Below are 68385 nucleotides of genomic sequence, written 5' to 3'. Positions count from 1 at the left end.
TCTCTCTCTCTCTCTCTCTCTCTCTCTCTCTCTCTCTCTCTCTCTCTCTCTCTCTCTCTCTCTCTCTCTCTCTCTCTCTCTCTCTCTCTCTCTCTCTGTTAAGAATTCGATGTGTACATATTCTATAACCTTTTTTTTTAAATCTCATATTGTGTGTGTGTGTGTGTGTGTGTGTGTGTGTGTGTGTGTGTGTGTGTGTGTGTGTGTGTGTGTGTGAATGTCCGTGTATATGATGTGATTAGAATAGGGGTGCCTCTCTGCATGGGTGAAAAAACACTTGTTTGTAATGCTTGTATGCCACAACGCTCTCTCTGTCTCTCTCTGTCTCTCTCTGTCTCTCTCTCTCTCTCTCTCTCTCTCTCTCTCTCTCTTTCTCTCTCTCTCTCAAATTATTTAAAATGAAACAATATTGTACACACAGCAAACTTCAGTCAACTTCAGGTCAAACCAAGAACTTTGCACTTGATCCTACATGAAGAATTATTTTGGCAAACGTTAAATTTAACATAAAAAAGGTATTGTTTCAAAATTTCCCTGCAGACCATTTTACTAAGCGTTTCGGGCGGGCGGGAAATAGCTCAGTTGGTAGCGGCGCTGTCTTCAAAACCAGTTGTCGCAATCGGCGTGGGTTCGATCCCCACGTTCGGCGAGGGATTTATTTCCCAGAGTCAACATCGTGCAGACTCTCCTCGGTGGCCGCATGCACACGATAAAGAACCCAAGTTCACAGCGAAAGTGTCAGGGCTCGGAAACATGAATACACGCATGCAGGAAACAAAATGTGTGGGTATCGCCGTATACTGTATGGCAGCTCGCTTTCCCCATGGAGAAAGCAGCCCGAATTTCCATGAGGGCAACCTCACAGGACTATATAAAATCTTATCCTTATCGTATCCTTATCCTTTAACTTTTAAAGCAATTGTTAAATTCTCTTTTGAAAACTTTTTTGTGAGAAGCGTTCCAAGGTAACGTTAATGAAATATTAATTTCACATTTGATGCTAACTGTTTACAAAAAACTAACTATACAGTTTATGTACATCTGACGTTACAAAAGTCCTTTCTCCTAAGTGAATATGTGCGTACCCACGTGTTTGTGTGTGTGCACGTGCGAGCGTGTGTCAGTGTGACTGTGTGTGTGTGTGTGTGTGTGTGTGTGTGTGTGTGTGTGTGTGGTGTGTGTGTGTGTGTGAGCACAAAGTATTCCTACGTGTATTTTGCAAATGCACAGTTAACAAGTTTGAAAATATCTCATGTCATCTCCAACAAACGGCTTAATTCACACACACGCACGCACAAAACATAATAAATCTTATATGTACGACTACCTTGTAAAAACACACACAACACGTTTACATGCACAACTGGTGATATCAAACACAATTTTAAAAACAATGTTTTTTAATCAACTTAATTTCAACAACAAAATTGTTATGCTTAGCTGATAAGTTATATTAATAAAACAATAAAAATAAAAACACAAAATGCATGTATACTATTACTACTATACTGTACCGCAGTACTATGTACTGTTGTACTATAGTACAAAGTACCATAGTACAAAGTACCACAGTGTACCATAGTACAAAGTACTTCGTACTATAGTACTATACTGTAGTACAGGGTACATTCACAAAAAAGTACCATAGTACAAAGTACTAGGTACTATAGTACTACTGTAGTACAGGGTACATTCAATAAAAAGTACCATAGTACAAAGTACTATGTACTATAGTACTACTGTAGTACATGGTACATTCACTAAAAAGTACCATAGTACAAAGTACAAAGTACTCTACTGTACCACAAAGTACTATAGTACAGGGTACATTTACTACACAGTACTATAGTACAAAGTACCATGTACTACAATATGTACTAGAGTACATGGTACATTTACTATAGTTTACTATAGTACAGGGTACATTTACTATAGTTTACTATAGTATACTATAGTACATCGTGTGGTACTTTTTCAGCTGGGAACAAAGCCCCCACCTCAGTAACCAACTAACTGATCCGGCCCTGTAACCCCACCCATTTTGACACTGAGAAACATGCTTTTAACACACTACTCCTGTGAAAAAATAGGTAAAAGTTGAAGGATTGCTAAGGCAATGGAATTAGGGCATAACGCGCTCATTCATATAATAGGCCCACTATATGAAACTGGAATGTTGGGTATGTGACTTTTGCTACTGAAGACTGAACCTTGTAAGATTGAGAAAAAAACACGATTTTCGAGCCTAAACAGATCATTTCAATCATTTCCTTATAAATGCTGTCGATCTGTTTTCTTTGGGACACGTCTATTGGACGATTTACCTATGATGTAAGCCTACTTCCTGCTCATTCCGCAAGTGACAAAGGTATTACTAGACTACTTTGAACGGAGGAGTGGCTCGAGAACCGACGAGTCGGTTACGGAGCCGCATGCCGCAGGCAGGCGCGGAACCCGACATTAATTTTAGGAGCAGCTCTCGAAATACAGGCTCCTTTATTTCTTACATTCAGTCAACTATTGACAGGAAGTACGATGGCGGAGAGGACAGACCTTTGTCTCCTCATAATAGGTGTGTGTGTCTGTGTGTCCAAAACGTTTCTTAAAAACTATCCACCGAACGGATTTAAATATGAAACTTAGTGTTTACATCTTTGATAGCATTTTCTTGTGTCTTTTTTCTTCGATTTTTGATAGCGCTATTTAATGACGTCACATTTGCCTGTTTGCACAAGTGTCAGTCACGGCCAATTTTTTTTCATAAATTTTCTTGCACATGAAATCAGGGACCTCACCTATATATCTAATATAGGTCTATGATGAAATTAAATGTCTTGAAATGTTTGCCACACAATCTTTTACTCGGTCCGGATTGTGGGATTGTAGTTTGGCACCTTAAAATATTCGTTTATGAAATGTTTATTCAAAGTTTGCCTATTTTGTACACTTTCAGTTCAAATTGAAGGCTATGAATCACAATATTGATCGATACCATTGTATTCCTTATTGCCTCCTGCTTGGCTGCAAAATGTGTTTAACATTTATGAAAACCGTTAGATAACTACTTATCCCGAAGCGGGACGAGGATAGTGGTACCATGGTGTGTGTGTGTGTGTGTGTGTGTGTGTGTGTGTGTACGTACGGCGATTTTTGTTTATGAAGTTTTTCCTAGATAATACCCCGGCCGACATACTTTTTTTTTCATTTTGTCGATAAATGTCTTTGACGCTCTAATTTTTCAATCAAATTGATCGACATTTTGGTTAAACATTCTTTGACTCAGTCCTGACTATGGGATTGCATATCAGTTGGGGAATTTAAAGACTATTTAATTAGTTTGTTTGTAAAATTTGTCATAAAAATCTATTTTTCAATTACAGACTCAAAAATGATTTCATTGTATTTTCCATCAATTTTTGTATCCAAACATATATAGATTTGTCATGTTTACGCTAAAACTTTTATCAGAATTAAAACAAAATCGGTTTGTGCATCACGGTCAGGTCTCGGTTTACCGGTTTCGACTAGCCTGATTGTACTACAGTAGTCTAAACGGGATTTCAGAGTCGATCTTTTAGTGTCAGGCCGCCATCTTGACGCGACTTGTTTTTACATTTAGTCAAATTTTGACTAAATGTTTTAACATAGAGGGGGAATCGAGACGAGGGTCGTGGTGTCTGTGTGTCTGTGTGTGTCTGTCTGTGTGTCTGTGTGTGTGTGTGTGTAGAGCGATTCAGAGTAAACTACTGGACCGATCTTTATAAAATTTCACATGAGAGTTCCTGGAAATGATATTCCCAGATCTATTTTTGATTTTTTCGATAAATGGTTTTGATGACGTCATATCCGGCTTTTTGTAAAATTTGAGGCGGCACTGTCACACCCTCATTTTTCAATGAAATTGATTAAAATTTTGGACAAGCAATCTCCGACGAAGGCCGGACTTTGGTATTGCATTTCAGCTTGGATGCTTAGAAATTCATTAATGAGTTTGGTCATTAAAAATCTAAACATTGTAATTAAAATTATTTTTTTATAAAACGATCCAAAAACTATTTCATCTTATTGTTCATCATTTTCTGATTCCAAAAACATAAGTATGTTATATTCGGATTAAAAACAAGCTCTGAAAATTAAAAATATAAAAATTATGATTTAAAATATATTCCCGAAATCGATTTAAAAACAATTTCATCTTATTCCTTGTCGGTTCCTGATTCCAAAAACATCTAGATATGATACGTTTAAATTAAAAACAAGCTCAGAAAGTTAACAAGAACAGAGATACAGAAAAGCGTGGTATCCTGCTTAGCGCAACCACTACCGCGCTATTCTGGATTGTCAATTTCACTGCCTTTGCCACGAGCAGTGGACTGACGATGCTACGAGTATACGGTCTTGGTGGAAAAAAAAATGACGGGCCTCTTAATCGGAAGGTCGTGAGTTCGAATCCCGGCCGCGGCCGCCTGGTGGGTTTAAGTGTGGAGATTTTTCCGATCTCCCAGGTCAACTTATTGTGCAGACCTGCTAGTGGCTTATCCCCCTTTGTGTGTACACGCAAGCACAAGACCAAGTGCGCACGAAAAAGATCCTGTAATCCATGTCAGAGTTCGGTGGGTTATAGAAACACGAAAATACTCAGCATGCTTCCTCCGAAAGCGGCGTATGGCTGCCTAAAAAACGGTCATACACGTAAAAATCCACTCGTGCAAAAACACGAGTGTACGTTGGAGTTTCAGACCACGAACGCAGAAGAAGAAGAAGAAGAAGGTGAACAAAAATGCAGTGCGTTCAGTTTCATTCTGTGAGTACGACAACTTGACCAAATGTTGTATTTTCGCCTTACGCGACTTGTTTGTTTGTGTGTGTGTGTGGTTTTTAACGTGGCCCTTCCTTCTCTTACCATATGCTTCCTTCTCTCCTTTTTCATTCCAATGTTTTTGAGTGGTTTTAGTGAAAGATCGAAGTCATCAGTTACGGAATGGGAATGCGACAAAATTACTTCACACAATGATTCTATGGTGTTCAAAGTAGGGGAAGGTTGCCTATAGACCACTTTTTGTTTCATGCTAATAACTAGCTTGTTTTCTTGCGAAGAAGTCTCATTTTGTGTTTGGTAGTCCTTCTCTCTCAGTTTGGTTCACCGTTAGGCCTAATTAGAGCGAATTAGCTTTGATATACATTTAGCAAACATTAAATCCAGAAAAATTCACAAGTGGTTCATACTAGGAGTCTGGATGCCTAATATGGACCAGTGAAGAGACCTTCACGAATCACTGTAAACAAAAAAGCCATACACTTCATCATGACTAACATGAAACAACTAGTGTGCAAGTCAGACTAATTCAAATGTGCTTTAGATCTATGTGTTTCGGTTTGACGAGAACATTATGTGAAGCACAACAGGAAGCTAAAGAAACTTATCAAAACAAAGAGAAAATAAATGAAATTATCAACTTCCACGAAAGGAGGACTATTTGTTATATTTTTTTGAAAGCTCGAGGGCTAGTTATAGGTAATTTTCAGCAAGCTTCTCAATGAATTAATAAAACCAACCTTTAGCTGTTATTTTCTTCTATTTGTTGAAGATGGTCCGTATTAGGGAACACACACATACTTTGAGATTTTGCTAATATTTTTTGTTTGCTGAGTAGAAACTCGGCTCAACACTGCTAAAATGAAAATGAAAAGTACAGTCTTAGCTGTCATATATAATATAACAATGTTTGTGTGATAACAGCTTTGGCTGTGGACAGAAACTAGTCCGTTTTAAGCGTCAAATTTAGAGTGAACGCTGTCAAACGGTGTAAAACAAGTCGTGTAACGCGAACTTACTACATTAGTTTTAGTCAATCTGTCGAACTCACAGAATGAAATTGAACGCATTGCATTTTTTCACCAATACAATATAGCTTCATCGATTCCCCGCGGCAAGGAAATTGGTGACACTTTCACGTAAAAAAACCGCATTGAAGTTGACAAGCAGTATAGCGCGGTAGCGATTGCGCCTCACAGGAAAGCGCGCTTTTCGCTATTTATTTTAACTTTCTGAGCTTGTTTTTAATCTAAACATAACTTTTTTTTTTTAACCAGAAAATTATTGTGATAGGGTGGGAGTGGAAGGGGGAGAAGATAGGCCAGGAAGCATAAATGAGACGCCAAGACAGAGGTTGCGATAACGTGACTTTTAATTAACGTACACCAGAAAGCAAACACCAGAAAGCAGTGTCTGATGACACATGAAAAGAAAAGAAAACATAATATAAGTACATGGCATAACAAGTAAAACGCACCATTCATACCAATGCATCCTAACCATACATACATTCCACAATAATCATGACAAATATAGACAAGTAACAATACAGCCAAAATCCTGCAGACACAGCATTCTCTGAAAGAGAATCCACAGTGAGTTAAACAACTCCACAACAGCTAATGTCAAGGGAAGTAACCAACATCTTCCCTTAGGCCTAAGCCTTGCATAGGAAAATGCTCTACATAAATTAACCAACTGCATGAACCGCAACTGCAAAATAATTGTTATTATTAAGTATGTTCATCGCCATGAAGACACATCCTCATCGAGTTGAATAATAACGACAAGAATAAGAAAGATAACTCAGGCATGGGGTAAGCGCAAGCTCCCATGCTTCAAAATGAAGCGTTAGACAACAGTCTATTACTTTACAGGGAAGCGCGACTAAATCATAACGCCTTAGATCAAAAGTCTGTTTTGCATCTATGCGACTGCACAAAATGTTAGGTTGTTTCAGTCGCAAAGTTCTTCTGTAGGCAAGCGCCTTTAAAGTGCAACATGAGAATTAATAGTCAAAAGTGTGCAGCCTGTAGACAATATCTTCCTATTGTCTGAAATCTTAACTCAGAAGATCTCTGCGACTGAAACAACCTAACATTTTGTGCAGTCGCATAGATGCAAAACAGACTTTCACCCCAGTCTCTGAAGATTTTGTTCGTAAACTCATTGTGAAGTCTGCCAAAACGTCCTGTGACCTCGACCCCCTCCCCACCCCTCTCCTCTGTGATCACTTAGACATCCTTCTACCGGCACCATCACTAGAATACCGAACGAGTCTTTTTCCACTGGCACCGTCCCCTCAGATTTAAAAAAAGCTGTCATTAAACCCCTTCTGAAGAAAAGCTCCCTCGACCCCAACGTACTTAAGAACTACAGGCCCATCTCCAACCTTCCCTTCCTTTCTAAAATCCTAGAGAAGATAGTCCTAGACCAGCTCTCCTCCCACCTCTCTGCCAACAACCTTCTCACTCCGCACCAGTCAGCTTACCGCACGGGCCATAGCACAGAGACCGCATTCTCAACAACATTTTGACTTCCTTAGACGATAACAAAATTTCCCTGCTCCTCCTGTTAGACCTTTCGGCCGCTTTCGATACAATTGATCATGAAATCCTACTGTCCCGCCTTGAGCACACTTTCGGCATCCAAAATTCAGTTCTAAATTGGTTCAGATCCTATCTCTCAGACAGAAAAATGTTTGTAATTGTAAACGACGTCCCATCCCAGGAAACCTCCCTCCTTTTTGGCGTTCCCCAGGGCTCTGTGCTCGGGCCCGTGCTGTTCATCATGTACACCTCCCCTCTGACTGACCTCATCGACAGACATTCCGTTTCCCACGAAATGTTTGCTGACGACACTCAGCTTCAGAACTCAGCGACTCCCTCAGAATACGCCCAGATGACCACCTCCCTTCAGTCTTGCATTGCTGACGTTGAACTCTGGATGTCCACTAATAAGCTTAAACTTAACTGTGACAAAACAGAAGCCATTCGTTTCACCAAATCCTCCTTCTCCTCCTCTCTCTCTCTCCCTCCTTCTATCACTTTGGGCAGCAGCACTATTGAATTCTCAGACTCCGTCCGTGATCTTGGCATCTTTCTTGATAGCGATCTCTCCATGAAACACCATGTTATGAAAGTCTGTCAGCCCGCTTACATCGAGCTTAAAAGAATAGGTTCTATCCGCCCATACCTTACCGAAGATGCCACCAAGACCCTTGTTTCCTCCTACATTCTTTCTCGATTAGACTACGGAAATTCTGTTCTCATTGGCTGTCCTCAGTCTGTCATCCATCCTTTGCAGCGCGTTCTTCTTCTTCTTCTTCTTCCGTTTGTACGACGGTTGTGTCAGGTTCGGAATCCGGGGGATGCCATGAACATGGACGTTCTTTCCAGGTCCTACAGTGCTCCCCACATTTTGGTCCTCAGATCTGTTTGGTCAGGCCATGTCTGGATCCGCAGTTGGTCGAGGAGGGGACATGCTTGGAGAACATGTTCTGGAGTCTGATCTCCCTCTCCACAGTCACATGTGGCAGACTCTGCTACACCTATCCTCCAGGTGTGCTTTGAGGCAGCAGTGTCCAGTGCGAAGGCGGAAGATGATAGCCTGCTCAGCACGGCTTAGGAGATGGAGGGGGTCTCCTGCAGCGCGTTCAACTGAAATTATGTAGCCCGGCTTGTCTGCAAAGCCCTTCGGTCCCAGCCCTGTTCCCCCTTGCTAAAGAAACTTCATTGGCTCCCTGTAGAGCTGAGAATCTAATATAAGTGCTGCAGTATCTGCTACAAAATAATATCTGGCTCAGCCCCATCCTACCCGTCTGACCTGTTCACACTCTATCACCCTCATGATCCCTCCGCTCCTCTGTATACACTAGAATATTCCGTCTTCTTTTAGTCGCAAACAGCAGGCCAGAGAGCCTTCTCCCACTCTGCTGCCGTTGCGTGGAACTCTCTCCCTTACTCTATCCGACACTGCCAAACATTTTGTTCCTTCAAATCAAACCTTAAAACACACTTCTTCACACAGAATTTTGATTAATTTTAACTCAATATGGTGCATTTTTGATCAGGTGTTTGAATGTTTGAATGTTTTGCCTGTGTTAGTATGCTTGCAGCTTGCATTGATGTAGTGTTTCGTTGTTCACTTGTGTGCTGAATGCTGCTGCACATGCTTTTTACATTTAGTCAAGTTTTGACTAAATGTTTTAACATAGAGGGGGAATCGAAACGAGGGTCGTGGTGTATGTGTGTGCGCGTGTGTGTGCGTGCGTGCGTGTGTGTGTGCGTGTGTGCGTGCGTGTAGAGCGATTCAGACCAAACTACTGGACCGAGTTTATGAAATTTGACATGAGAGTTCCTGGGAATGATATCCCCGAACGTTTTTTTCCTTTTTTTGATAAATACCTCTGATGACGTCATATCCGGCTTTTTGTAAAATTTGAGGCGGCACTGTCACGCCCTCATTTTTCAATCAAATTGATTGATATTTTGGCCAAGCAATCTCCGACGAAGGCCGGACTTCGGTATTGCATTTCAGCTTGGTGGCTTAAAAATTAATTAATGACTTTGGTCATTAAAAATCTGAAAATTGTAAAAAAAAATATTTTTTTCTAAAACGATCCAAATTTACGTTCATCTTATTCTTCATCATTTTTTGATTCCAAAAACATATAAATATGTTATATTTGGATTAAAAACAAGCTCTGAAAATTAAAAATATAAAAATTTTGATCAAAATTAAATTTTCGAAATCAATTTAAAAACTTTCATCTTATTCCTTGTCGGTTCCTGATTCCAAAAACATATAGATATGATATGTTTGGATTAAAAACACGCTCAGAAAGTTAAAACGAAGAGAGGTACAGAAAAGCGTGCTATCCTTCTCAGCGCAACTACTACCCAGCTCTTCTTGTCAATTTCACTGCCTTTGCCATGAACGGTGGACTGACGATGCTACGAGTATACGGTCTTGCTGAAAAATTGCATTGCGTTCAGTTTCATTCTGTGAGTTCGACAGCTTGACTAAATGTTGTATTTTCGCCTTACGCGACTTGTTTGCTTTGCTTTGTATGTATATGTATGGGTTTTTTTTCGTTTTTTTTCATATTTCTTTTTCATTGTAAAGCGCCTAGAGAACGTAAAGCGCTCTATAAATCTCCCATATTATTATTATTATTATTATTATGCCCCTGTCGACATCTTCAGTGCAGAGAGCCAGGTCTGGGGTTGACGTGGTGCGCCAACTTCTGGAGTAGAAGGTAGGGGGGTCATGAGGTTTGTTGATGAGGATGAGTTTGTTGTCCGGCGTCCTGCCAGTTTTCGATCTCCTCACCTCGACGGTCCATGTGGTCATAGCCCCAACTCTGGGAGTGACTGTTGAAGGCACAGGCTGCAAGGAAGCTTGAGTCTGGGACTTAGATGGTGTCAAGGCAGAGCGGGCGGTTGTTGGGACAGTAGAAGTTGAGGATGTGTAACTCCGCTGTCTTCAGCTTGATTCTCATCATTCAGCTCCCTCCATGTGAACTGCTGTCTCGCATGCAGGACTGATGTTGTTCCTAACAAGAGTCAGGATTCCGCCTTTGTGTCTGTCAATTCTATCATCTGACCTGAAGCACTGGTAGCCTCGGATCTTGAAGGACTTGCTGCTCCATACTCAGACTCAGTGTAGATGAGTCTCCTGAATACAGCAGACGCTGATGTTTTTCTCATGCAGGATGTGTTCTAGTTCCACTTTTTTGTTCAGACTGACTCCTTCTGCATTCCAATGCATCACCATAAGAGGCTGATGCTTCTTGAAGGGTCCTGATGTGCTGCCACTAGTCGTACTCCTCCCCCGCCCCCTGGCGTGTCGAGGCGGTTTAGACCTTCGGCGGGAGGGACCTCCACTGAGTCGCTGGGGGTGGGCGGCTCGGTTGATGTAAAATGCCGTTCCTATGAGAAGGCTGAGATCACACACGAGCCGAGTGTCACTATGATTTACTTCACGAATGCGACTGACTTTGAGGGTCACGGCTCAGGTTCTGTTTAGCCTACCTTACCAACACTGCAGGTAGCCTACAGCCATTCTCGGGTTTGTTTCTCCAGGGTGTGCTTCCATAAGTATAGGAACGGCACTGATTTTACATCAACCGCTACGTGTAGGAGACGACCGTAGCCCGAAAAACCCACATGACTCTGATGGGATTCGAACCCACGACCTCCCGGCCACAGCACGATGCCGCAAAAGCAACAACTGACATGATCTTTGTCAACGACTCGTCGGTTCTCGAGCCTCCGGGCTCCGTAACCGACGAGTCGGTTCTCGAGCCACATCTATTTGAATGGGAATTTCCGATCCAGCGCTGGATTAGTCAGCTCCAAGAAAAACGACGGTTAAACTTGAATATGGGGCGGCGTTACCTGCACAACATAACGTACGTACCAAGTGAATATTCCAGGTAAGCTAACTGCTAAAACTTTTCAACAAATATTCATCAATCTCACCAGAATTAGTTCTGTTCGGCTTCGGATTGTTGACGTTTACTATGATCATCTCCAAGGGCAAGGGCACCCTGAGCCTTTTAAGAGACACAATATGGCCGCGACTAAACTATACACTAGCAATGGCTACCTGACTAATTTAGACATTGCGCAAGTATTCGCAAAAGAGCTGGTGCCCTCGTAACGGCGTATGTGCAATGTTTTAAATAATATTGCATGATATGTACTTGGTCGACTCGCAATCAGTGAATGTTATGTCTGTCCTGTGATCACTGGCACTCAGCTTGTCAGCGGGGATGTCCAGTTCTCCCGATATCAAAGACCGAGTGCGCTGTGCGCGTCAGTGACCGTGATCAGCCTTGTTTCCTTTGAATTTCAGTTACGTATCATGTTCTTCCTTCCTTTTCTTTGTTTTGCTTCTTTGGTTTGTAATAAGTCAGTTGAAGTTTAAAGGGGTGCTTCATGTAAAAACTGAAAAAAAGAAGAAGAAAATGATGTTTAACGCGGGTTCATATCGACATAGATTAATTAATATTGCTATTTCATATGTTACGTAGATTTCCATCGATATCAACGACCTCTCAGTTTATTGCTCCCCACTTCAAAAACAAAGACACCAACATTTAAAAACAAAAGAATATATATAAAAATGCAATTATACCAGAATTTAGTTGAGCAAGTGACTAATTACTTTTTGAAAGAAAAGACATTTGGAAATACTGGAAAGTACAAGAAAAGAGTGAACAAAAAGAAATAATAATCAGAGGGAGGGATATGGAACAGCCAAAACTGACACAAATACTTTGGTAATTTCTTTACAGTGACTACAAAGTGTCCAGAGAAATAGCAATATATCTGACATTGACGGACTGTGTGATGATATCTTCTGCTATTGGTCTGTTTCGACAGTGATATCAAAATCTCGACCTCCGATCTCGATTTTGATATCAACAGAGACATAGAATGATAGACTGATAGTATGTATGTCTCTGATATCACTGTCTCAACAGACCATAGCAGAAGATATCGCCACACAGTCCGTCAATATTGGGTATGCTCGGATCAAATATTGAAATTAGTGAATAACTTTAATGAGTTACTTTGAAATGTTTATGGCCGGGCTGGCATTTATAAATAGTAGGCCCTATTTCTTAAGGTGAAAACACCTAATTAACGTGTCAGTCACTGTGAGATCCTTTCAGTATCACTGACTCGGAGTTTCAGTCACTGAGCGTCTTGATCACAGTTTTAAGTACTGGACAGCCAAAAGCTTTACAGGTCAAAAAGAAAAAAAGTCCATTGCGTCATTGAAAACGCCCGGATGACTCGATCAGTATAGAACCAGCAAAACAAGAAACGGAACCGTACACTGCTTATCATGTATGTCAGGTGGCCTATGTCCACTCACCAATACCGCCAGACCCGGACTGACTAATGCTCAGCCGGTTTTTCTAAGTAGCTTAACTGAACGTATAATAAACATAGAGGGGATATTTTGGGAGGTACGTCAGTACAGATCTTCTTTCCAAAAACAAAACGAAGGTGGTATTCATGCTCTTCACTGAATTCTAGGAAGCGGCGTTGCACGTCCGTCTGTAAAGTTTTCGGCGAAACCGCATCGCCTTTTCGTTTCAAATTATATGATAAAAATTCCATCTGTAATTAAATGCCCAAAATGACGGTATTCTAAGTCAAAGGAAGAAAATTAGTTTATAAGACTGCAACTCTATACCGAGGGAGCGTTTAAACCGTAGAATGAACCTGTGAATGCCTGAACTCGACAAATTCGTTCTCCAGATGTAAAGTTCTCGATATCTTCAGCGTTGTTTGTGGTGTATTCAAAAAGTGATATTGTCCGCCCATAGTCAGCCTGCATAGACCGGTCGCCACAAATTTCAAAGTAAGTTCCAAGTGTGGCTGGTTCAACTGCATGGTTTGACAAAACATTTTTGAATGAAGAGGCTCTTTTTGCTGCCGGATAGAACTCTCTAAACAGAGGCTCCCGTCTTCCCTAAACGTAAATTGATAAATAAATGAATAAATAAATAAATGAATGAATAAATAAATACATAAAACAATGAATAAATAAATAAGTAAATAAATAAATAAATAAAACAATGAATAAATAAATGAAGTAAGGAAGGTATCGTAAGGAAGCTATAAATGATGGAATGAAAGCCTGTGACAGTCAGCCTGTGTGCCTTGGATACACCAGCCTTAGAAACACAAACTGGTCATCCAAAGAAATCAATCTCTGAGCTGTCACTTGATCAATGTTTCAAACTTCATTTGAACATCAACTCATAACCCTTCCCTCAAAGTTTAGTTTTTATTGTTTGTGTTCCTTACTTCATGCTGTTGTTTGTTTTCGTTTGTTGTGTTCTTGATTATTTTCTTGCATGTGTGACTTTATAGCTCATGTTTGTTTGTGTGCGACTATGACATTGTGTTTGATTTTTTTTTGGTTGAATTTTATGTGAAAATCCCCCCCCCCCCCCCCAGCCCCCTCCACAAAAAAGACACTATATTGCCGCTTCACATTTGCTGAGTTTGTAGCAGTATTAGCGAGGCTGCTGTATAATCTGCCACATTTCGCACATTGCAGTTTCTCAGTGCCGTGGTTTGGGAATTCTGGCCGAGTCACAAGCTGATTTTTTTGTAGCAAATACTTCACATGATGGTTGTCTATTAATCCAGTATAACTGACGTCAGCCCCATTACCTGGCAATTTCAGTAGACAATGATGCGCCGCTTAAATCGCAGTATGACCGGAAGGATCGACGTGACTATTTTCTGCCGTTTTGGGAAAGTAAAAGTAGTTCCGGTTATTGAATCAGTAATGAAGGCCCGGTCACGGTGAAAGTCAGTAACTCAGTTACAATCTCTCTTTCGGTTTGTCAGTTAGGACTGATGCAGGCCGGTCGTCGTTGCTGCACTGAAGAGAGACTGACAGACTGAGAGAGAGACTGAAGACGGAGAGAGAGAGAGAGAGAGAGAGACTGAGGGGCCGGGGGGGGGGGGGGGGGGGGGTCCGCGTCGGCTGTGTCTGTGCCTAATGTTTGTGTCTGTGTGTGAAGTCTTGACCAACCTATGACTGATGTCAATCTTTCGCTTGGAACTTGATATCATTGCCGCCTTATGTTGGTTTTCTGTTCCCAAAACAATCAAACCGACCGCATTAGTCAGTTTTGCCGCAGTGGTGGTAGGCCTACTCGTTATTTTTCAGGCTGAATCAAGTGTAGTGCGGCCGTATACGTTATCTTTTATATCAGAGATGAGTTTAGCCTGCTACCGATTGTTTCAAACTATATCAGGTATCAGAACTGTTATACCCTGCGGGGCCGCGAGATTTATCAGTTTGTCACATGATGCCAAGTAGCGGCTACCATCCTTCTTATAGGCAGAGACATAGATAGTTCAACGTATGTCTCTATTATAGGCTATACTGACTCGATTTGCGATACGTTATCATTATTTTCTTTGCGATAGTGACAAGGGCCCCCTATAAATGATCCAGAATGTGAATCAGTCAAAGGAAATCTGCCTAATTTCCTTTGTGAAAACGTAGATGATAGTGCAACATAAAGCTAGATGTACCGGCGGTATTGTATTCCAATTGATTCAAGCCGTTCAGTGTTGGCAACTGCACTGATGATTAATTCTCTGCATGAAACTGAAGCCAGGTGACACCATGCATGCACTTTCATTGATTATGTTTTGAGGTTCCTTCACTTTTATTCAGTCCGGATTTGTGATATTTGTAAGTTCAAGACTATAAAGGCGATCAATGGCCAGTCTCAAAACCAGCCTCTTGTCAGTATCAGTCTTGCTCAGTATTTGATTCTGGGGTCTTGGAACGTGTACGTGCTTGCCGAGTTGACTATCAATCAGCATTATCAGTCCCGGAGCAAGGAACAGTATTCGATGTCTTCGATCAACGGGCAATGATTTGACACATGTGTGAGAACGACCAATATAAATCAGAATTAATTCCCAGAAATAAAGCCGAAAATAAACGCGAAAAAAATAATAACACAAAATGATACTTCCTCGAATGTTGTTGCCACAGTTCTCTTCGGAAACTACCGATTTCTAAAATTAGAAATAATAATAAATACTTTTAACAAAATGCAATGTGTCAATCTAGATAAGTATTTTGTACCCAAAGAAACCCTTTCCTATTGTACAATTTAGTTTTTGCGAGCTCGCTTGCGCATTTTTTTTATTAAATTGGAGTGCCGAGGATCGAAGTTCTCGCGACTTTCGAATCATAACAAAGAGCATATCTCGCGAGAGCTCAGATACGTCAGCAATCAGGGGTGGTAACTAATGTACTTCCGGTTACCGCTCGTAAGTATTTTACGTAGAATTTGGTAAATAACGAAGAAAAGAATTTACTTCAGATGATTACACACTTAATGAAAAGAGTATTAGTGATTACGGCAACAACAGCGATGTTGTATAGTCTACTACTTCTTCTTCTTTTCGGTAATGCCCACGATCTTGAGGATGAGCATTCTGGCTACTCCACTTCAGCCTGGCTTGAAAGTGCAACAGACTTGAACAGTGACTTAGTTTCAGTAGCAAGGACCAAGGCAAGACCAGATAACTAATCTTCGTCCCCAAAAATTGCCAAAACATGGGGTAAGGGAATGGTCAATTTAGTGGGGTTGGGAAAAGACGGATACAAACGTTATGCGAAGCTGGTTGAGGAGACAGTTCATCGCGTATGAAAGGGCAAGTGGGAAGGTAGAACTCAAAGGTGCACACGTTTTCGCTTTCCACAGACACAGTGCTAAATGTGTGGTGAAAACGACGAATTGAATTTTTTGGGAATATGATTTTCTGCTTTCTAGATCGTGCACCATTAGTGATTTACACAGTCTTCACAGTTTAGTGATATGTCAAGTCCCAAGAGTGCATAACGATGATAACAATAAAAATTCGAGGTGGGGAAATATTGTTTTGCGATCGATGTAACAGGTAACACTCCCAGTCCCAATTTCCGAGTACCGTCAAAGATGTCCGGAAGTAATCGAGCTGTCAGGTGAATGACCTTGTCGGCATTCTTCGATTCCTGATATTCAATTTTTATAAGCATAGGTGGAAATGAAGAATGCCACGAACCTTTGTCTTCTTCTGAGCCAGCTAATGCTGCGTCGCCCAAAACAAATAACGGTACGGTTTTGGGTGTGACGAAAAAAAGAACATAAATAAGCGTACAAAATTACCGATATCAATAACTGAAAAAGTTGAGTAACCAATAACCAAGCATGCATTGATGTTGGGATGCAAAAGTTGTTATGTATACTTGTATGTAAGTGTATTGTAGGGGAAAAGAGAATAATGATTAATATTCATATTATTATGGTGCAGTTGGTTGTTTTTTGGAATAGAGGCAATTTTGGAATGAACTGGCATGAAGGTGTTGGCATGCAAGAAAAACATATTGGGCGTAGCTGATTTGACAACTTGCTTTACTGCGCAAACTGCTTCAGCCCCCGAAGACAAGTCCAAACGGATTATAAAAACTTTAAAGGCAAGTTTTGAATTCAACCTTTGCAAGAACTTGCGTATGCCTCAACAGTTTACAGAAGAGAGTATTAGAACCGCAAATTTGTCGCTGGTCAGTTGGAGTAAATTTTTTAGAAGGTCGCTTTAGGAAAAACTGCTCATACGGCGCTTTTATTGAACATATGAAGCTGTGATGCATACAGAATAATAGGAAAATGAATGAGGGCAAATTTGTGATCGAGAAGGAAAAGTAACGGCAGTATAAATCGCGCGTCACCAATCGCAGGTCTCCTCGAAGCCCCGCGCATCATAAATCGCAAAGCTGCAGAACGCGCCGCGCGTCCTGAATCCACTTTGCAAAAGTTTGTGCTATCTGAGAAAAGAAGCCTGTAATGAAAGGTTTCCAGCTTTGCCCTGTGCTTTAAGTTAATTTCAATGGTAAGGTTGAACTGGAACCACAGGTTTTATAGATCTGCACTTGCAATGCTTTTTTGTTGTACATCTGTAGTACTAGTACACTAGCCTGTATTGTCTTTCAAATGCAGAATGTTAAAGCTGTGTATTTGCACTGAACAGTTTATCCTGCCCTTTACCATTATCATTCAATGGTTGATAACACTTTCACTTTGTAAATTATAAGACTTTTGACTGCCCAAGATTTTTTTTTCTGAGCAAAGAATAAAATTGATCAAGGTTTGATGATGTTCAAAAAGTTACTTGTATTGTTACTGTTAGTTTTTGATGTCCTGCTGATGCATTCCGTTTCAAGCTTTAATGGGCAAACATTCCTCTTTTGTTGTAATTACAGGAGTGATCCAGAGCAAGCAGCAGTTGCATAGGAACAACATTGTACTGTGACCACCAAGCAACAATGGAGGCTAATAAACTCTATGGTGGCTACCCTGTTGGAGAGCATCCTAAGCATCTCCAAGACAAAATGCCTGACTCTGGCGCCTCAGATCGCAGCACTGAACAACTTCAGTGTGAAAACAGGGAAGATGATCATGATGTACATTCTCAGGAAAAGCAAACTGAAGAGATTGCCACTGCCAGTCATCCAGCTCAGAATGACAAAGAATTACCTGACAGAGCTGTGGAATTACATGATCCTAAGCCCCAGCGTGTCATAAGCCTTGAAATCTGCAGTGAAAAAATTGATCTTCCGCGACAAGAGGCAAGTCAACATTTTGTTGATGAAAACGATCTTAGACTAAAATGTTCACAAGAGGAGACCACAGAGAAAAAGCTGAGTGACCCAGTGGAGGAAAGTGATGATGATGAAAATGTCCCGTTGGAACTGCGCCAATACCTAAAAATTCCTTTTAGGCATAGAGTCTTTTCTCAGAATGCAGAAGTATACATGCTGGCTCATCCACAGCTCCCAACTCCTGTTGCAGAGAAACGGGGAACCCAAGAGCAATCTTCACCAAAAGATTACCACACTGAGATGAGTCGTTTAGGAACCTACAGTGCGTATCCTGCAGATATTCCAGTCTTTGCCATTAAATTGGCACACTATGGGTTTATTTACCGAGATGATTGCAAAGCAGTTGACTGCTATTTCTGCCAATTTCGCATCCCCCTCTCAGAATTGAACCATCTTGGTGCTGATCCTGCGAAGATGCACAGAGAGGGATCGCCGACTTGTCCTATGTTGCAAGGCCTGAATTGCACCAATGTGCCATTTCCCAAACCTGAGCAGTTCCCACAGGTAGCTGAAGCCAGCCGCAAAGAAACTACTGCAGTAGAAGTGGTGGACCGAGGCAGGGAGAGCGGGGCGGTTCAGACTGTGGCCACGAAAAGAAGTGAACCAAGAGCGCCAACCTACCAGACTGATTCAGTGGTGGTGCCGTCGTCTCCTATTATGCAGCAGCAATCCCCGCAGCAGAGCAGCTATTCTCATGGGGCCACTGTGGCTGACAGCGTTCCTTTGACCCAGCAACCCGAGTCTCCCAATGCCAAAGCAAAAAAGAATAGATCACGCAACGGCAATGAATCACCCAGTCAGAATTTGCCTGCGACTACTCAGTCAGCCACCGCAAGTTCCACAGCTGAAAGTACCAGAACAAGAAATTCTACTGCTTCCCGGCCATCAACTAACTCATCTGTCTCAGCCCCCAAAGCTGCGGCAAGCAATGGTAATTCCAGTGCAGCAGCAACACAGAACGGTTCAAATGGGAAAGGCAACGGAGCCACTGGTAATGGTGGAAGCAAGGTGGAGCCCCCGAAAGAGAAAAAGAAACTGACCTACTCTGACCTTGGGATTTTCGCTGAGAAGCCAAAGCGAGCCGACATGGCAGTGCTGCAAAAACGGTTGTCCACCTTCACTGGAAAATGGAAATCTCAATACACACAGACGCCCAAAATGTTAGCTGATGCTGGCATGTACTATGCAGGTAAGTTTTTTTGGGTATGATTCTATGAAAAGTTCTGATTTTTGCAACAACAGGACAGTGAAATAGCTGGAGAAATGCAAGAAATGAATGTTAATGCTGTTAAGCAATCATTCTTAGTTTGTTGTGGGTAGACATGAGTTTGTGTGCTTTTTTACTGTGTGAAAAGTTTTATCATTTTACAGAAAGTGGAAATTAGTTATGACAGAGAGGAAGAAAGAAGATCTATTTGTGGATGACGGGCGCAGTGCCAGTGGCGTGGTGTTAAGACGTTGGCCTCCTAATCGGGAGGTCGTGAGTTCGAATCCCGGTCTCTGCCGCCTGGTGGGTTAAGAGTGGAGATTTTTCTGATCTCCCAGGTCAACTTATGTGCAGACCTGCTAGTGACTTAACCCCCTTCGTGTCTACACGCAAGCACAAGACTAAGTGCGCACGAAAAAGATCCTGTAATCCATGTCAGAGTTCGGTGGGTTATAGAAACACGAAAATACCCAGCATGCTTCCCCGGAAAGCAGCGTATGACTGCCTGAATGGCGGGGTAAAAACGGTCATACAAGTAAAAATCCACTCGTGTTAAAAACATGTGAACGTGGGAGTCTAAGCCCATGAACAAAGAAGAAGAATGTATTTGTGGTAATAACCAATGTTTTATCTTTCTGAACAGGTTATGCTGACTGTGCGCGCTGCTTCTTTTGTGGCGGTGGTTTGAAAAACTGGGAAGCCCCAGACAATCCTTGGATTGAGCACGCTCGCTGGTTCCCCAAGTGTGCATACATCCGCATGTGCAAAGGGCCCAAGTTTGTTGAAATCGTCCAGAAAAAGAACAAGAACAAGGAAGATGTGAGTACTGGCGTTGTTTGCTGCTGCTACAGCTTTTTTTGATACTGCATGCAAATCATTCATTCATTATTTGACTTCAATCCAACTCCAAGTTGATTTACATAAAAATTATAAGCAGCCAAACAGGCTAAGAACAGTTACCCTTGGGCATGCTTCACTAAGTTTGTGTCTGTCTTATTGAACAGTGTTGTATTTCCTTGTGTATTCTACTTTTTTGGCATCCAGCAGTCTAAAAGTTTAAAGGGTCATGTTTTTAGTAAAATATGAGTGGCTAATTTATTTGACTTAAAACAAGACTTTGTTTGACTAAATAATGTTGCAAGTGTGCGCACACACTTCAGTTATATCAGTACATTTTATATCCATGCATTTGTACTGGAAACTTGCATTCTCCCAGTAAGGTCATATATTGTACTACGTTGCAAGCCCCTGGAGCAATTTTTCGATTAGTGCTTTTGTGAACAAGAAACAATTAACAAGTGGCTCTATCCCATCTCCCCCCTTTCCCCTATCCCATCTCCCCCCTTTCCCCGTCGCAATATAACCTTGAATGGTTGAAAACGACGTTAAACACCAAATAAAGAAAGAAAGAAAGAATATCCATGCATTTGTGAGCCACAAGAAAAATATATTTTTATTTTGTGGGGGTGGCTGTCCCAGCTCTTGTTCAGAGCTGACAAAGTTGTTTTTTGTATTGATGATGATAACGAAAATGCTATTGAGAATTTCCATTATGGTTTTGAGACTGCGTTACAGGGCAGCTCTCTATGTTCACTGTCATAATAAAACCTGGCGTCAACCAGGCCCAAGAACTGCTGCACCTGCTGTGTTGGCCATGAAGTTACTGGTTAACAGTACCTGGGCACCCTCAAAGTCGCATTCGTGAAGTGAATGATGCTCAGCTGTGTGGTCCCAGCCTTCCCTTTGGAGCCATAGCAATTCCACTCTGGGCAGGAGCCGGCTGTAGTCTGAAGAGAAAGAAACATGACTAACCAGTGCGCCGCGAGTGCCATTGACAAAATATTCTTAATTTTCATCAGCAGCTGTTCACAATTTGATTTGTACTTTTTGCTGCAGATGACTCTTCAGGAAGTGGAAGTAGAGGCTGAAGCAGACTCTCCCAAAGTGGACAGTAAGTACAACCTGACCTGCAAACAGTTAGCTTACAGTTACAAAGTGCAATTTTTCCACGCTCATTCATAATAGCGGTATTCATGGATTAGGAATACACAGCAACGTGTGTAGACGTCTGTAATATGATGTTTTTGAAGAAGCCGTCTAGAACAGCCCAAGTCAGCGTTTCACCCTTGATTATCTCCCTTGTGTTGATCAACATCTCGGGACTTGTTTGAGTGCTTCATGCTTTACTCTGTGGATTGTGTTGAAATTATGATATTTGAATTGATTACAGTCGAACCCACTTAAAACAAACACGCTAGTTACGAATTTTGACTTATAACGTATTAGTTTTAAGTTCCCAACTGAATACCTCTTTCTTCATGCTTAAAAAAAATGCTTAAAACGAATTCTTTGTAACGAATTTATGCTTATAACGAGCACTTTTTGGATTCCCAAGCATGCATAATGTCTGTAATTTACTCACGCTTATGACGAAATCTTTAAACTCGTCCCGAGATCGACATATCATGGGAATTTGAGAAGTTTGAATACATGTGTCAAAGTCTTACCTTGCGTCGACTGCTTGAACCATTGCTCAACCGATCACTGAATAAAGTTAAACTGATTACACTGTACTCACAAAACAATTTCAAATTTAGAATCAAAGTGATTGATAGCTCAGACACTGAATATGAATGACTGACTGACGTTTATTTCCTTCGCGAATACCAAAAACGAAACATCAATGTTTTGAACGGAAGCCATTGCCAAAAAATATAGATGCCAGAGTGGTTTCCCTTGGACAAGGGAAACCACACTCTCAACGTTTGCGTTCGCCGGTTCGCGATAGTTTATCAGTCAGTCAGTGCTTTCGATTTGGATTTGAACATCATGTTGCAACCAACAAAAAAAACTAAATTGGCCAAGGTTTGCTACCCGTCGCCAAGGTAAGTGATTCCGGACAAATGATAGGAACACCGCGAATGTGGACAGTGTCAGTGTGTGCGTGTGTGTGTGACCAAAAACGTAACAACTGGATGACACATCTGTGTGCTCACTCTCACTCAAACTCAACAATCATCACTCAACATGAGACACACATGAACATGTAACTGAATATGTCACTTTATTGTCTAAACGTGAAGCAGCATGAAAGTTGCGAAAGAAACAAATTGAAACACCATAAAATGTACAAGACTTTAAAAAAAAAAAATCAATCAATTTTCTTAATACAGTGGACGCCGCTTAATAAAACCGCGGTTAATGGAGCCAGTCGCTCATAAAAGCCGATTTCAGACGGTCCGGATTTATCACTATATCTTATGTATTAGAAAAAGCCGGTTAATAAACCCAACCCGCCGCTTATTAAAGCCAGTTTTCTCAGAGAAATCACGTAGTTTGTGACTAAAACTCACATTATCTTGTTCTTGTAATCGCTCAAGTCATGGGCCTATTTATGTCCACGCTCACGCGTATCACGAAGTAACCGAGTTCAGAAAAGCGGAATGTCAGTCAATGTGCGAATGTGGAAGCCGGGCAATCGGACTTGACAGGTGATGATGAAGATGACGAGGAGGATGAAGAGATGCCACCCCCACCGCCTTCAAACCCAGAGATGAGGCAAATAATGACCCGCCTTCGATCTGGTCTGGAAAGTCGTGGTTACCGCATGGAAGAATTTGAACCATTCGCAGACTCAGTGAGAGAACTGATGTGGAAGACGACCAACAAACAAACACTCATAAAATCGTTCTTCTCTGCCGAGTAATGATTCGTGACGGTGACAGTGAAATTATTGATGTACCGAAGTGATCAAAGTACACGTACATGTACATAATTAAAACAAAAGTTCAACATCCTTCGTGAAGTTTTGTTTAGATTCAAACAAGTGTAAATGACGAAAGAAAGTGAGTGAGTGATGTAAACAAAAGAGAAGATTTTTTTTCTTTCGAAAATGACGTATTCCTGGACCGCCGGTTAATAAATCCGCCGCTTATTAAAGCCATTGTTCGTCGGTCCAGAAGTGGCTTTAATAAGCGGCGACCACTGTACGAATTTTGGTTAAGACAAACTTTTTTTCCGATCCCCAGTGATTCGTCTTAAGCGAGTTCGACTGTAGTATACTTGCATAGCTCCAGCATCCTCATGCTTACCCCCAAAAGTGTATGCATTTAAAAAGAAAACTAAAAGCATGGTTGTTAGTGCATTTCATTTTCGCTGTCTTCACAGCCTTTGAACATTTTTAAGGGAAAGCTCAGAGACGTACCCTAGCTTTTTTTAGTGTCATTTACATGCACCGTCTGAGTTACAAAAAATGTTAACCATGGCTGTGACTTGTGTCTTCCCCAGATGGAATTGACAATACCAAAGCGCCTGTCTCTGTTAGCAGCAGTGTTGGGCCTGATACACGGGGCATGACAGCAACGGTAGGGGGTGCTGATTACACCTCCGTCACCGGAGGTAAGGATGAAAAAGCTACTTTTTTTCCGTTTGATTCATTATATTCTCTGTAAAGGTAACAATACCTGCTATTCCGACTTGGTCGTGTGACAGACGTTTTCTTCCACACAAGATTACGTTGATTGTCTAACGAAGCCGTCAGGCTGAGTTAGACATCAGCTAATGGAGTGTGGAAGAAAACTCTGTCACACGACCAAGTCGGAATAGCATTTATGTCTCACAGCTTCAACAGAGGAGAGAACAAACACGTTTTATGTACTCAAGCTTGACAAACCTAAACACAGAGAGAGATCTACTTTTTGACGGAAGTGACCGAACAACTGTGAATGACGTCTCGGTGTATGTGAATGACGTCACAGTCATTGTCACAGTCTGTATCTTTTGAAGCATCGCATTCTTCATGACGTCTTTCTGTGTCTGCATCCGCGAAATGTTTGTTCATTCCGGGATCTTTGTCATCTATGTTCAGAACTCTGTCCTTATAGTTTCAGACTAACAGGCCTCCTGAGCTAGCCACTTTCCAAGGGCAGCTAAATTCGCGTATGGAAACAGTACTGTCGTCTGGGATGCCGTTTTCAGTATTCTGAGCGTTGAAGAATGTGTAAAGAGAAGAAACGATAACAGCAGGAGAAATAAAAGTCGTGTGTTAATTTTTTGGCTTTTGGAGGGACGATTTTGAGTTTGAATCCGTTCTTGCCATGCTCCTAAAGCCAAAAAGCGTGTAACATACAATCTTGCACACGTTTGCTTTTGCAGTGGCAAAGAAGGAAAGCTTGTGACATTATATATCTATATATATATACGACTTGTGTCTGTGTCTTCGCGATGCACGGCCAAAGTTCTCGATGGATCTGCTTCAAATTTGGTGGGCTTATTCAGAGAGACCCCGGACACAACCTCATCGATGAGATATTTCAACACGTGCTCTCAGCGCGCAGCGCTGAACCGATTTTGGTTCCACCTCAGCTATTTTGGTTCCACCTCAGCTACCCGGGCCCCCATACCGACACACCGAAGCCGCTACACCACATCACAACGCCAAAGTTCTCGGTGGATCTTTTTCAAATTTGGACACCGTATTCAGCTACACCCCGGACACAATATCATCGATGAGATATTTCAACACGTGCTCTCAGCGCACAGCGCTGAACCGATTTTGGTTTTTGTGTTCATTTCACCATTCCCAGTAACTCTTCCTTATCTTCTTCATGTTTTCAGCGTTTACCTCCCTTCTTTCGTATGGTGCACTATAGTATGAGGGGGCATCTTCGGATATTCCCGGCGTTCTGTTACTATTTTTAGAAGGTCACCGCAGTGTCCAGAACGTAAATTGGACCCGTAAATTATCCTCACTGTAAAAGTGCAAAGGTCGAATCAATTTATAGCCACGCGAAAACAACACTGTCATCTATCTCTCTATAGATACGGCTTCTCTGTGTTTGTGTTTGTGTCTGTGTTTGTGTGTGTCTCTCTATGTGAGCAACACCTGGGGATTGTTCAGTTCTGTTTGTGATGTGGTCTGGCGGCTTTTGTGTATTTGTATGTACTGGCCTTCCTTTGAAAAGCCATAACAGTTCAAAAGGGCTTACAGATAAGCTCTAAATTGCTCAATCCTGTTTGAGTGGATTTCGCCTCCAAAGGTGATTAACACGGTTACATTCGTCGACAAGGATGGGACTCGATATGGTCAGGAATGGCATTATGGCCACTGAATCATTTTCGTGCTGTTCCCATTCCACGAATCTGGGAGGGACCTAAGCTTGGCGGGTCCATTGTTCGGACCCGGCGAAGCCGGCGTACGGCTCTAAGTACTTCTTCCCGGCGAAGCCGGCTACCCGGCGAAGCGGGTATTCATCTAGTATATATATATATGTATTCTGATCTTAACAGTACCTATATCAGAAAATTCCTGTTCGAATGTGACACAAAACCGCTCTTATTCTTAATAAAAGCATAGCTTATTGTGTGGTCCCAGGTGACTCTATTCTGCGTATATGCCACCCTACATAGGACACCTTTAAATCAAAGGTAAAAGCATGGCCATCAGTGTGCTTTTTTCAAACAACTGACTAACGGTTTGTCTTTGGTTTTCTATGGCTGAGAGTATCTGGTGTATGTTATTATTGTCACTAGTGACTTTGAATATGTTTGATGTTATGGTCACATTAATTGTTGCTACACTGTACTATGTACTCTGTTTAAACCTTCTGAACCAGTTGTCTGTGATTTATGAAACTCTAATTTTGGATGTGCAAATTGAAAAGGCTAGTTTCTTGGCCAAATTAAGAATAATCAAATTTTTATCAAGTTTTTGCAGAAAGAACACTGAACTATTGAAAATGGTAGCATAAGATAACTGACAGAATTCAATTCAGAAAAAATAAAAAGTTAAAACTGTTAAATGGAAAGAAAGCATTGAATAAATCCACATGTAGGACATTTATTCTGAACAAAATAATGTGTCAGTTATTGAATATTTCTTGGCTGTGTATCTTTTCAGATCTGGAAAACCTGGAAGCAGAGAACGAAGACCTGAAGACGCAAATGTCCTGCAAGATCTGTATGGATGAGGACAGCTCAGTGGTGTTTCTCCCTTGCGGTCACCTGGTTGCTTGTACCGGCTGTGCCATCGCACTGAAGATCTGCCCCCTCTGCAGAACTGACATCAAAGGCTCCGTTCGCGCTCATATGGTTAATTAAGCAATGCCAGAAGTATTTTTTTCTGGCAAATGATTATCTGTTTCGAAAATGGAACAAGGGACTGCAGGTGAGAGGAAATAGAACAAGATAACAATAAAAATGTATTTACCAGAAAACAGAAAACTATGTTGCTGTTTTCTGGTGAGTACATTTGTTTTATGTGTTAAGTTTATAGTTGTGTGCTTCTTCATTTTCTTTATCAAGCCCAAAGGTGGCACAACATTTTGGCTTAGAATCGTTCAAAGAAATGTTTTGGGTTCTCAGCATATTCAGATACTTACCTAACGTTCATTACACCCTCGTGCAGTAAAGTGCTTTGAACGGTTGAAAACGACGTTAAACACCAAATAAAGAAAGAAAGTAAAGTGCTGATTGTAGAAGTTATTTTTTTATAGACATCACTGTGAAAAGATAAGACATTGTTTTCTCATAATTGAATCGTCTTTTTTTAAAATTTTATTTTACACCAATGCCATCACAAGAAAACACTCATCTCCTGAGCTTACTGTTCAGTCTTCCCAGTTTTTATTGTTGCCAGAAATGATTTCTCTACGAGATGAGAGAGAGACTTTCTATAAATAACAGAAGAATGATTTTAAAATTCTGTCAAAGTTTAAAAAGCTGGGTTTTTTTAAAAATCAGCCGTAGTCAGGAAGTACAAATGAATGTTCTTTTTATTCAATGCAACACAAAAGTCACTTTGCACTTTGTAAATAAACAACTCTGATTGGCTGAATGGCAAGCTGCAGCATATGAGGTCAAAGTTCTCTTTCATATTAACAATAACAAAAGCAATTATGGATAGTGACTTTCTGTAACAGCATGGAAAGTTATAAAACCTCTGCTCTGAATTTTTATGTCACTGAATATGATTGTGTTGTATAGTACATATATTGTATGATGTGGAATGTATTGTATTGTACGTGTCTGTGTGCTTTTTTGACTCACGTAAGTGTAGCCTATGCGATGATAAACTTTGTCTGTGCGTGTGTGTGTGACAGAAACTTTAACATTTCCGAGTCTATGGATAAAGCTCGCATAAGAAGATTACGTCTCGGTCAAAAGTGTTTGACGTGTGTGATAGAAACTATTTGAAGACGTCACATTATGACGTAAGAGGGTTAGACGTCATGCAAAGGAATTACTGAAAGTCTCGGTCATTGTTATTGTGAGCGGGCCGAGACTAGTTGGCAGATCCAGTGTCTCGCTTTCTTGCACAGTTTCACCTATGCTTACTGTGTGTGTGTGTGTGTGTAATACTATGTGTGACGGAGTGATTGATTTTGTGTTACTGTTTGTCGATTTCTTACGTGAGCCTTGAAGGCTTTGCCCTTCTTGTTTTGTGTGTGTTATTTTCTTTCAATGTTTGGTTAACAACAATGTGTTTATTGCCTCACTTATATGGGTTCAGTGTTGTCCTAACTGCTGTGTGTTTAACCTTCTGTAGGGGGAATAACTACAAACATTGTAGTTGGCTATATAAGATTGTTGTGTTCCTTTCATGCTTATGCTTGAGGCGATTGCTTCTGATTTCAGAGTCACTGGGTATTGCTGTTTTATGGCCCTGCATAAGCATTGTTTTGAAAATAACTTTGAACTACTCCTTTTTACATTTAGTCAAGTTATGACTTTTACACACTTTGTGTGTGTGTGTGAGTGTGTGTGTGTGTGTGTGTGTGTGTGTGTGTGTGTGTGTGTGTGTGTGTGTGTGTGTGTGTGTGTGTGTGTGTGTGTGTGTGTGTGTGGATTCAGAGAAACTACTGGACCGATCTTCATGAAACTTTACAAGAGAATTCTGAGTATGATATCCCCAGACATTTTTTTCCATTGTTTTGACAAATGTCTTTGATGACGTCATGTCACACTCTCATTTTTCAACCAAATTGGTTGACATATTGTTTGAGCAATCTTTGACGAAGTCCGGACTATAGGATTGCATCACAGTTCATATCTTTAAAACTTGTCAGTATTCACTTTTAGATGGAGACATGTATGAGTGAACCTAACATTTTCACATAATTTTGATTGTTATAACCAGACTTTTTGTTCTGAATCTTTCTATTGTGAGCTTCCATAATATTTCCCCGAGCAGTTTCAAAAATCCAGATGAGTAAGAAAGTAGTCATAACACATAAGAATAAAATGATGGAACACAAACAATCATTGATGTAACTCGTATAATGTTTGTGCATACATTTAGAGAGAAAAAGTAGACAGAAAAAGTATCAGTAATGCTGCAGACACTCAACATGAGAAACTTAAGTCACCTTATGATCTTATTCTAGTTGCATTAGAGCATATTGGATCAATGTACTCTTGACATGTGTGTAGTCGACGTATCCACGCACACACATGCACACGCATGCACGCTCGCTCGCTTGCTCACTCACTCACTCACTCACTCACTCACTCACTCACTCACTCACTCACTCACTCACTCACTCACTCACTCACTCTTACTGTATGTAGTAGCATACGAATATTCATGCTAATGGCTATGGAACACAAAACATTTCAGAAACCAGTGTAATATGCAGAATCATCCTTAATACTTACATAACTGTGTATTCTATGTGTTTGTAGTTGAATAAGAGAACCATGTCATATGTGTGTGTAAATGAGAGAGTAAAATGCACTTATATAACTCGGAACCGGTTCTGTATACTTCTTGACTGTGCTCTCATTCAATTTCTCTTGGTATTTTCGAAAATAGGTTGAAATCTAGTGTACTAATGCTGCAATATGCGTACTTAACAGAACATTTGTAGCACGAATGCCCCACATATCCACACCCCACCTCGCATCTACCCACCCCATTTTATCCTCGGCAACTGATCCTTACCTCATGAGCATTGCATTTCAAAGGACTCATGTTTTCTGACTTTTGTCCCCGTCACTTTTTCACATCTTCATTGCCTTTTCTCAACGCAATTTTGGCTCTGTGTCTGAAGGTTCTGAGCAACAAACATCATCTACTGTCGACCAGTGTAAGATCAAAATACGCTGTACAAATGTAATTCAGCTGTAGCATAGTGTCACAAATCCCAAAAAATGTACTTTCGTTTAAATAGATGGCTGTCAGAGTTGACTCCTTGCTGAAAGCAATGAACTGAAATGTTTTTCTTGGTAGTAAATGTACGAACAGTCAGAAAGAAAGTACTCGCAGGAATATTGTTCACCATAATTTGGCTGGCTTTTTTGTATGCATAACTGCATATCCTTGGATTGAGCACATATAGAGGACTTCACAATTTGTGTATGTAGGGAACATACAAGCACTTACCCTTGCGACAGAAATGTTGCTTTCCTCTGCTGTCCGACCAGCTTTCGAATGTTATATAAATGTTGCATTCAGGTTATGTTATCTCTGTATGATCAAGGGAATAGATGCTTGTCCGGTGCCTAAAAATGAAGAAAGAAAAACATGGAAAGATTTGTGATAATTTAGACGATGGTCAGTGTGAACAGATACTTTTCAGTGATCAAGACAAAAACATTTGAAATTGTTTCTTGATTTTTTTTTTCTATTGAGAGGGGGGATTTTGTGTGTGCGGCATTATACTAAGTCACACTAAAAAATTCGCTCAACTCTATAGAACAAGGAGAAATGTCATCTGTACTCCAATAAAAAGTATTAGTAGCTACTGTCAGTGTCTTGAGTGGGTGGTTCTATCTTTGCCAAGACTTTTAGTAAAATTAAATAATAGGTAATGCATTGTATTCTGATCATCAGTGGAAGGATGTTTGCCAAGTCAAGTGTGCTTGATGTTTCAGAGATGTTGCATCCACACTCTGCCATGGTAACAAGAGTTTATTCACTTATATGTCTTTTCGCCATATTACAATTAGTCTCATTACCTTCATGACAGAGCTAGCTAGCTTCTTAAACATCACCTTTTTATTTGTCAAATAGCAGGTATTTTTGCAGTCAACGTAATTAGTAAATCATGGGAGTTCCTTTTTCGGGCAAAAGCTGTGCAGAGATGTTTCATAAAATGCAATGCCCCTCCCCTATCACCCACCCCTTTCTTCCTGCTTGCTTTCTTTCTTATTTTCTGCTCTTTCATACACCCTACCCTCCCACCAACACCAACCCTTCCCTCCCCTCCCCTCCCCTCCCCTCCCAGTAAATTGTCTATTATACCACACCCAGCATCCCTTTGTTTCAATATGCAAAAGGAAATTACCTTGACTTTACATTGTGCATTATCATAATGTAAGCAATGGTCCCAGGTTACAACCTTTACTAAGAGAAAATATGAAGAGAGTGCACACTCATCATTTTTAAAAATGAAAATCATGAAGCAGATGATGGAATTATTTCACAAGGTGTTGGGAATACATTTGAGTACATAGGAACATGGTGTTTTGTTTCCTTGCATCCTTGGTGGTGGTACGTTTTTTAAACGATGTTTTAATCAGGTCTGCTTTCAAGAGGCAATCTTGGATGGGTTTTTGCTTCAGATGTTTGGTTCTCACAACGGATTTATCTCATCTTCATGCATTATCTTTCGTCAATGACGGATAAGTCACGTTATTTTCTGTTAGTTCTTGTATGTAAAAGTGGAATTTTGTTAAATCTATTATGACAGTTAAAGAACAGTTACCAACACTCGGACTAACAGGAAAAAATAGTAACGAGCCAATCAAGCAAAAACTTCATGAAACGAGTGCATATATTCACAGGTAGTCTTAACCTTCACCGTGCTTCCTGGGTCATGGATGACCCAGAACCTCACAAAAGCGTCTGTATCTCTAAAACTAATGGGATGAAGACACACAATTAACAAGTTTCCCAGATGTTTAACCTTCACTTTGAGTTGATTTTTAAAAGTTTCATTTTGCATATACATGTACAAAAAAAGTGTATTCTGTTGTATGGCTACAATTCTTTTCGATAATAAAGTGGTGTAATTTGTGACATAATTATGTGTCGCTAGTCTCTGTGTATGAACGATCATTCATTGATACACACTGATCAGTCAATGGGTATGCAGAGTTGTGAATTGCTAAAACGTGTCTCTCTCTCTCTCTCTCTCTCTCTCTCTCTCTCTCTCTCTCTCTCTCTCTCTAACACACACACACACTCATACACGGGCATTTCAACTATCATACAAAACTTAAACGGATAAGACGAGCAAATTTTATTCTGATTTTCACAATCAGCTTTTACTGAAGACAGAATGCACATACACTCACTCATACGAAAGCATGGAATGGATATTGCAAGTACAGATTAATGTACAACATGAAACGAGGAAAGCTTTCAACGAGTAATACCAAGCAAAATGTAAACAGTTTCACATAGTAAATTGAGGTGCCCATGTTATGTATGCACGTCAGCAAGTTCACCCGTGACCATATTCAACTTAACGGGACACCATAAAACTTTTCCTTTTTTTAAATCGAAAAACGTTACCAAACTGTTTGTTCGTTTTCTATCGAGGGGGGGGGCTACAACAACAAGACTGACATCTATATATATATACGACTAGTGTCTGTCTGTCTGTCTGTCTGTTCGCGATGCACGACCAAAGTTCTCGGTGGATCTTTTTCAAATTTGGACACCGTATTCAGCTACACCCTGGACACAACCTCATCGATGAGATATTTCAACACGTGCTCTCAGCGCACAGCGCTGTGCGCGCTGAACTGATTTTTGTGTGTGTCGGGATCCACTACCAGTAACTCTTCCTAATCTTCTCCAGTGTTTTCAGCCGCGATTATCTCCCTTCCTCTGTGTGGCGTCAATCCATATTCCCGTTACTACGTTACTATTTTTAGAAGGTCACTGCACGTTACTATTTTTAGAAGGTCTCCAGTGTTTTGCGCGTTTATCTCCTTTCCTTCGCGAAGCCGGTACCCCGCGAAGCGGGTAATCATCTAGTTCTTAATACGTGAGAGATGTTACCAGCATCAACATCTTGGTTCAGTCAATCGTTTATGTCCGAAAACAAGCAGAACACATGACTTTTATGGACGTACTTCACATATATATCTTCTATCTATCTATCTATCAACAACAATCTATCTATTAATCTATCTATATATATACGACTTGTGTCTGTCTGTCTGTGTCTGTGTGTGTGTGTGTGTTCGCGATGCACGGCCAAAGTTCTCGATGGATCTGCTTCAAATTTGGTGGGCATATTCAGGTAGACCCCGGACACAACCGAAGCGAAGCCGGGTACCCGGGTATTCGGCTCTACTTCTTCCCGGCAAAGCCGGGTATCATTCGGCTCTACTTTCCGGCGAAGCCGGGTACCCGGCAAAGCGGGTATTCATTCTAGTATATAGATATACGGCTTCTGTGTGTGTGTGTGTGTGTGTTCGCGATGCACGGCCAAAGTTCTCGATGGATCTGCTTCAAATTTGGTAGGTGTATTCGGGTGGACCCCGGGCACAAACTGGTCGATGAAAATTTTCAACACGTGCTCTAAGCGTTTTGTAAAAACATTTTTAGGGTTTAGAGGGAAGCGGGTGCATTTTTTTCTCTAAAGGGAGGCAATGAATGACGGACTCCTTCATTGTTGTTGTGTAACGATTATGTCCCTTGAATCTAAACACCCTGTGTGTGTGTGTTTGTCTGTGTGTTCGCGATGCACGGCCAAAGTTCTCGATGGATCTGCTTCAAATTTGGTAGGTGTATTCAGGTGGATCCCGGGCACAAACAGGTCGATGAAAATTTTCAACACGTGCTCTAAGCGCGGCGAGGTGAACTGCGGTGAATACTCTGCTTCGCGATACGAATTACGAAACTAAACACTTTTTTTTCGGCTCTACTTCTTCACTTCTTTCACTTCCGCCACACAACGAAAACGAATCTAAGCAGCGCTTTTCTGCACAGGTAGTACATCTAAGAATTGCAATTTGTGTACAAAATCCCTCCCATCTTCAAAATATTGCCACTAATACTACCCCTCCCATGGTAAATATTCATTGCAACCATTAATAGTCAGGAGCTTTGCCGGTGAACCCCCACGCTGCATACTCTGTTTCGCAATCCACCCGGCAAAGCCGGGTATTCATCTAGTATATATATATACGACTAACATCTGTTCAACCAGTTCACGTGACCTCAATCTCCTGCTCCCCGCTGTCAGCCGTCGACTCTGTCTCGGAAGTGACGTCAACTTCGGAATCCACGCACTCTGTGCTCACGTCATCGTCGTCCTTGGACTCGGAGGGATGCCTGGAACGGATGTGACGTTCCAGGTCGCGCCTGCGCACGAGCACCTTGCCGCAGTAGTCACAGCGATAAGGCGTGTCTCCCTCTGCGTGAAGACGCACATGCTTGTTGAGGTTACTGGGGTCTCCGAAAGGTCGGAGGCACACTTTGCACTTGAGGGGCTTGTAGCCCGTGTGAGTCCGGAGGTGGATCTTCAGCCCGTACTTGCGCGAGTACAGCTTGCCGCAGTAGATGCACAGGTGACCTTTGCAGGACTTGTTCGCAAAGAAGGAGGGAGGGAGGAGATCCAGGGGCTCCCCTTCCTTTTCTGACGGTACTGGCATGAGCGGGAGGCGGGGCTTGGAACTGGAGCCCGGGTAGCTACCCGACAAAGAGCCGCCGACGCTCATGCTGTTGGCCAGAGAACTACCCGTGGATACAGTCAGCGGAACGGTAGGAAGCACCCCGCCATCACGACCTGTGGAGGTCATCAACAAGGACTGTTGCTCAGCGGGGTCAGGGCCGAGAAAGTGAGGAGGGAACATAAAGCCCCCAACGCTTTGCGGATGATGATGGTGGAGATGATGGTGGGAGTGAGGAGGGTGGAAGCCGGCGAGGTGGTGTCGACGTTGCTCTTCCAGCACAGCAGCTGCAGCAGCATGAGCAGACGTTGGGACAGAAGCGCAGAGCAGCTTGGCAGGGTTAGTCGGGTCAGGCAGAGAGGCCAGCCAGGGATAGTACAACCTTAGCGCTACGTGCTGCTCAAGGGGAAGGGGCAGGGCGGGGAGACCTGGTGGGTGGATGTGGTTGAAGATCTGAATAGGCTGAGGCCCTGTGGGAAGAGGGAGAGTGTTGCCCCCTCGCGGCAAGCCAGGCGGGCTGTGGTGCGCGGCGCTATGACATCCAGGTATGGACAGCGCAGGGTGCAAGCCGGAACTGGAAGACTGACAGAGAGGTTTTCTCGTGCTCAGATTCAAGGCAGAGCTTTCGTCTGTGGAGGAGTCTGGGGTCATGGCTCTTCTGTCTGGTATTGAAGCCATTCTCCCACTGCTGTCACTACTTCTTGTTCTGTCCGGACTTAACAATGCTCTCTGCTCCCATTCTCTTCTCCTGGACGCTGAAAACAAATCGTGCGTCTTTGACGAAGAACCTCTGAGAGAATCAGGAGACTGTGCAGAGGCTGAAGATCTGCGGAAAGCGCTGGGACCAGAACCGATGAGACGATAGGGTGACGTGGGCGAGGTGACGGTGAAGGCGGACGGTGACGTCAAAGAGGGGCTGTGTGACGCGGTGGAAGAACTGGTGCTTGCGTCACACTTGAATAGAATGTGCGCCTTGAGGGTGTTGGGGTACTGAAAGGTGGTGTGACAGGCGGTGCACATGTACTGCTGGTTCCCTGTAATACAACAATAATTAGTCAGTCGTATTCGGTGTCATAATTGTCATAAGCATCATTATCACAAACTACGGCACGGTGTCGTGCACACTACAAAACTAAGATGCAACTTGTACAAAAAGAAGTTAGTTTTTGAAGTGCATGGCTCCAAGCCGACTTAGGAATAACTAGTTTCAATAAAGTGAACGGCGAAGACAGTATCTTGAAGTCAGGTATAAACTGCCAAAATGTTCTTTCCATAAACAGAATTGTCGATTATTTCAACACTTAAACAACGAAATTATGTTTCCTGTTCGTGTTACAATTATGAACAAAAAATACCGTATCATTATATTCTACGTTCTTCCACCTCTGATATGAGCCAGACTATCGACCGAAGATAGGTCTGCCCTAAGTACTTATGAACAAACATCCATAATATTCCACGTTCTTTCGACCAACAATAGCTCTGGCCTGAGTACTTATGAACAAACATCAATAATGTTCCACGTTGTCAGTCTCACCTCTGATATGAGCCGGAGTCAAAATGGGCACGCCGAAAGCTCGGGCCAAGGAATCGCTGTACCACAGCAAGAGTCGCTCCCCTTGACGCACACGTTTTAGCACGTGCAGCACGAGACGGCCTGCCTCCGTCACCACCTCCACGTTCTGCTCCAGTCGGTCACGTGCCGGTTGAAGCGCCATCATCCATCGTGACTGATCGTCTGCTGAGTCTTGGTTAGCCTGTTGTGGTCTGGGTTTCCTGCCAAGGTCTTCGTCGCCATTGTCGTCTGCTGTTATGATGCGTCCGTCTCTCCATGCAACCTGCAAAATACAGAAGATAAATAAAATACTCGTTAAAGAAAGGGTAAAGTTTAACTGTGGTGAACATCATTATGTAAGAATAGAAAGGCTTTAAACGTGGACGTTCTAAAACCCTGCAATTTTTTGATGATGAAGAAATCTGCAGGGTGCAACGAAACCGTCAAAAGAATCGTCCGTTGTGAACACTCTACCCGTGTTTCAGCCGTCTTGAAAAACTGGACACTGTCCTAGTATTCGAGAACGTTTTTCAAACAACTTTCCCCCCCCCGCGGGTTAGGGGGAAGAATTTACCCGATGCTCCCCATCATGTCGTAAGAGGCGACTAAAGGATTTTGTTTCTCCTTTTACCCTTGTTAAGTGTTTCTTGTATAGAATATAGTCAATTTTTGTAAAGATTTTAGTCAAGCAGTATGTAAGAAATGTTAAGTCCTTTGTACTGGAAACTTGCATTCTCCCAGTAAGGTCATATATTGTAAATGGAGCAAATTTTTGATTAGTGCTTTTGTGAACAAGAAACAATTGACAAGTGGCTCTATCCCATCTTCCCCCTTTCCCCGTCGCGATATAACCCTTCGTGGTTGAAAACGACGTTAAACACAAAATAAAGAAAGTAAAGAAAGAACAACTTGCCTGCGTCGTCTCTATGCACACACACACACACACACACACACACACACACACACACACACACACACACACACACACACATACACTGAAATAAAAAGACATAACTATTAGGTTCGAGACAAATAGGACAAAATACAAACAGGACCAGCTTTGAAAGGGACGAAGCATAAATGAAATCCGTTAAATCCTGATTTTCTTTGATTGATGCCATGTTCTACCATTTTCTGGAGAACCAGTAACCAGAAGGCAATGATATTCCGGCCTCTCATTGTGCGTCTTAGGCTAGTGCTTCATTCAGCATTGTACCTGCCCCCCGTTGTTGCAACAAAAATTACAAAGGCACGGCGCGTGACATTTATCTCTAATTGTTGCAATTAGTGCGAAGTCGTACAAGGTCCATAAGCCGACTTTGCCGTGTGTTTGACTGGAAACACTTCACCGCTACACTCGAGCATACATGTATATCGGGTTTCACTCCATATACCCGCGGTTCCAATAGAAATATGTACTCAGATATTCCCGCTGCCAGTTACAACCAGCTTAAAAGTGGGCGGGACAGGTTGGTTTATTACGGGTATGAAGTGCCCTTCAGTATCGTTGGCACCTCAATAGCAGGTAGTGTTTTCACATGCACTTCATTTCGGTAACAAAGTCCTTCAGAGTTCACAAGTTGACGCGTGCGTAACCTGTGCTAAGTCTCTGTGTGTTGAACGTTTCCTGATTATGCTGCGAATGTTACCTGCTGGTTTAGCTTGTGTGTTTTGTCATTTGTTGTGGCAACTTTTAGACTCGAAAAAAACAGTCTGATGGCTTTGCTAAATTGAGAGTGTTCCTTTGGCGAAATCATCATAGCATAAAACATGCAAATATTTAAAAGACTTTCAGTGGTCATCTACACGAAAAGGCTATTGTTGCGTGCACAAAATTATCATCAGCGCTGAGAACATGAAGATAATCATTTTAAAATGATAATGCTTAAAAAAAATCAGAAAACAGTTTCCAGTCTAACCTGAGGCCTTGGCATCTAAGTAAAGGACATTGAGAAGGGGGTGCCCCATGATGTATTGTCTACTGACGGTGTCATGTACAAAATTCAGGACATTCACTGTTCTACAGTTTTACTAGTAATCCCTTCATTGATAAATGTAGACCTCCAAGGTTGGGTCGTATCGAAGATACCGTTAAACTGCAGACGTCTATCACAGCCCCAATGGCCTACCAGCTGATCGCAAAACACACAGTGTTATTAAACAGGGGTGCTTCTTACACTCACGCCGTGAGGGCAACAGGCAATTCTTGGTGAAGAGCTCCCTACCTCTGTGTGGCACTCTAGTCAAGCAGGTCCCTGACAATGGCCGCCACCTCTCCAACACTCAGCGTCATATTTGACCAGAAGCGTGTCATTCTTGGCTAAACTCTCACTCCACCTTGTTTGGTTAACTCATCGTCTGGTGTTGGAAAGAGTAGACCACACAAAGCAAGGGGGTTTGATAGGAAAGGGTCCCCCCTCAGAAGGTGAGAGCGAGTTGATAGAATGAATTTCATGCGTGTGAGATTTTAAGTTCTCAGCCAACTCCAGGGTTTTCCGGCGAAGTATGGGGGGAAACAAGACAGCCAAACAGGAGCTAATGAGGTTTGAACAAACATTTCAGCTGGTGACAAGTCCTGCTTCTTTCACCCCTTCCTTGCTGCTTCACCGCCCACTGACCACTCGCTGAAATGACCACTCGTACCAGGCTGTTACCTCGCTTCTTGATAAATTATTATCGTGTTGTCTTGTTCAATTTTTATTTTTTATTTTTTTATATCTAGTACGCCAGTGACTTGCTCCACAGTATACCCGTGGTGTGTGGATGTGAATTAGCCTGTAAATATTGAAGAGAAATCGTGGAATCCTCTGTTATGATGTATAGTAATTGTCCTGAGATGCGTACTGATGTATGTAACGGTAAGAAAATGGTTATGCACTGAGCTAGTTCAAAATGTGCAATATCTTCGTGTTTGAAAACAGCGCTTAGGTTGTACATGTATTTATATTGCATTATTTTTTTCTCTCCACACATTATAGGCCAACTTCTGTTCGTATTATTGTGTTCATCTGAGTTCTGTTTAACTATAAAATTAAGCTAACCTAAAGTTTTTTTCAATAGTCAAACGGTAAATTTATGACCATCAGAAACAAGAACCACAACTGTTTAATAAACCTTTAAACGTGTGGTGTGTTTGTGAATAGGGACCCCACTGGGGTGGTCGGTCGTTGCATGTTTGGCCTTGAGTACTTAATCATTGGAATGGGAAAGGCATTGTAAAAAAAACTGTAACCTTTATCCGGTGGAAGAAAAGAAGGCAGCTACAGCAAAGCCCAAGTACAAACTGGCCGGCTTTGCCCCTCCCCCTATTAGCCAGGGCACACGCCGGGGTGGAGTGGGGAAAAAGCGGATAAAGCGGATCTACAATAGAACCTTTCCACGCACACAAACTGGCGGCTAGCTCCCGTGTCCACATCAGTCTCATTTACTCGGTCATAGGAACGAGCGTTCCGTGCAAGCAGGGACAGTGGGAGGTCTATGGACAGCTACAATGGACCCTTGCTGATCGCTTTAGCTAGCCTCCGGCTCCGTAAAACACGCGAACAGAGTGATCTGCTGCAGACATCTTCGCCCAGCAGTGGTCACCAGGCAACAAGACAGCCGGGTACGAATTCCCTTCAAGAACAGCAATCGCCGGCCTGCAAAGACTGTGTCGGTAAAACAAAAAACACTCGTAACGGCGGTAATCTCTCTCCGGCACACGCCCCGAAAGTGGGAATCCTAAAACTTTCAGAACTAGAGTCTGAAAGCTTTTGCCAGTCGATTGTGGCTGGACGGCTACCTGTTCAGCTACTGTCCAGGTAACATGGCTTTGAAGAGCCGCTTTCGTCGCCGCGGGCAAGGAGTTGAGGACCCCAGACCCGTGACTTATCGCCGTGTGTGTCGCGTGGGTTATCTATCAAGACGGACTCTTCACTGGGTCGTCTGAGTTGAACAAACGTTGCAGTCAAGTGCGCATCTCGGGGTTCGATTAGTCTGGGCAAATAAACCGTCAGTGATGAGCAAATGGGTCAGCTGCTTGAAACCTTCCTGTGCAACAGAAAGGAACTAATAAGGCGCCCTTTGCTGTTCAACTGTCGGTTACCGATGGCGACGACAAACATATCGCGTTATTGAGACAAATACGTAGTCTACTTAACGAATGGTATAGTAGCTAACTGGTTTGCATTTCTTCTGTATGACAAGAAGTCGACAACCATATCGCTGTTTGTAAAGGAACTGTCGGTAACCGATGGTTACTGCAAACATATCTTGTTATTGGGACTAAAATGAAGCTGCAAAGTTTCGTTTCACCTAGCTAGTTTGTATACTTCTTCTGTACAACAAAAAGGCGTTGTCGTTAACCGGTGACGATGACAAACATATCCCGTTACAGGGACTGAAATAAAGTTGCTAACTTTCCTTGTATTTGGTTTGTATTAAAGCCCGTCGTTGTTCGTAACAGAATTTTACTGTCGCCTGGCGACGACAAACATATCACGTTATTTAGACTTAAATGTATATAACTTCTGAAAAATTCTAGCACCGGGCTTCTTCTTCTTCTTCTGCGTTCGTGGGCTGAAACTCCCACGTACACTACGTGTTTTTTGCACGAGTGGAATTTTACGCGTATGACCGTTTTTACCTCGCCATTTAGGCAGCCATACGCCGCTTTCGGGGGAAGCATGCTGGGTATTTTCGTGTTTCTATAACCCACCGAACTCTGACATGGATTACAGGATCATTTTCGTGCGTACTTGGTCTTGTGCTTGCGTGTACACACGGGGGTGTTCGGACACCGAGGAGAGTCTGCACACAAAGTTGACTCTGAGAAATAAATCTCTCGCCGAACGTGGGGACGAACTCACGCTGACAGCGGCCAACTGGATACAAATCCAGCGCGCTACCGACTGAGCTACATCCCCGCCCCTAGCACCGGGCTAACTGGCTTGCATTAAGAATGGGTGTTTGTCAAGCTGTAATCGTTTTGTGGCGTGTTTCAAGTTGTAATCCTTTGTTGAAAGGCATTGTCCGAAAAGGTTCTCTTCGAAATAAAAACAATCGATACGCAGAGTAATCAACCAACTACGAGTATAAACCTAATCAGTGAAGTTGTAGTGTTACCCCCCATTTGTAGTGACCATTCAGTGCCATGTGTAAAATTAAAGTCACAGAGATTTAAAAAAGGTCAGTTTAAAAGGACTATATATAATTATGCCAAGTTAGATGTTGATACTTTTTTGTTTGAATTAAACAAAATTGATCTTTTGAACATAGTTTTAAATGCGTCCATAGATGAAGCTGCTGCCTTGTTTTCTGAACACTTATTACGTGTTGCAAAAACATGTATGCCTGTTAAGGTAATAACAGTACGTGAAGATGACGCCCCATGGATGACTGAACATATTTTACAATTACGAAACGCAAAAAATTGTATACATCAAGTTGCTAAGCGCTTAAATACACCTGAGCAGTGGGCATTATTCCGCCTGACCAGAAATCAGTATACAGATGAAATTCGTAAACGAAAAAGAGATTATTTCTTAGAACTTGATGAGAGGATAAATTGTAAACAGAACTTCGGAAGCAAAAATTGGTGGCAACTTGTTAATTCCTTTCTGAAGAAAAAAGGTGTTGCATGTAACGAAATCCCACCGCTAGAGGATAATGGAAAAATTATTGATAACATTTGTGAAAAAACGATTTTGTTTAATAATTATTTTGAAAGCCAGTCTAAAGTTGAAAATCCAGACGATCCCCTGCCCGAGGCAAATTGGTGCGGCACGTCTTTACTGACTTTTGAATTGACAGAAGCAGAAGTTGTCCAAGTGCTAAGGAACTTAGATCTATCCAAGGCCGTGGGCCCTGACGGAATACATAATAAATTGCTTGTAGCTGGACTACCTGTTATTATTTCACCGCTTACAGTTCTCTTTAACAGATCCTTATCCGAGGGTGTCTTTCCAGTTGTCTGGAAAACTGCTCACATTACGCCCATTTATAAGAAAGGCGATAGGAGTCTTTGTTCCAACTATCGTCCAATCTCTTTGCTGAGTTGTATTGGGAAGGTGCTCGAAAAATGTGTACAAATCCGTGTGTTTGGTTATTTGAAAAATTATAATCTGATTACACACTGTCAATCTGGTTTTATTGCTGGTGATTCAACTGTTTATCAATTACTGAGTATATATGACGATTTTTGTGTTGCACTTGATAAAAACATTATGTCACAGGCAATATTTTTTGATGTATCTAAAGCTTTCGATAAAGTTTGGCATCGTGGTCTGCTACACAAGCTTGAGGCGATAGGTATAGGGGGTCCCTTGCTTGTTTGGTTCGAACATTACTTGAGTGATCGCAGACAAGCAGTAGTACTGAAAGGAACCAAATCAAGTTATGTCACCCCTTCTGCTGGTGTCCCTCAGGGTTCTGTTTTAGGACCTCTATTATTTCTCATTTATATTAACGATATTGGTATTGGTCTTGAATCAGTGTTGAAACTCTTTGCAGACGATACGAGCATGTATTTATGTTTAGATAACGATGTTACACGAGCTGAGATTTTGAATTCTGATTTGGATAAAATTTGCGCATGGGCTTTAAAATGGAAAGTCACTTTTAATTGTCAAAAGACAGAATTGTTGGACATTTGTAGGCAAAAAATGTGTTACTTCCACCATTGTATTTTGAAGATGCACTTTTGATTGATGTTGAAAATCACAAGCACCTTGGCGTCATCCTACAAGGTAATTGTAAATGGGATTCCCACATAAAAAGTCTCATTGCTAAGTGTAGAAAGTCAATTGCGTGTTTTGGTTTATTCAAGTATCGTCTAAACAGAAAATCGCTTGAAGTTATATACAAATCCTTTATATTACCATTGTTTGATTACGCGGACGTTATTTGGGATAACTGTACGAAGTGTTTGTCAGACGAGTTGGAGACCTTGCATCTCGATGCAATCCGAATTATTGTAGGTGCAGTTCGTGGTACAAGCCACCAAAAATTGTATAATGAATCGGGTTTTGTGCCCCTGAAAGAAAGGCGACGTCGTCATAAACTCTTGCTGTATTATAAAATTGTAAATGGTTTAACCCCAGCATATTTATATTCCAAACTGCCTGTCTTGGTTTCCGATGTAAATCCTTACCACAGACGACGCCCTCTTGAACGTAAGGTTCCATTATGCAGAAGTGAGTTATGTAAATCTTCATTTTTTCCTTCAACGACAGCTTTGTGGAATAATCTTCCAGAAAATATACGACAAACGCAGTCAATTGGTGAATTTAAAAGATTTTTGATGAATGGAGATGTTGTTGTTCCACAGTATTATTATTTAGGCAACCGTAAGGCACAGGTATTTCACAGCAGGTTGAGATTAAATATGAGTGATTTGCAACAAGACCTTGTTAACCGACACCTCTCTGATAATTTAGAATGCACGTGTGGAGTACGCCCGGAAGACGCTGAACACTTTTTGTTACATTGTCCAAAATTTAACGAACATAGAACCATTTTATTCAATAGTCTACCAACGTACGCTCTGGATTGCAAAACACTTTTGTTTGGCAATACTGATTTAACTATATCTTTGAATATGAAAATATTTTCTGCTGTACAAGATTACGTTATGTCAACTGATCGCTTCGGCTGATATTATATTAACAGTGACAGCAATAGATGTAGCAAAGCATTCTCTCTCTCTCTCTCTCTCTCTCTCTCTCTCTCTCTCTCTCTCTCTCTCTCTCTCTCTCTCTCTCTCTCTCTCTCTCTCTATCTCTTTATTTGTATAAAATATTATGAAATATTTTGAAAGAAAAAGGTTGAAGTTATCACTTGTTCGCCATGTCTTGTTATCAGAATGTGTATTGATTATTAGTTTTGGAACGTGTCCATAAGCAGTCTGCTTGTTAACGTTCTTAATGTTGTTACTGTATATAACATGTATACAAGAAATTAATAAAAACACGCTTAAACCAATGAAAATCAACCCACAGTTGAAAATGCCATGATTATTATTTTGTTTGTGCGTTTTGCTGTCTGACCTTTCCTTTCATTGTATCTGACTGTTCATGAATATAGATCTGTAAAGCTTCTTCACTCCATCCAAAAGGCTTTCATGCGATATTCCCTCAAACGTTTCTGTGTGCACTCTATGTCCTTTTAACGGTATCTGAACATTTCTGCAAAGCAGCTGATCTCAGAAAACTGTCTTTGAAGTGATATCTCTTTCAAGATTAAATTTATATTCGTGCATTCGACAACAATAGACGTGCACCTGTTCCCTCAAACTATTCGAACGGCTGAATGTAGGGTACCCGTAAAATTCTATGCTCACGGTTCGCACATCATGCTCAAACACACAAATACAAAGTTGGGATGTCAGTTCAAATACCCTAATACTAAGCTGTTTTGCGTCTTTTTTCGATCTGCGGCCAACTCCAAATCCCCTAGGCTAATCCCCTATATAAAATGTTTGTGATAAAACGCACAAAACAAGTAAAGGAGAAAAAATATCCCACTCCCAAACACGAATATTCCCACATTCTTTTTATTTTGTAGATCATACACGCCTGTACGCGAAACCTGAAAACCGTCTCTTCATGATTTTTTAATCGCGTTAATCCCCTATGCAGGAGAGGAAGATAGCGTATCAGTCACCCGTTTATTGAGAGTTGGTGTCAACGCGTCGGAAGAAATAAGCCGCCTTTCAGGGCGGATAGAGCGAGTTATTCCTATGGGCAGAAAATGAGCCGTGAAATAAGCGCAGGTGTCGAAGCACTGTCGTGATTCCTGATATTTCCCCTACCCCACATCCCCCACCCCTCCACGGATTCAGAAACATTTTCCTTCTTCACCCACCTTCTCTTATATAAAAACGGAAAAATCTTGTCTCTCTCTTTTTTTCTTTTTTTTTTCTTGGGGGGGGGGGGGGTTTTTTTTTAAGTAAAAGATGAAGTGCTTGGATGAAACTTGTCGAAAAGGGAAAAGTTGTCATCTCTCTGTCTCTCCTTTTCTGCCTCTTCTTTTCTCTCTCAAAACAACCGACGAGTCGATCGTTAATTATAAAATCACTACATATAAAATAAAAACCGAGGGCTTCGGCTGTCAACCATGTACAACCAAATGACAATAAAGAAGGTCACCTCCTGTCCCCTAACCCCTAGCATCCTCTGAAAGCGGCCCGCAAATTCGCCGTGAAATAAGACAGCCCATGCTCCTCGCCTCGCTCGCCCGACTCCCCCAAGAGGCGTGTCACATTTCCCATCAGAGGGCAGCGGGTACCCGCCCTCGTTGTGGTCGTCGTCGTTGTACCGACAGCGCCGCCCTACCGCGCGACGGAATGGCGGGAGGAACAAGGGGCGTACAGAGATCACGGTGCCCGAACGCAGGGGTCCGCGTCGCGCTTGGCTGCCCCCGTAACGCTGGGATCGGGCTACGAGCAGAAACGTTTAGGGACACCGGCAGGGGGGTGTCAGAAGTGTTGGCAGAAAGATGAGTGATGATCTTCTGAGGGAAAATATCGACTTCGACTTCTCGCCTGACACCAGTTTTTAATGAAAACACGACAAAAGCCAATATACAGCTCTGTTTGCCGGTCCACATTTGGAGGAGTTGCGTTCGTAATACGAAGAACGAAGTATACGTACGACTTCGGAAAGTCGATGATTTTCTGAGTGAAAAAACTGTCGACTTCGACTTCTCGCTTGACACAATCTTTAATGATAAAAAAATCATTAAAAATTGTATAAAACAAAAGATAAAGCCAATATACTGTCGTAGCTCGATCTTTTCTGTCACTCTTCATTTGCGGGGAAATACGTTGTCAATGGAGAGCGAATGTACGACTTCGATCAGCTTCTCACTGGCTGTCTGAGTGATGATCTTCTAAGTGGAACAATGTTGATTTTGCCGACTTCTTGTCTAAAACCAGTTTTAATACAATCATACATCGCGTATATCATTAACCTTTTTTTTGTTTGTTTTTTAATTCAGAGTTTCAGAGAATACGAAATTTGCAAAGGTAAGAAATGGATTTCGCAACTTAAAGGCACAGTAAGCGTAAACCATCACAGATACTGTCAGGCTTTTACACACAGTACAAACACCCTTTCATTTAAACACTCACCGCTTGAGAACATCCTAGGTGCCCTCCGTAAAGAGCGAGCAATTTTCAAAGAATTTATTTTTGCGTGGTTTATCTTACCCCTGAGCCATCGTGAACCCGTGTGATCCAGTTTCCCTTTTTCACAATGCAGTCGTCAGTTAGTAATTTGAATGCGACTCGCTGTGAGCTTATCTGCAATAGCACGTTATTATGTACCTCTGACTATGCACAAAACAAACGGCTGTGGTTCACAAGAACTCTCGCGATGGCTTTTGACTGTTCAGAGGAACTGGTGATAGACATAAACCGTCGTCTGCTACGAGAACCACGACCTTGCGTGACCCTGCTTCCGGGCGTTTCTTTCTTCAAACTTTCAAAACTTCGAATTGTACTGATCTTGTCTTGATGAAAAAAGAATTCTTTTATGATTTAAGAATGTTTGTGTAACAAGCTGTCAATTTATTATTTAGATTTTAAAAGTTAGGTCTAGCGCCAAAACGCACCACGGTCCGATTGTCTCTGACACAATCCGCAAAATTAATTCTGTGAAAATTGCTCGCTCTTTACGTAGGGCACCTAGGATGTTCCCGTTTGGTGAGCGTTCAAATGGAAGGGTGTTTGTACTGTGTGTAAAAGCCTGACAGTATCTGTGATGGTTTACGGGAGGCGCACTGTGCCTTTAAAGTCAGTCACAGCTGTTAAACAATTGTAGTTTCATTTTCAGTTGAACAGGCAACGACTAAACGAGTACATCAACTTATGCATCCAAGTTTCAGTGGCAACAGGTAAACGGCTACTGCAAATGTATCGGTGTCGTCGGTAACAAGTAAAGGAAATACAGCAACTATCTTAGATCCATAGTCTCGTAGTCAGTTCGTCGTAAAAAACCGTAACATCTCTACTCCCTCTTTCGGTCACAACCATCTTAAAAACCCTCGCATATATACTCTGCTCTTCGGTAAATGGTACCTCGTATCATTCGTTCACTCGCCTTAACCTCTCATTCCCCTCCCTCCCTCCCTCCCTCTTTAACTCGCCTACCTCTCAACAAAGTTGAACATAAATAATAACAACAACACCATGACATTCTTTCTCAACTTAATACTTTCTTACAGCTTTTTGACGGGCGGGCGATGTTTTGATGACAGGTGACACTTGTGTCTTCCCTTTGGCTCCCAGGTGCGTCGTGTTTTCTTTGCATTGAATAGAGTTGTTATTCCAACCGGAGCAGGTATACAGGTTTACCTGCGACCGTTGATGAGGTCTGAAGCCCCGAATTTTTCACAACTTTGTCGACGAGTTTGACACAAGGAGTGCTCGCTGAAGAGTCAATGTTAATCGAGGAGGAAAACATCAATTTTACCGACGGACCGCAATGAACTGCATGCCGCTTGTGAATTTGCTAGTTCAAGCATGCGTACGATACTTGATAGAGACGACAATTTCTTTTCCTGGATTATGTTAGAATTCTGCAGGTTTTTTTTGGGTAAGTTTTTTTGTTCATAGCGAGTTTAGTGAGACATAACAGTGTTACCATTCATCGAATTCTCTCTCTCTCTCTCTCTCTCTCTCTCTCTCTCTCTCTCTCTCTCTCTCTCTCTCTCTCTCTCTCTCTCTCTCTCTCTCTCTCTATTTGAATGGGCGTTTCACAGATAAATATCCACAGATATCGCTTCCAAAATTCAACAGAAAACAAGTGTTGCCCCTTTTGTGAAGATAAATTAGAGACCGAAATCCATTTTTTGTTTGAATGCCAAACATATTGTGAGTTAAGAATAAAGTATTTAGCACAGTTTTTAAGTGTTGGTGATCAGTTGGGCAGTATGATTACCATGTTTAAAAAACAAGACACAGAAACAATTGTAGATTTAGCAAAGTTTTTGTTTTTTGCATTTCAGTTAAGATTGTCAATGTTAAATAATAATGAGGATTAATTGTCGCTGAAGGTTTTGTTGTTGCTGTATTTATTGTTCGGTTGTATGTATATATTAGGCAGCATTGATGTGCAAGATTATAGATAGAGGAAAGCTTGGAACAAACCACTGTGTATTTTGCATACGTTTAAATATCATGTTTTCTATTTTTTCCTGTGATTCATGTGTAACCCCCCCCCCCCCCCCCCCCATTGAAAGGGGCTGTAGGCCCATATAAACTCTCTCTCTCTCTCTCTCTCTCTCTCTCTCTCTCTCTCTCTCTCTCTCTCTCTCTCTCTCTCTCTCTCTCTCTCTCTCGAACACTCCCACATTAGTTGATAATTCTCCTGAAACTTACAATTTTTCTTTACTTCCGCTGGAGTTTTTGAATTGAGGAGAGACAGCACTGACTAACTGAGGAAATTCTTGGGGTGAATGCGCTGCGTTCCTTCATCGGGGTTCCACTACGCAGCAGCAGGGTTCCATGTACAACCTGCGGACACGGGTTGTTGCCCAAACGGACTCTGCGCGTAACAAGGCAAATTGGACACTCCTTCTACACTGGTTATACGGGGCTATGGAAGAGGGCGGGGTAAACCCCCTCCTTCCCAGAAAAAGATAGACACCAGCATGTTTAAGACTCCCCAAGCAGCAAGCAACAAAAATGACTCTCCCTTTGTGGACAGAACAAATAACTATGACTCTGGGGATATAAACCAAGAGAGTGAAAACCCTTTTGCTGACGCGAACAGTACAGAGGACTAGGAATGTGGCCGGCCCCTAAGCTCACAGTATATAAGTTTTGTGTCATACAATATTGGAGGGTTAGTAAACAAGCTTTCTGATCAGTAATAACCTGGTTAGTTATCTTGAACGTTTTGATTTTGTAGCACTTACACAAACCTTTATTGATAATGACTTTGATTTGACTAACACTTTTCTTGATTATTTGAAATTTATCTATCCAGCGGTGAAACTCTCTTCTCATGGAAGACGATCTGGTGTAATTTTGGTTTTAGTGAAGGAGTTTCTGTGTAATTTTGTAGACCAGGTTTTCGTTGACTGCAGTAACGTTATTGTTTTGAAACTGTCAAAGTGTTTGTTTGGTAGTGATAAGGACGTATTATATATAGTGACCTATATTCCTCCGTATGGAAGTCCGTTTTATAACCAGACTGAATGCGACTGCCAGATAACAGAATTGGAAAGGTGTATTGGTGACTTGTTGGAAACTCAGAGTGACGTATATGTAATTTGCACTGGTGATTTTAATGCGAGAACTGGTGACTATCAGGTTAATAGAGCTTTTAGTCAAAGTATTGGTGAAACTGATATAAGTGATAGTCCCTCCTTATGGGAAACCAGTCGCATATCTCAAGATAAGGAAATTAACGGTTTTGGTAAAAAGTTGTTGGATTTGTGTGTATGTTATGATTTTGAGTTGATGAATGGAAGTGCTCGAGGAGATGATCAGGGTAAATTTACATATTTGTCTGTGCACGGTTTTAGTGTTATCGATTATTTTCTCGCCAGTTTTGATTTTTCAGATTTTGTTCACAGAATGATTGTAGCTGATCGAATCGAGTCTGACCATATGCCACTCGAAATGGTGTGAAAATGCCAGGTTGCAGAAGAAAGGTTGAAGAAAAAACGAAATTGTGTGAAATTTGAAAAGTATTTTTGGAGTAAAGAAAAGGTTCTGCAATTTACAAATTGTGTTTTATCTGAAGAGTTTACTGAAAATGTGAATGACGCACAGGCAATGATTGATGAATGTCCAGAAAGATCTCTTGATATGTTTACTGATGCTGTTTTGAATGCGGCAGATTGCACGAAAAGGGTCATTATTCAAGGGGGACAATCCAAAACACAGACAGCAGTATGGTTCGACAAAGAATGCCATATCAAACGAAAAGAAGTGAGAAAATGTTTAAGACACTTCCGACACACTAATTTTAAGGAAGATTATGGGTTGTATGAAGAACAGCGTAAAGAGTAAAATGGTTTGAAGAATGTAAAGAGGAATCAAGAAAAGCCTGACTCATCGTACAATTTTTGATGGCTTGTACCGCGGACTGCTCCAACAATGGTTCGAATTGCATCTAAGTGTATACTTTCGAGCTCGGTGGCTAACTCCTTTGGGCAGTTGTCCCAGAGAACATCAGCATAATCAAAATGTGGCAATATGAAGGATTTATACATTGTTTCTAAAGCTTTTCTGCCTAGTCTATATTTATAAGATCGTAAGCAAGCTACTAGCGTACGGCATTTTGCTATAACAGATTTAATATGTAACTCCCACTTACTGTTATTCTGAATAATAATACCAAGATGTTTATGACTTTCAGTTTCTTGTAAAATTGTGCCACCGAAGTTTAAAGGGATGTAATCTGGATTCCTTTTCCTGCTTATATTCAGAAGTTTTGTTTTACTTTGATTAAATTTAACTTTCCACTGACTAGCCCACTGGTCGATTTTTTCAAGATCTGAGTTAAAAATATCTGTTCGCATCTGAGAATTTTCCAGGCTTAAATACATACTTGTATCGTCAGCAAACAATTTAATAATGGATTCAACGTTATCAACTATGTCGTTGTGTCGTAAAGGAGTATTTAATGAAGGAGTTGACATAAATGTAGAGGAGGATGTATGTTCTACCGCAGACAGTGTTTTTAATGACATTTTGGATGCAGAAGTTACTGGAGCCGAAATACAGAAAGCGATTAAACATTTGAAAACAGGAAAAGCAGCAGGCCCAGACAGTATGTTGGCAGAAATGATAAAAACAGTTGAAAATGAGATGTTGCCATTTTTGAAAAAATATTTTAATTATTTGTTTTCTAAAGGACACTTCCCGCTTCAATGGACGAAGGCTACTATCATTCCTTTATATAAGAAAGGAGACAGAAATAATCCGGATAATTACCGAGGCATATCACTTTTGAGCATTTTGAGCAAAATATTTACCCAAGTTATTAACAACAGACTGGTTCTGTGGTCGGAAGAAAACTCCGTTTTGAACGATGTACAAGCTGGTTTCAGAAAGGGACGTTCCACCTCAGATCATATTTTCACTCTGCATGCCGCCATTGAGAAACATCTGTTAAAAAGATCGAAGTTGTATGTTGGTTTTATAGATTTTAGAAAGGCCTACGATACTGTTAACCGCACTGTGCTGTGGTCCGTGTTGATGAGATCGGGTGTCAGCGGAAGAATGTTAAGAATGATAAGAGCTATGTATGCCACTGTTGAAGCACGTGTCCTTTCCAATGAGGGTTATACGGACTATTTCGAATGTCCACAAGGGCTAAAACAAGGTTGTGTTATGAGCCCAATGCTGTTTTCTTTGTTAATTAATGAATTGGCGAACGAAATTATTGAAAAGGGCAAACATGGTGTGTCCCTCGGTCCTACGGAACTTGAACTTTTTTTGTTATTGTTTGCTGACGATCTCACTTTGATAGCATCCACTGTTATTGGATTACAGAACCAGTTAAACGTGGTATATACAGCAATGCAAGGACTGGGTCTTAGAGTAAATCTGGATAAATCAAAAATAATAGTTTTCAGAAAAGGCGGATTTTTAAGTGCAAGAGAAAAATGGATTTTTGATGGGAATCAGTTGGAGGTTGTAAATTCGTATAAATATCTTGGCCTCACCCTTTCAACAAGACATAGTTATGGCGACGCAATTGAAGACGCAGCAACAAGAGCAAAGCGAAGCACAATCGAAATTTTGAATACTTTAAAGAACATGGGTTGTAACTCATTTGATGTATTTTTTAAGTTATTTGATGCGCAAGTATTGCCAATATTATCATATGGAACCAAAATTTGGGGTTATGAGAAGTATGACCAATTGGAACGTATTCATTTATTTGCATGTAAACGGTTTCTGCACGTAGTAGATAAAACTCCCAATGATGTTGTGTATGATGAATTGGGTAGGTATCCTCTTTGGGTGACAACAGTCACAAGGTTGATTAAATATTGGTTACGGTTATTGAGACAGCCAGACAATTTTTATTCAAAGAAGGCAAAATGTTGTTCATCCTCCACGAAAAAGGTGGTATCACATGGGTAACGCAGGTAAAGGCAGTTTTGTGTGAAAATGGATTTTACCAAGTTTGGATGTTTGGATGTGGAAACGAGAGGGTGTTTTTTGCAGAACTGAAGGAGAGGCTCTGCAGTTCCTTCTGTCATGATTGGCGTAATCATTTGGACTCGAGTGAGCGCCTATCACTGTATGGAAAATATAAAGCCTGTTTTGAAAAAGAACGTTATGTGGAAATTTTATGGAAAGATGTGTACAGAAATGTCATCGCTCAATTTAGAATGGGTGTTTCACAGATAAATATCCACAGATATCGCTTCCAAAATTCAACAGAAAACAAGTGTTGCCCCTTTTGTGAAGATAAATTAGAGACCGAAATCCATTTTTTGTTTGAATGCCAAACATATTGTGAGTTAAGAATAAAGTATTTAGCACAGTTTTAAATTAAGTGTTGGTGATCAGTTGGGCAGTATGATTACCATGTTTAAAAAACAAGACACAAAAACAATTTTAGATTTAGCAAAGTTTTTGTTTTTTGCATTTCAGTTAAGATTGTCAATGTTAAATAATAATGAGGATTAATTGTCGCTGAAGGTTTTGTTGTTGCTGTATTTATTGTTCGGTTGTATGTATTTATTAGGCAGCATTGATGTGCAAGATTATTGATAGAGGAAAGCTTGGAACAAACCACTGTGTATTTTGCATACATTTAAATATCATGTTTTCTATTTTTTCCTGTGATTCATGTGTACCCCCCCCCCCCCCCTCATAGAAAGGGGCTGTAGGCCCATATTCAATTAAACTGTGTCATTCTCTCTCTCTCTCTCTCTCTCTCTCTCTCTCTCTCTCTCTCTCTCTCTCTCTCTCTCTTTCTCTCTCTCTCTCTCTTTTCCATTTTTTCTTCTCTCTCTCTCACCCTCTCTCCTGCGTCCTTAATTCACACTGATAGTCAGTCTTAAAGGCATATGTACGCGCTCCCGTGTTTACAAAGTGTAGTTTGCCCATAATCGATGTCAAACGCACCATAAGACCATGTAATGACGATATGTCGCCATGCGCGGACCATATACATGCATTACAGCTTGTTTTAGAGTCTCAAAAACTTTGGATGTAAACAAAGACGCGGAGTTATTTCCCTTGCGTCAACGCTACCTCTGTTGGCAAATCTATAAATAGGACGATCCAGATCAAAATGAAAATTAACATATCTCAACATTGAAGGGGTCCTAGACCACAATATTTTGCAGGGAACTTAATTTAGCATGTCTCCAGCTGTTGGTAAAGCAATTAGCGTGTATAGTCATCGGGTACATATGGCTTTAAGGAAGTCCGGACAGTTTGATCGACAAAACAACCTCGCAAATGGGGCTTGACCAAGTTATCTGCAGGGGACACGTAACTACACTGTTTAAAAACAAAAACAACAAAATTCGGGGGAGAAGGAGGTGGATGTCTTAGACCATGTACCCATAACACAATGTGATCAGAAATAGTGTATTTTGAAGGGTCCTTTACATTCAAAGGAAGACAATGAGGATATTAAAGGCGACTTATTTCATTATTTGACCTTAACTGGGGTTTTTTTTGTTTTTTTACATAAGGTGTTACACGATTAGAGACAAATAAAACAAAACTGAAACTTTACGAAAACTGCAACACGCACAAACACAAAATGAAAACAAGTTGTGCAAAGCGATATTAAAACATTCAGTCAATCTGTCCATCTGAGCATATCAACACTGCACTAAAAAGTCTTCACAGATACTCAGTCTTGGCTGACCAAAACCTGTCGACTGAGACCGCGCTGTCTTGGTATCCACGGGAACAGGGAACCTAACTTTCATAAAACGGATTTTTTTTGGTCTATGAGGACAATTTAATTCAATATAATTTACAGTATCTACTTATTTTTGGATTGAGAAAAAGTACAATACGATTTTTTTTAATTAAAACGCTATGGAACTACTTTGTGTGTGACTGTTGTTGCAATTTTGTTTTGAATTTATTTATTTATTTATATGGGAGATTTATATAGCGCTTGACGTTCTCTAAGCGCTTTACATATTCATTTCTGCCGTGTGAGATGGATTTTTTTACACAATATATCACGCATTCACATCGGCCAGTAAATCTTAAGCCATTACGGCGAATATTTACTTTTCACGGCCTATTATTCCAAGTCACACGGGTATTTGGTGGACATTTTCACATTTAGTCAAGTTTTGACTAAATGTTTTAACATGGAGGGGGAATCGAGACGAGGGTCGTGGTGTATGTGTGTGTGTGTGTGTGTGTGTCTGTGCGTGTGTGTGCGTGTGTGTGTGTAGAGCGATTCAGACTAAACTACTGGACCGATCTTTATGAAATTGTACATGAGAGTTCCTGGGAATGATATCCCCGGATGTTTTTTTCTTTTTTTCGATAAATACCTTTGATGACGTCATATCCGGCTTTTTGTAAAAGTTGAGGCGGCACTGTCACACCCTCATTTTTCAATCAAATTGATTGAAATTTTGGCCAAGCAATCTTCGACGAAGGCCGGACTTCGGTATTGCATTTCAGCTTAGTGGCTTAAAAATTAATTGATGACTTTGGTCATTAAAAATCTGAAAATTTAAAAAAATAATAATTTGTATAAAACGATCCAAATTTACGTTCATCTTATTCTTCATAATTTTCTGATTCCAAAAACATATGAATATGTTCTATTTGGATTAAAAACAAGCTCTGAAAATTAAAAATATAAAAATTATGATCAAAATTCAATTTCCGAAATTGATTTAAAAACAATTTCATCTTATTCCTTGTCGGTTCTTGATTCCAAAAACATATAGATATGATATGTTTGGATTAAAAACACGCTCAGAAAGTTTAAACGAAGAGAGGTACAGAAAAGCGTGCTATCCTTCTCAGCGCAACTACTACCCCGCTCTTCTTGTCAATTTCACTGCCTTTGCCACGAGCGGTGGACTGACGATGCTACGAGTATACGGTCTTGCTGAAAAATTGCATTGCGTTCAGTTTCATTCTGTGAGTTCGACAGCTTGACTAGATGTTGTATTTTCGCCTTACGCGACTTGTTTATCTATGCCTATACAATTTTGCCAGGAAAGACCCTTTTGTCAATCGTGGGATCTTTAACGAGCACACCCCAATGTATAACACGGATTAACAAATTGGTTAAAAAAAAAAAAGTTCACATAAAATCTGGTACGTGTCATTTACAAAGTGCAGACAAACAAAAACAAACAAGCAAACAGTTTAATTACAAACAATATATGAGTGACGTGGTCTATCTAACTATTGAGACAGGATCTTCTTTTGTATTAGTCTATTACTATAAATTAGCGTGTGTTCCATCTAATTGAGGCAAACGGTAAAAAGATTACAATTATGAAAGTGCGGAGATCTACAGAATTAATTTAGTTCATAATATATTCTGTAATAAAGCTAGCTAACTTTAAAGTCTACTAGATGTTACTCTTTGTCTGAAAACATATTCTTCGAGAAGACTTACGGTTGACTATTTTCTGTAGCACATCATGTGGCATAGACGATATTCATATTTGTTAATGTTTTATTGCAGTCAATATTAGTTAAAGCTCAATGTCAAGTTTTGTGGATAAATGCATTTCCCGAAGAAATAAACACATCACTTTCTCACTTCAAAAAAAAAATAAACCATCCAGTGTTAGTGTATAATGACATTTGATTCGAGAACTGTCTGTTTTTTTTAATCTTATTTTAATATAAATTGATAATTTTTGTTTGAACTTTATATCTAAGAAAGACGGGACGAAATACCATTTATTTTTACAAATCCGTTCGACATTTTGCCAGATAATTCAAATCCTTTGATTACATATAAATAAAATTATTTTCTTTGAATTAAAAAAAGAACAAAAACACGACATCCAAAGTGGATTTCAATCCTTGGTATACGTTGAAACAAATGTTCTGCAGGCTTCTGTTAACTTATGTACACTACAGTCAGTATTTTGTTTCTATTTTTTTTTTCTTGACACAATGATATTTTATTACAACGTGTATGTTCGGTGCAAGTAATTTGAAGTAACGTTTTACTTTTCAACACACTGTTGCTTATAGTCATGATTTTTGATACAGGTTTTTGATACATTGTTGATAGGTACTGACCAAATCGTTAAGTTTTTCAAATAACTGAACGCAGTGTGCCTTCTTTCTTACTGTTTATTCCGGCAGTTCTGTGATTTATTGTTTGTTAAAAGTGTTTGGGTGGAAAGTGTCTTGGATTAACAACAACAAAATTAATGTAAAGTAAGTAATGGTTTAAAACAGTTATAGAAAGAAGAAAAAAAATTACAGCTGCAAGATTTGACAAAGTTGAATGTCTTCATCGTTTGATTGTTTGTTTGTTTGTTTGGGTTTTTTTCAACACGTAACACATCTTTAAAAAAAATTGGCCTTTTTTGTGTAGCACTGATATTTCTTGTTGATAATACTGCGGAGTTGGGTGTTTTTATAAAAATGTACATAAAACTTCCCAGCAAGAAATGTTTGAATAATTCTAGAGATCTAAGATGGATTGTGAACATCAAAAACCAATAATATATAACTGTATTAATTGTTTGCAGACTTCTCACGCTCTCAACCACATTGTTTATGATTCTCCTCTTCAGTGCTTACATGGTAGTGGTACGTAGTTTTATTACTCATTTCGGTATTAATATCAAACATGTCTTCTTCTGAAGGGCTGGCAAATTATAAGAAATAGAATAAGTAAATTAATTAATTAAGTAAGTAAGTGATTAAGTTATTAATTAATCACTTACTAATTCAATTACGTTAATAACGAGATTTATTAGTTATTTAGTGAATACGCAAATGGTGAGACAAAAGCTTACAATGGATAAATAAACAAATGTCATCACAACTTAGCATGGGCATGAATAACGATATACCCATGACGGCGATGCTGCTCCTGAAGAAAGCGACGATTTTGGTGATAACGCTTATAAATCTAACAATTATACTGACTCAACAGCAACAACAACAAAAACACTTCAAGAATCGAGGGTATCACACGATGGAAATAATGCACTAATTAAGAGCAATCAGAAAAGACTATAGCAGATAATTAAACAACACAGAAGGTAAATGAAGCTTGACCAACTAGTAACCCTCCAACAATTCATCCACATAAAAGCAAAACTCTTACCTTTATAACGTTTCCTGCAGGCTGGTGATCCGATGTTCTTGCTCCGAAGTCCAACCCCCCAGGATAGGGTCCCGCCGTTACGTGGGCTGGGATGTCCGTTGCAGCGACCACGGTCACATCTCCCTCTCTGCTGCATCTCCATGGAGACACCTTTGCTCTTTTGGGTGAATTTCTTCCAGTTCCTAAAGTGTCGACTGGTTGCTTTCGCAAAGTGTCCGCATTCGTCATTTTGGATAACGTGTCTTCGTTTTCCGTAGTGCCGACTGTTTGTCTCAGCAACAAAGTGTCGTCTACTTTCACTCGTTTGAAGGCGCTGTCTCCAATTCTATGAGCATCGTCTGATTTTGATTTTCGGAGAAAATGTTCGCCAAATGTGAAGAGTTCATAAGCTTTTGCTGGTTTCGATGAACTTTCTCCAGATTTCAAAGTGTCGTCTGCTTGCCTTCCAGTCGAGCTGGTGGTCATGGCTGCGACTTCGTCTCTGACAGTCATTTGGCTCCGACTTGGCTTTTACTGGCGATGTCTTTGACTGTCGGCCGACTTATAAAGACTCCGGAGGGCCTTGAAGCTGTCGTTGTTGTCAAACGCGTGGAGAAAGAGAGAGAAAGCGAGCGAGAAGAAAAAAAGTCGTCGTTCCCAGATGGGCAAGTTCCCATACATACCCCCAAAACACTCGCCAAAACAGTCGCTTGGTTTACGGCGCTTTCAGACTTCAGCCACGCCCATTCACACGGTGCTGTCATTCACACGAGAGGACACGGCACTGCGCACGCGTGCTGACTTTGTCGCGCGAGGGGTGGTTGAGGGTTACTGTTTTGGTATCCAAAAATCATCGTGTGTAATGACTACCATGACAAATTACTTTTATGCCCATCATATGAGACTTCTGTCATGTATTAGACACTCTGGAATAAGTTAAACTTGATTACCAGATGTCTATGTGCTTTTAGTTAATGGTTGCGTGATAATAATGTTTTTCAAGCAAGATTTTGTCTAAAAGAAGAACATTACAAAACTACCTCAGTCACGGTAAACAAATCATTCTGTATTTTCTCTTCTTTTTTTGTATTTAATCATTTGTATACAGCATGTATACTGAACGATTACATTTTGATTGACGACTCTCTTGTCTACCGCTTTCGGCTACACAAAGGCACTCCTTTGTAATTACTTCTGTTGTCTACTCAGTTTCAATCATGTGCAGCGTCAGCGGTTAAAAAATAAATAAATAATAAAATAATGTATATAGACGCAACAACAACAACATACTCAACAACAACAACATACTCAACAACAACAACAACAACAACAACAACAACAACAACAACATACTAACTGGCGACCGCTGCTACTCAGAACGTTAGAATCTCAATTCAAGTTGTTCCCGGCTTTGATGATAGATACATGAACATTGACATTTGTCTTCCAAAAGTCCACATATTGATTGATAACTACCCGCATTTACACTACTGTTTATTCTGGTCACGGTTCTTATGTGATTGAATGTCCTCACAGGCCTCTAAACCTAATAGGGACATTTAACTTATAATACAGTAAAACACGGTTGTCTTTCTTGACTGTAATTTTATCAGCTTCAGACGGCGATACGGTTGTGAGCGAAAAGAGAATGCGATTGGCTGGCTGGCTCATTGGTGGGTGTGACAAATTAATCAATGCCTTCCCCACAATGCCGACAATGTGCCGCTCAAAGCGGAGTGTAATTTAGACGAAAATCATTTCCCTTCGCACACTCGAAGGACCATTCAGACGCAACTGATTATTTGTCAGATAGATACCGCAGTGCTGACAGATGATTCAATGCTGTTGCCCATGCAAAAAAACTGATTTAGGTGTGGGAGGGTGGGGAGGTGAATGGAAGAAAGGTTGAAAGAGTTTTCTTGACACGTGATTTTGCTTGTTTTATAAACGATTTGTAAAGTTAGTATTTTATTTCTTAATGAGTTCTTTTCAGAAATGTGAACAGGCTGTGTGCAAATTGACGGGTAATGTTCAGTCATGTCTGACACACGTATCAGTACAAGCGATATTATCATATTCATATCGGATGCCATAAAAATTAATGCGCTTGTTTGTTTCTTCTTTCTTTGGTTGTGTGTGTGTGTGTGTGTGTGTGTGTGTGTGTGTGTGTGTGTGTGTGTGTGTGTGTGTGTGAGTGTGAGTGTGTTTGTGTGTGTGTGTGTGTGTGTTATTTGTTTTGTTTGTGTGTGTGTGTTATTTGTGTGTGTGTGTGTGTGTGTGTGTGTGTGTGTGTGTGTGTGTGTGTGTGTGTTATTTGTTTAGTTTTTGTGTGTATTGAATTCTTGTTTGTTTGTTTATTTGTTTGTTTGTTCACATTCTTTTGTTAGAATTCCGTCGTAATAATTTGTGGACGACCAAAGGTAATCACAAAAGTAGAGTAACATTCTGGTGTCGTTTTCATTTTGCTCCTACGCTTTGATTCTTCGCCATGACGGGCGCAGTGCCGTGGTGGTAAGACGTCGGCCTCCTAATCGGGAGGTCGTGAGTTCGAATCCCGGTCGCTGCCGCCTGGTGGGTTAAGAGTGGAGATTTGTTCGATCTCCCTTGTCAACTTATGTGCAGACCTGCTAGTGACTTAACCCCCTTCGTGTGTACACGCACGCACAAGACCAAGTGCGCACGGAAAAGATCCTGTAATCCATATCAGAGTTCGGTGGGTTATGAAAACACGAAAATACCCAGCAATGAGCATGCCTACTCAACGAAAGCGGAGTGAAGCTGACTATCTCATAGTCTAGTGTGAGGAACCCAAATGGGCAAACGAGCTCACACGTAACCAGACAAATTCTGGAACGCTGAAGAAGAAGATTCTTCGCCGATCTACATTTTTCACTCCACTTTCTCGGGGGGGGGGGGGGGGGGGGGGGGGGATTGGTGGTAGCAGCTCCATCCATAAATCTTACAAACTAAACAATCCCTCATTCTTTCATTCTCTCACTCAATCACTCACTCATTCCTTTACTGACTCACTTGCTCCATAAATAAAGCTCGTAGTCAATCAATCAACATATAAACGAATGAACAAACAATTGAATGAGGAGAATAATGCTCTGAATAAAATCAAGAAGCTTGCATGGTTTAACTCTAGTAAATATTTGGTTCAAACAGTTTTTATTCAGCTAAATTACAAATAACAATGCCACATACAATCAGTAATAGTAAATACTTATTTCACTGCATTGAACATAAAATACAACAATGCAAAGAACGAGCCACCAACAAGACATAGACATAGACATAGACATAGAACACTTTATTATCTCAAGACGAGAACCTCAGGTGTGGTGTATCACAGCATTACAACATACAACATAAAACGTAAGAACATAAAATCACAATAATTAAGATTAAGATAATAATATTCAAACAAATCTCTCTCTCTCTCTCTCTCTCTCTCTCTCAGTCTCTCTCTCTCTCTCTTTCTCTCTCCCTCACGCACTCCATCTCTCTCACCCTCTCTCTCTCTCTCTCTCTCTCTCTCTCTCTCTCTCTCTCTCTCTCTCTCTCTCTCTCTGACAATGCTGCACAAAGCTATGTCATGTGATAATACAATAAAATACAATAAAATAAAACAAAACATTTAAAACAACATATCAACGTAGAACGTCACATCTATATTTATATATACGACTTGTGTGTGTGTGTGTGTGTGTGTGTGTGTGTGTGTGTGTGTGTCCGCGATGCACGGCCAAAGTTCTCGATGGATCTCTTTCAAATTTGGTGGCCATATTCAGGTACACCCCGGACACAACCTGGTCGATGAGATATTTCAACACGTGCTCTCAGCGCGCAGCGCTGAACCGATTTTGGTTTTTCTCTGGATCCATTCCCAGTAACTCTTCCTTATCTTCTCCAGTGTTTTCAGCGTTTATCTCCCTTCCTTCGTGTGGCGTCAATCCATATTCCCGTTTCTATTTTTAGAAGGTCACTGTCGACAACGCTCAATCCATATTCCCGTTATACTATTTTTAGAAGGTCACTGTCCCGGCGAAGCCGGGTATTACTCTTCTCCAGTGTTTTGCGCGTTTATCTCCCTTCCTTCGTGCGGTGCGCCGGCAAAGCCGGCGTACACCCGGCAAAGCCGGGTCCCCGGCGCAGCCGGGTATTTGGCTCAACTTCTTCCCGGCGAAGCCGTACCCGGCGAAGCCGTACCCGGCGAAGCGGGTATTCATCTAGTATGATATACACAGTGAGAGATTAAACTTCATAGAATGTTTCATTTCCAAACATATATAAGAACATCAGGTATTTTGAAAGAAGTCACTCAATTTCTCAGCTTATCCGCTTTACTGACCAAGCACATAACCTTTTTTTTTTTTTGTGTGCGATGAAAGAAGAAATCGGAGCAGCCAGTGATTCGTACGGGTTTGGTTGGCTCTGCCATATTATTATTTTTCGTTTTTGTTTTCTCTACAAATCAAGTCGAAAGTTATTTGCATACTTCGACGGTACCTCATACTTAATCCTCTCAGTTGATGATGATAAAATTAATGTTTAGATGATGTTTATGATAATCATTATGATGATGAGGAGAATGAGGTGGGGGTCTGGTCTTAATGGCTAATCCGGGTCTACTTGCGTGCACACTGGCATATTTGTGTCAAAATAGGGGAACGTCCATATGCATGCTGTAGTCGTAATGTGCAAGTAACGGCAATAAAAGCCGGTCCAAAAAGGACAACCATTCCGAACCCTCATCACTAGCATTCACATAAATCACACCACTCTGCACCGGCTAAAAATCACCTACTGAATGTTTCAAAACCTTGTTTTTTTCCCCTTATTATTCATCACTTCGGCTTTTCTCTCTTTTTCTTCTTTTCTTTTCGTTCTTTTCTTTTCTATTATTTTCTTTCGTTTCTTTCTTTTGCTCATTTTTTCTTTTTCTTCCTTTCCTTTCTTTTCTCTCGTCTCTTTGATTCCTCCAGTTGTTGCACAAGGTTCCGTTCCCACATCCGTTTTGTGGAGACGCAAGGCTGACTTGACGTAGAAAATAATAAGAGCATGCGGTCGCTCATCGGGGTAGGTCTCTCTTCATCAGGCACGGGGCGCAGGGCACAGGGCACAAGCCTGGCGCTGTCTGGCTCCTAACCCTCAGGGTATATAGTCTGAGAAGTCTCAGACATCAAGGACTTCAGAAAAAAAAGAATATAAAAAAAAAATCCTCCCCCTCCCTCTCCCGCTCACTTCCCTACCCCCTCGGGTAGTGTCACGGACAGGTGCGAGAGAAGAGACCTCCCCAGCCGCCCTTAGTGTTGCTTATCGACGATAATGCAATAAACATTGCTGCGACGACGCTCGCGCGCACAGGACAAAATAGGCTCGCGTGCGGCCGCACGTGCGCGCGCGCCTCTCGACCACGCGCACGCACCTTGTTGTTTAAGGGGGAATGAATTTCATGGCATCGCTTTGCTTCTTGTTTTGAGGGGTAGCTTTTTTTATTCACTCTCCCGGCCGCTGTGTGTGTGTGTCGTTGTCGCCCGAGTCTCTGGACTGAAAGGAAAAGCTTGGGAAGCGAAAAACCTGTGAACGTCCTCGACTTTTGTTGCTGCCTTGTCGACGGTGACAAATCATCGGATCCGCTTCAATGGTGACTGAAAATACTGGCACCACTTCAGACGTTCGGCTCTTCAAGGCCTCACACCCCCCCCCCCCCCCGCCCCCCTCAACCCCAGCCCCTCGCCCCCCCCCCCCCCCCCATCCTCATCTCCTCCCCAAATCATACCTCGCTTAAACAGCTTTCCTTGTTTGCTTTTTTTTTCTCGAACGAAAACAAAATCTTTGACTTAAATGACTTTCAGAGAAACTGGGTTAAGGCTACAAAGCAAAACGCCCAACATGTAATGATTCACAACACACCCGCTAACATAAAGTTTTCAGAAAGAAGCAGAACACAGAATCAGCAGAATCAAAGATCATCCACAGTATTTGTCAACCCCGGTTGTAAGACTGATCACGGCCACTTGATAGTGTGTAAACTTATACTGACTTCACATGCCCACTGTCCACACACCCAGCTTCCGTATTACGCGATTTGCTGGACCTGCATCCAAACGCAGTTAAATTATTTACCCGCATGACCGTTTGACTTTTGTTTTTTGAGTTTTACTCAGTGTCGGTGTACTGTAAAGAGTGCACACACACACACACACACACACACACACACACACACACACACACACACACACACACACAAATGCAGACGCCGAGTCAATCATGTGCAGTGTTTGTTATCAAAGGGAGTGTGGCTTGCAAGTATTTTTAAAACTGCAGAAATTTGATACGAATCATGAATTAACCGCACTAACAACAACCGCTTTTAACATCCTAATTGCAGTCTGCGAACTTGATCTATCCGCTGCGGTCAGGAAAATAAAACGCTTTGCACCGGGCTGTTACCTGTCATTACGGAAAACAAGCGAAAGGAGAGAAAAAATCGACTGCAGACAGGATCGCCCGATGACAACAAATGACAGCAACATACAAGTGTCGCAGGCTCAACAAGCTTTCCTAGCACGCGCCCCTTACACCCTGAATGACTTTCATCAATGCTCCGGCACCTCCTTCCTTCACAATCGCCACGCGTAGACGCACGCGCGCGCGTTTCTCTGGGCGTCGTAGGCCCCTCCCCATGTTAGGAAACATGTGCGATATGGGGGCCCGTTTTCTCACACTCAACAGCGCTCGGGCGCGCGTACCCTCCCTTGCCTGTTTTCTCCCCTTGCGCGTGCTCTATAATTTGCACCGATGGTTTGACAATATGAGATTTCTATCACTTTTCCCTCTTTTCCCCTTCGTATAGCTTGTTTTTCGTTTTTCAGATTTGTCTCTCCCTTGGGCTCCGTTATCTTTGCAATTAGTGCGGCTGGCTTGGTTTTGGGTGACTTTTCGTTGGGTATCCGGTGACAGGAAAATGACAGGTTACATTTTAATCCCTTGAAAGGACTCAGGGTGGTTTTTCAGTGGTACCGCGACTGAAGGAGTGACAGAGAGAGAGAGGGAGAGAGAGAGAGAGAGAGAGAGAGAGAGAGAGAGAGAGAGAGAGAGAGAGAGAGAGAGCGTACATTTCTGGTCTTAAAAGAAACACATGTTCAGTTTACGTCGATAAGCCATTAACTTGAGTTTGCGCCGCAAAACTTTGATTCTTCCAAGTTTAGCAAGGCTATACGTATCCTCTTTCGGAGGCAACTTTGTGTTGATTTTACCACAGTAATTTAGCCAGTCCTACCCGGGACCAACACCGACGAACACATGTTCCTCACTTGCAATAAAATACAGTGGAACCCTTCTTTTAGAACCTCCAACATCAAAACAAAAATTCGGGTCTTAAGTAGGAGACGGGTTTGTTTTTTTATGGGTTTTTTAATGGAGGAATTTATTCAAAGGTAATCAGAAAATCTGACAAAGCAAGTGGAAATCTTGAATTGGGGATATTAAAAGCGTGTGTGTGTGTGTGGGGGGTGGTGTGGGTTGGGGGTGGGGGTGGGGGGGTTACACTGATTAGAAAGAGTGTCTACATAGTCTCCAGTGTAAGTGACGTGGCTCATGTGCACAATGCTCGGTTCAGTAACTGCTCGTGCAACGCAATGCTGGCCAAACAAGGCCCGGAGGGTGACGAGCAGCAGGCCTTGGGTCAACACGGCCAGACTGACTTCACCTGCCCACTGTCCACACCCCAGCTTCCGTATTACGCGATTTGCTGGACCGACAAACAATCCCAAATCCTCTCAAACCATTTTCCTCTCCGGTCAAATCTGATCGGTTCAATTTTCGGGCGCACAGTGGGATGTTGTAAGGAAATATTGACAGTTTGGTGTTCTCTGCGGTACAGCAGGCTTTGAAAGCAAACAGGGTTTACAAAAAAAGCGGCGGAGGCTGTCGGAAAGATAAAACTGATCAACTTACGGGAGAAATTTCAAAAAGTCGTCTACAGAATCGTTTTACGGTGTGTGTGGCCAGTTAGTTTGTTAGTCTGGTCCTAAAATTGCCACTGCGCACGTGCCGCGGCGTGGCACGCGCAACAGGCCGTGAGGAGGGGCAACACCTTTGTGGACACAACGAATGGACAGGTGAGACTGAGAATTGACACCTTCATACTTGTGCTGGATTAATGATCATGGTACATTTCTCTCGCGACAACTGTGTCTCTTGTGTAAAAATGAGTTCTTGAACAGCAGCGATATGTGTACTGTCGTATCGAGGAACATTACCGGTTCGTAAAATATGATGGTTTCTTTTATGTAAAGAAATCGTGAATTCAATTATGGTATCATTACATATGTGGACCGATTACACGAGGACCTTCATATATTTTAAACTCATACTATTTCGCCCGTGATTCACTGAGCACAAGAAAATACGATGGCTGACATAAACTCGGCAAACAAACTATTGCGACACTTTTTGTATCCCAAAAGAAAAATTCAAAACGCAGGCTTTTTATGCAGACTTTACATGCTGGGAAAGGTGTTTCAGCTGTTCATGGTAATTTCAAGACTAATAGTACTTGTCAAGCCTTGTATTAATAGGGCGAAGTCGGCTTCGCGAAGTCTACTTCGCGGAGCTCTCTGCACGAAGTTTGGTACTGAATTTTCGGTAAAAAGATTTCGCGAAGTCTTCGGACTCACTTCAGGACAGCCTTTGCGGGCATCATGCGTGATGTATGGCCATCAACATGGAACGCTAACGAAGAAAAGAAGAGTTGCCTTTTGTATGTCTATGCAAAATTGCATTAAATAATGTCTTAACTGACACCAGTGTCAATCTACTCAGCTCATTCACCACACAAAATTCGCACTGCACAGGAAGCAGGCAGAATGTTAATGTTTGGTATGTGTCTGTTGGGAAATTTGATCCTATCCCAGGTAAAAGACTGGACATATCTTCGATTGTGTACGTAATGGTTTGCACGGGGAAAGTTACACGTTTAGGGCCTACACATGTAAATAATACATGCCGTCATCACGAGCCTCCCTCTCCAGTCAGTCTCGGCAAAAGACATCCGAAGTTCAGCATAAGTGGCTATGCAGCAAGTTATTGTTACCATGCAGACAACTGTCAAATACAATATACAGACAAACAAGGATGGTCACAGAAATAGGTTATACCTATTTGGTTAGGTTCGTATCAAAGACAACTAGGCTACAATCCTGACACTCATCACTGAGCGTTTTATGAAGAGAAAAAACTCATTTTCTGTCATGAGGTAGGCCTACATATCCTTAGCGAATTATGACTTTATTCAGTTAATCTGCAGAAAAACAGAAATGCTGAAAAAAAGGTTTTTCTGCAGCATTTCTGCATATTGTCATCTTCCGCCGAAGCATCGTTTTCAGTTTCTGCAGCATAACAGTTTTTCTGCAGCATAGTGTTTACATGTTTGTCTGCAGTATTATTGCGATTAACTTTTTCTTCGGAATAATCTGTGACAGTTTTTCTCCAGAAATCGTTTTTTTCTGGAGCATTTCTGTTTTTCTGCAGAATAACTGAATAAAGTCATAATCTGCTAAGGATACCTACACATAACGATTACTTTATACCGCAGCTCATGCCTTCTGATGGCTTGTTGTCCATTCTTAGACAAACGGCAGTACCGAAACATATGAACGCCATCTCTCTGGATTCCAAACCTTTGTAAATAAAGTACTTAGCCTAACTGCAAAAATGATTCTCAAGTTTGAGGAAAAGCAAAGAAGGACAACCGAAGGAACAACCTTTCCTGCAAATCTGTCAACTCAATTTCACCCCCAACCGAACGGTCACCAACAAAGGTCAAGATGACCTCATCTCGCTCAGACAAAAGAAACCTTCATTAGGGTCCCAAAATGTGCAGGGGCGATCAAGCCAAAGACAAATCATTTTTTTGGCAGTGCTTCTATTTGACAGACACCCGCTCAAAGCAGATGCAGAGGGTGATAAAAGAGCATACCCCCCGTCGTCTTGAAGATGGAAGGTTATCAACATCATCTGGTCATCGGAGGTGCACGCCACCCGAAGTATTGCTGCGAGCGGCTGGTCCGCACTTTATTTTCTTCCACTCTCAGGATTTGCATTCTGTCTAATGACATCGCTCGTTCCCTCCCCTGGAACTACTAGTGAAGTACAAGTCGCCCCGCTCGCCCTGCACACGAAAACCACTCGAGAAACAGCGAAGAAGTCCAGCAAAAACAGACGTCAGCCTCGTCTTGACGCGGCTACCATGGTGACACGTGCAGGAAGTGGACAGCGCGGCGTGCGCCGCCACACGCTTGCGCCTCAGGCATGCGCATAGCGGGAGATTAGAAAACTTTTGAACCAAGTGACAATGGGCAGGCAAACGGACTTTGTAGGGTCTTTTAAGAAAAGATCCTCGCCAGAGCGTGCAGTATAAAGTAGTTTCCATGGGCGACTTCCTTTAGACGTGAAATGATAGTTTGTCCACCCTTTGTTGATCTTGATTAGCTTCATTGCCCACTGTATTGTCCATTTTATCGCAGACGCAGTTATGGACTTAATTATACTATAGCAAGCAGGTCGCAAAGCAGCTCCAGAAAGACCTGATGTTCATTTTGTGAAAGGCGTTTAAACAGATTTCAGGAAGTGACTGTCTTGCGAGTAAAGTCTAATAGAAACCTGCAGCTGATTTGTTGTAAGCTTAATATGTGTGTGCGTTTGTGACGGTGTGTGTGTGTCAATGTGTGTGTGTGCGTATGTGCCGGGAGAGGGGAGAGGATGTAGACTATATAGTGGAGAGGAGAACCACAACAAGTCGCGTAAGGCGAAAATACAATATTTAGTCAAGTAGCTGTCGAACTCACAGAATGAAACTGAACGCAACGCAACGCAGCAAGACCGTATACTCGTAGCATCGTCACTCCACCGCCCGTGGCAAAGGCAGTGCACGTGGAATTGACAAGAAGAGCGGGGTATTCGTTGCGCTGAGAAGAATAGCACGCTTTTCTGTACCTCTCTTTGTTTTAACTTTCTGAGCGTGTTTTTAATCCAAACATATTATATCTATATATTTTTGGAATCAGGAACCGACAAGGAATAAGATGAAAGTGTTTTTAAATTGATTTCAAAAAAAAAAATTTGATAATAATTTTTATATATTTAATTTTCAGAGCTTGTTTTTAATCCGAATATAACATATTTATATGTTTTTGGAATCAGCAAATGATGGAGAATAAGATAAACGTAAATTTGGATCGTTTTATAAATTTTTATTTTTTTTTACAATTTTCAGATTTTTAATGACCAAAGTCATTAATTAATTTTTAAGCCACCAAGCTAAAATGCAATACCGAACCCCGGGCTTCGTCGAAGAGTACTTGACCAAAATTTCAACCAATTTGGTTGAAAAATGAGGGCGTGACAGTGCCGCCTCAACTTTCACGAAAAGCCGGATGTGACGTCATCAATGACATTTATCAAAAAAATGAAAAAAAACGTTCGGGGATTTCATACCCAGGAACTCTCATGTCAAATTTCATAAAGATCGGTCCAGTAGTTTAGTCTGAATCGCTCTACACACACACACACACACACACAGACACACACACGCACACACACACGCACATACACCACGACCCTCGTTTCGATTCCCCCTCGATGTTAAAATATTTAGTCAAAACTTGACTAAATATAAAAACCAGCTATGGGATCACCAAAAGCGACTGCATTATTAGCATCCTACAACAGCTGAAGG

At 41.3% G+C, this 68385-nt stretch overlaps 2 protein-coding genes across 4 annotated transcripts; one reads left to right on the top strand and one right to left on the bottom strand.

Moving 5' to 3' along the window:
* The first annotated feature begins 11123 nt into the window (after positions 1 to 11123).
* On the top strand, positions 11124 to 31250 carry LOC138962393 (death-associated inhibitor of apoptosis 1-like). Of its 3 annotated transcripts, none has more exons than XM_070334196.1 (6): positions 11124 to 11255; positions 17621 to 19208; positions 19870 to 20045; positions 21123 to 21177; positions 23514 to 23624; positions 26125 to 31250. In XM_070334196.1, the coding sequence occupies exons 2-6, from the start codon at positions 17684 to 17686 to the stop codon at positions 26322 to 26324; spliced, it is 2067 nt and encodes a 688-aa protein (XP_070190297.1). In that variant the 5' UTR covers positions 11124 to 11255; positions 17621 to 17683; the 3' UTR covers positions 26325 to 31250. The 3 variants fall into 3 exon arrangements, with proteins under 3 accessions (XP_070190297.1, XP_070190298.1, XP_070190299.1); XM_070334197.1 differs by having other exon boundaries at positions 11129 to 11231; XM_070334198.1 differs by lacking the exon at positions 11124 to 11255 and adding an exon at positions 12989 to 13198.
* A 746-nt stretch (positions 31251 to 31996) lies between these two features.
* Positions 31997 to 56983, bottom strand: LOC138962394 (PR domain zinc finger protein 13-like). The gene is made up of 3 exons (XM_070334199.1): positions 56661 to 56983; positions 35392 to 35692; positions 31997 to 34888 (listed from the first exon to the last, which is right to left on the bottom strand). The coding sequence occupies exons 1-3, from the start codon at positions 56886 to 56888 to the stop codon at positions 33393 to 33395; spliced, it is 2025 nt and encodes a 674-aa protein (XP_070190300.1). The 5' UTR covers positions 56889 to 56983; the 3' UTR covers positions 31997 to 33392.
* Positions 56984 to 68385: the final 11402 nt, after the last annotated feature.

This window comes from Littorina saxatilis, linkage group LG3 (assembly GCF_037325665.1).
Source record: "Littorina saxatilis isolate snail1 linkage group LG3, US_GU_Lsax_2.0, whole genome shotgun sequence".
In the NCBI taxonomy this organism is placed as follows: domain Eukaryota; kingdom Metazoa; phylum Mollusca; class Gastropoda; order Littorinimorpha; family Littorinidae; genus Littorina; species Littorina saxatilis.
Note: the sequence above shows the minus strand (reverse complement) of the source record. Positions and strands in the feature narration are given on the sequence as shown.

Coding starts and splice junctions, on each gene's coding strand:
- LOC138962393 (XM_070334196.1), top strand. CDS start 17,684: ATGGAGGCTAATAAACTCTATGGTGGCTACCCTGTTGGAGAGCATCCT. Junction 20,046..21,122: donor AGAACAAGAACAAGGAAGAT/GTGAGTACTGGC, acceptor TTTTTGCTGCAG/ATGACTCTTCAGGAAGTGGA. Junction 23,625..26,124: donor TTACACCTCCGTCACCGGAG/GTAAGGATGAAA, acceptor GTATCTTTTCAG/ATCTGGAAAACCTGGAAGCA.
- LOC138962394 (XM_070334199.1), bottom strand. CDS start 56,888: ATGACGAATGCGGACACTTTGCGAAAGCAACCAGTCGACACTTTAGGA. Junction 35,693..56,660: donor CTGCAGGAAACGTTATAAAG/GTAAGAGTTTTG, acceptor TGTATTTTGCAG/GTTGCATGGAGAGACGGACG. Junction 34,889..35,391: donor GACTCCGGCTCATATCAGAG/GTGAGACTGACA, acceptor GTTGTATTACAG/GGAACCAGCAGTACATGTGC.